The sequence below is a fragment of the Chiloscyllium punctatum genome, chromosome 36, assembly GCF_047496795.1.
Source record: "Chiloscyllium punctatum isolate Juve2018m chromosome 36, sChiPun1.3, whole genome shotgun sequence".
Classification (NCBI taxonomy): domain Eukaryota; kingdom Metazoa; phylum Chordata; class Chondrichthyes; order Orectolobiformes; family Hemiscylliidae; genus Chiloscyllium; species Chiloscyllium punctatum.
Window position 1 is genome coordinate 43,134,527 of NC_092774.1, and position 72,089 is coordinate 43,206,615.

General features: G+C 40.6%; 1 gene segment (V, D, J or C); it reads left to right on the forward strand.

Moving 5' to 3' along the window:
- Positions 1-20,316: 20,316 nt before the first annotated feature.
- Positions 20,317-55,368, forward strand: LOC140460067 (Ig heavy chain C region-like). The segment is given in 8 exon segments: positions 20,317-20,371; positions 32,576-32,896; positions 34,011-34,307; positions 34,388-34,705; positions 37,660-37,980; positions 38,782-39,102; positions 51,255-51,421; positions 55,331-55,368. Coding segments are annotated over 8 exon segments (1,809 nt in total).
- The last annotated feature ends 16,721 nt before the right edge of the window (positions 55,369-72,089 follow it).

Sequence of the window (72,089 nt, forward strand, 5' to 3'; positions counted from 1 at the left end):
AAATGAGCCGTCGTCTTATCACATGGCAGAACAGGTTCAAAGGAGCAAATAGCCTACCGCTGCTCCTATTTCTTATTGCCTTACTTGGGATTACACAAATCCAGTCAGTTTTACAGTGACATTACAGGCATGGCGGGTGAAGGTATTACTGTTGAATATGTGCACAAGGCAAATCAGGAAGAATCACTGCCTCAGTGTCTACACATAATTGAAGATCACAAAATTAAATATGCAGCTCGAAATGGTTGCAAACTCCCTAAGATCATACGAAGGAGAAAGTTGCGCTGATTAATTGGTTCATTAAAAATGATGGTGGAGAAAAGATTCTTTTTCACTCAGTTTCCAGGGTTCTTGCTCACTTTGATACAAATGTGCTGATTTGGCTGTATCAGTAGAGGGCGCAGTTTATAGACAGGCCCAGCTGTCGTCTAATTTTCGACTGTCAGCTGGAAGGACTAAAACGATCAAGTATTATTTTCATTCATTCAAGAGACAGTGAGAGTCAGTAAGTATGCAAGCATTTTATCGCCCATCCGGAGTTGAGATGGTGTCATTGATACACAGCAGTCTCTGGTCTTGCAGAGACACTGACAGTGCTGATGAGAAAGTCGGTCAAAGACTGTACCCTCAGGAATGAGCAACACTGCTGGAGCTGCGATATAACTCCAAGTCAAGACTGTGAGGGGCTTGGAAATACATTGAATTTATGTGTGTTCCCATGCATCTACTGCCCCATCCTTCTCAATTGAAGAGGTCATTTGTAAACCATATATTGGAACATGTCTTAATGAGAACAAAGGACACAACATATTACAGTAAGGTACGGCGTTTGGATACATCGGTTGGCTGAGTGTTTAGTTTCTGATGCAGAGGGCAATAGCGTTGGTTGAATTCCCTTGGTAAATTTGCATTTACTGTCAGGGAGGATACAATGGAGAATCTGGTGATCTGAACAAAGCGAAAAAAGAGGACTGAAAGGAAAGACATTTGACATATCGAAGTTATACTACCAAGACAGGATGTATGCTATTTTAGAAGAAGGGACGTGAGGTGAGGTTGATAGAAATTCTGACCACAGTGTTCAAAGTGTAATGTTTTGAAGGACCTTACAGCAGGAATGGAGGATTGTAAATGTGAGCCTTTTATTTAGGATCGTGGAAGGGCGTGCAGCAAGCACCCAAATGCCAGTAACATCAATTGGAAGCATGGTCACAGGCAAAGTAAAGAATACTTGTACAGAATATGGGTAAAAACCAACATTTTTTGTTGACTTGGTACCGACTGGGATGTGAATTTCCAATGACATTTGACATTTTGCAAGGGCTGAAACCTCGCAGAATGGTTTGGAATAGACCATCAGCAGTAAACCGTATTATGGCTTCATAACTCTAACCATAACCGTATTGCTTTATTAATACAAGATTTATTTTGTCCTGTTAAAAATACGGAGGTCATCAATCATTTAGAGACATGCAGTCATAGAGTCATGCAACATGGAAACTGCCCCTTCAGCCCAACTGTTACATGCCATCAAGGGTTCCTAAACTAAACTTTCCCATTTTCCTGCGATTTGTCCATATGTCTACAAATCTTTGCAATCTATGTACCCGTACAAATTCCGTTTACATATTAGAACTATACCTGCATCTACCACTTCCTCTGTTAGCTCATTCTATCTAAGCATCACCCTTTGTGTGGAAAAGTTGCCCCTTCGGTCACTTTTACATATTTTTCCTCCCACCCTAAACTTCTGCACTCTTGGACTGCTGTACAGTGGGGGAAAAAAGACCCTGGCGGCTCACCCTTTAAATGCCACCCATGATTTTATGATATGGAGGTACTGGTGTTGGACTAGGGTGGACATGTTCAGAAGACACACAACACAAAGTTATAGTCCAACGGGATTATTTGAAATCAAAAGCTTTCAAAGTTCTGCCCTTTCATCACGTGAAGTGATGAAGAGGTAGTGCTCTTTAAGGTTGTGATGACAAATAGACCTGTTTAACTGCAACTGGAAGTCATGTGACTTTTGACTCCAAGTTTATGAACATTTTTCAGGTCACCCTTCAGCCACGGACGCTACAGGGAAGAACAGTCCGGGTTTATCGAGTGTCTCCTCATAACTCAAGCCCTCCTGCCTTGGGAGCATCCTCATATATCTTCTTTGCACCCTAGCATTTTAATGCCATCTTTCCTGTTGGCAGACCGGAATTGTACACAGCACTGCAAATGTGGTCTCACCAATTATGTTAACATCCATAACATGAAATCCCAAACTTCTGTAATCAATGCTCTGACAGATGAAGGCAAGTGTGACAAACGGCCTTCTTCACCAACCAGTCGACCTGTGACACCACTTTCAATGAATTTTGTGTCTGCGCCCTGAGGCATGTCAACATGCCCTTGGGTTCTTCCATTAAGTCCTGCTCTGGTTTGTCTTAAGAAAATGCAACACTTTGCATTTCAGTAATTTAAACTCCATCTGCCATTATTCACATCATTGGCCCAGTTCTCCTTGTATGGAATCTTCTTGACTTTGTATTTAATTTGGAGTTGTTCACACACTCATGAACGATGCCTCAGATTTTCTTAACTAATACGTTTACTGAACTGATGAATAACAGTGAAACAAACACCAGCCCTTCAGGCACACCACTGGTCATAAGCTCCAGTCTGAACCACAACCTCTATCACCACCCTCTGTCTATGAGCATAAAGCCACATTTTCCAATTCGCTAGCTCTTCCCATTTGTTCTCATGGTATTATCCATTCTGCCATGCAGAACCTTGGTAAAGGCCTTGCCAATGTCCATGTGCACAATGTCCGCCATTCTGTCTTAATCTAACGTCTTGGTCACCCCTCCAATGATCTCAGTCAAATTAGTGAGACACGATCTCCCACGTGCAAAGTCATACTGAGTGTCCCTCATTAATCCTTGCCGTTCCAAATGCTCGTGGATCTTTTCTCTCAGATTCCCCTCTAATAACATGTCGACCACTGACGTCAGGCTTAATGTTATATCGTTCCCAGGCTTTTCCTTACAGTCTTTCTTAAACAATGACAAAATACTTGAACACTTCAGCCTTTCAGCAGTTCACCCGTGGTTGTCCATGTCACAGATATTTCTGCCAGAGGCCTCAATTTAATTTCTAGAGTCCCACAGTACACGAGGATACACCTAAGCATGTCCCAGGGATTCATCTACTTTTATGCATTTTAAGACCTTCAGTATCTCCTTGTCAGTGATGTGGACTCTTCTCAAGAGATGAATATTGATTTCGCTGAGTTGCTCGCTTCCATGTCTTCCTGCGTTCTGACACAAAATATTCGTTTGGGACCTCGCCCATCTCTTGTCGTTTCACACATATATGTGACCCTTTCTTTAAGGGGCCCTATTCTCTCCCTAGTTACTTTTTCGCCCTTAACATACATGTAAAATCATTTTGGATTCTCCTTAATCTAAACTGCCAAAACTATCTCCTATCTCCTTTATGCTGTACTCGTTTTTCTCTTAAGTATGCCCCTAAACCCCCTTAACTCTCAAAGGATTCACTGACCTCAGATGTTCATAACTGAAATATGCCCCTTGCTTTTTCTTGACCAGAGCGTTAACAGCTCTCCTCAGTCAGCGTTCCCTACTCCTGTCAGTTGTGCCCTTCACTCTCACAGGAACATGTTGTCTCTGAGCTCTTGTTCTTTCCCTTTTGAACGCTTTCAATTTGCCAGATGTCCTTTTGCTTGCGAAAAGCCCTACCCAGTTAACTGTTGACAGTTTCTATGTAATAACATCAAAATTGGCCTTACAATGATTTAGAATTAAACTTGTGTCTTAGTTGTATCATTTTCCATTACTATTTTAGGAGAATAAAATTATAGTCACTGGTCCAAACGTTCTCATCCACTTGCCTGACTTATTTCCCAAGAAGTAGTCGACTTATGCCACTTCTCTGCACATCCATCTACATATTGATTAAGAAAACATTCTCCGTTTTAAAGTTAGCGTTGCTGCACCCGTATCAGTGACATGAGAGGATGAATAATAATCCATACGAATCACTCCATTGACAGTTGAACAGAATCATAGCACCATACAACACATCGATAGACGAATCTGTCAGTTGTAAATACTTGCTGGCTACCTTGAAAGAGACATCGAATTTTTAGCACTTTAAATCACTTGCACACTGATTATTCTGTTGTAAACTACCCATTCTCTTGTTTTTTCAATGTGTTTTCTGTTGTCCCTTGTTTTAAAGCAATTATCTTACATTCATGCTTAGCTATTGACAGCACTGACAGAGAAAATGCTTTATTCCCATAACCAACCTATAATCTTTAATCCATCAGTTAAATAGTCTCTGCAACTACAGAAATACGACAAGAGGAATTAGAGTTGCAGGTCGATAGGTCAGTGAAGAAGGTGTTTGCTATGCATGCCTTTATTGGTCACTCCATTGAGTATTGGGTTGAGAGGTCATGTTACGGCTGTACAGAACATTGCCTAATCTAGTTCTGGAGGACTATCCACAATTTTGGTCTCCCTGCTGTTGGAAGGATGTCGTGCAACCTGAAAGTGTTCACCAAAGATTTACAAGGATTCTGCCATGATTGGAGGGTTTGAACTATCGGGAGAGTCTGAATAAACTAGGGCTATTTTCCTTGGAACATTGGAAGCTGAGGGCTGAACATATAGAGGATTATAAAATCATGAGGGGCATGGACAATGTGAACACTCAAGGTAATTCCCTGAGTTGGATGAGTCCAAAAACGGAGGGCATACTTTTAAGGTCAGATGGGAAAGATTTGAAAGGAACAAATGGGGTAACAGTTTCCCTCAGACTGGTGGTGCCTCTGTGGACTGAGCTCCAGAGGAAGTGGTGGAGGCTGGCACAATTGCACCATTTAAAGAGCATCTGGATTGGTATATGAATAGGAACCGTTTAGAAAGATATGAGCATAAAGTTGGCACATAGCACTAGATTCATTGAGGTTATCTGGTCAGCATTGACAAATTGGGCTGAAGGGTCTGTTCCTGTGCTGTACTTCTCCACGAATCCAGAACTTTTGCTGTCGGATTGTTCATTGCAGTAATATATTTTCTACCATTTTCAATATTTACAATTGTTCATAATTGTGGTAATTTCAATAAAAGTGACACTATCAAGGGCACGATTTATAATGGCAAAGGCTGTGCACTGGCACAAAACAGATCTCTGACTGATTCAGTGATTTGTGAAGAATGACCATGGCTTCATGATGTACTTTCTCACTTCCCCTTATAACCAGACCAAGGGTTTTAGCTATAGCATTGAAAAGTCTCCTGTCCCTTCTCAGATTTGTTCGGAAACCTCAAGGTTCATATCTTTGAAATTCCTTTGCAAATTATTCGCAAAAGAAACAAAAAATAAATCTTTCCTTCATGTCGCAGAGCAATGTTTGTATGTTTTCTTGAGCTTGGTCTCGAAAACCATACATGTTTTCGAATATATCAACCATGATTTTGTTACAGACCACATATTGACATCTGCTCTCCACTGTTCACCTCCTTCAGCAACCTTCTCGTTTAGAATGTGAAACCTGGAGCAGAAATAGACCATTCAGTCTATCGAATCTGTCCCGCTATTCAATGAGATCATGGCAAATCTGATGAACCTGGGCTTCAATTTCCTGACTTTTCCTGTTACCTATTGATTCCTTTACTGAATAAACATCTATCCGTCACTGCCTTGAATATTTTAAATACCCCAGCATCGACCGCCCTCTATGATATGAAATTCAACAGATTCGCAATCATTTCATAGAACAAGTACCTCACCACATCTACGTTAAATAGGTGAATCCTGACACTGATTGTGTCCCGTGGTCCTAGACAGTCCCACAAGAGGAAACAGTTTCTCCAAATCTCTTTCTGATTACAATTGGTTTGATAAGGTCGCCTTTCATTCTTCTCAAATCCAAGGCCAAATCATATAATTATGTTTATTTAAAAAAAACCCTTCATATCCGTGATTAACAGAATGAAATTTTTCTGCACTCCATCCAATGTCAAAATATATTTCGATAGATAACGGGACCAAAAGTTGTTCACGGCTTTCCAGCCGTTTTTGATTATTGCCTTCGAGAGTTTCAGATGGCCTCTTTCCACAGCTCATAAGGAAGATGACCAAATTTGCAGGTGGCGATACTTTTAAAGTGAGACAGGTTTTGTCCCCAATTTACATAATGACCTTCTTATGGAAAGAAGAATTGAGAAGTTAGTCATTCACCACGCCTTACTTAAAAATAACGACGAGCTAATTATAATGTATGCCGTCATCATTTCAGCTGGATTCCAGCAAATGTGAGAGCGATTGGTCTTTATACTAATATCGCAATTGACCAAATAGAGAGTCAATGATCTCGACCAAAATTGGAGCCACTGAGAATCAGGTGAAAAATCAATGCTTTGCGCCATTCCTGGCCAATGGAAAATGTTTGGAGTTGTCGGAGATCAGTAATCTCAGCGCCAGGACATCTGTGCTGAAGTTCTTCAGGGGAATGATCCTGTCTGAACTATTTTCATCCGTTTCATCAATGACCTCCCCTATACCATAAGATCAGGAGCAGGGATGTTTACTGGTGACCGCACAACGATCAGCACCATTCATAACTCTCAAATACTGATGTAGTCCATGTCTAAATGTACCACGATCTGGATCCATAGCACGTTTTGGGCTGACAATTGTTAGTGAAAGTTCCTGCCACTCTAATACCAGGCATTGATCATCACCAATAAAATTACCCGGAGACATTCAGTGATGTTAACTTTCCAGGGTCACGCAATATCGACAACCTGATTGTCACCATTGACCAGAACCTGAACTTCTCTAGTCATATAAGTACAGTGACACTAAAAACTGGTCAGTGGTCAGAAGTTTGATTCACTAACTATAGGATGGTGCGTTGCCTCCTTGGAAGGGAATGATATTATGATGTGGGTGCAGAATTCCATCTCGGGAAGATGGCACACTCAGATGTCACTGTCCGTATTGGTGCTAACAACACAGGCATGAAGAAGACTGAAGTCCTGAAGACAGATTTCAGCGAGTTAAAAATGAAATTGGAAGACAGATTCTCAAAGGCAGCAATCTTAGGATTTCTCTCTGCCACGTATCAATGGGTAAAAGAACAGAAGAAGTGATTGGTTCAAAACGTTTTGAAGAGAAGGTGCAGCTTTGGATTTCTGAGGAATTAGAATGGATTCTGCAGCAGGTTAGGTCGGTGGTATCTGAACCTGCTACATCTTCACTGGTTCGTCTTATCAGATGCTGGAGATTCAGGGTCGAGAAGTGTGGTGCTGGAAAAGCACAGCCAGTCCAGCAGCATAAGAAAAGCAAGAGAGTAGATTTTTCGAAAATGAGCACTTAATCAGAAGAAGAGCTTATGCTCAAAACGTCGACTCTCCTGTTCCTCGAATTCTGCCTGACCGGCTGCGCTTTTACCGCACCACACTTTCGGACTATTTCAGTTTCTGTTTAATTGTAACTCACAGGGTGTTGGCAGATGAATAATTCAGTGACTGAAAAACCATTGGGTCCGAAGTGGTAACAGCTAGATGTCTTGTTGTGTCGATGATGATTGGATGGATCTCAGAGCATTTGAAATCCACCAAAAGTACCAGCAAATTCGGTGAAAATATCCTGTGATAATTGATTCCGTGTTGAATGAGGCAGAGGTGCAATTTAGACACGAATACATTTATACAAGTATTTGATGTATATGTATGTACATTTCTCTCTGCGTGTGTGTATATAGAGTCATAGAGTCATAGAGATGTACAGCATGGAACCAGACCCTTCGGTCCAACCCGTCCATCCCAACCCAATCTACTTCCGCCTGCCAGCACCCGGCCCATATCCCTCCAAACCCTTCCTATTCATATACCCATCCAAACGCCTCTTAAATGTTGCAATTGTACCAGCACCCACCACATCCTCTGGCAGCTAATTCCATACACGTACCACCCTCTGTGGGAAAAACTTGCCCTTTAGGTCTCTTTTATATATTTCCCCTCTCACCTTAAACCTATGCCCCCTAGTTCTGGACTCCCCGACACCAGGGAAAAGAATTTGTCTATTTATCCTTTCCATGCCCTTCATAATGTTGTAAACCTCTACAAGGTCACCTCTCAGCCTCCGACGCTCCAGGGAAAATAGCCCCAGCCTGTTCAACCACTCCTTGCAGCTCAGATCTTCCAACCCTGGCAACATCCTTGTAAATATTTTCTGAACCTTTTCAAGTTTCACAACATCTTTCCGATAGAAAGGAGACCAGAATTGCACGCAACATTCCAACAGTGGCCTAACCAAAGTCCTGAACAGCCACAACATGACCTCCTAACTCCTGTACTCAATACTCTGACCAATAAAGGAAAGCATACCAAACGCCTTCTTCACTATCCTATCTACCTGCGACTCCACTTTCAAGGAGCTATGAACCTGCATTCCAAGGTCTCTTTGTTCAGCAACACTCCCTCAGACCTTACCATTAAGTGTATAAGTCCTGCTAAGATTTGCTTTCCCAAGATGCAGCACCCCACATTTATCTGAATTACACTCCATCTGCCACTTCTCAGCTCATTGGCCCATCTGGTCCAGATCCTGTTGTAATCTGAGGTAACCCTCTTCGCTGTCCATTACACCTCCAACTTTGGTGTCATCTGCAAACTTACTCATTGTACCTCTTGTGCTCGCATCCAAATCATTTATGTAAATGACAAAAAGTAGAGGGCTCAGCACCGATCCTTTCGGCACTCCACTGGTCACAGGCCTCCAGTCTGAAAAACAACCCTCCACCACCACCCTCTGTCTTCTACCTTTGAGCCAGTTCTGTCTCCAAATGGCTAGTTCTCCCTGTATTCCATGAGATCTAACCTTTCTAATCAGTCTCCTATCGGGAACCTTGTTGAATGCCTTACTGAAGTACATATAGATCACATCTACTGCTCAGCCCTCATCAATCTTCTTTGTTACTTCTTCAAAATACTCAATCAAGTTTTATGAGACATGATTTCCCACGCACAAAGCCATGTTGACTATCCCTAATCAGTCCTTGCCTTTCCGAATACCTGTACATCCTGTCCCTGACTATTCTCCTCACTTCTGTCTACTTCAGACCCTGTTTGGTCTGTACCTTAGATCCATTGTCTTATGCTGAAATAGAGACATCGAGGCCTACAAAATAGTAAAAGTCCAGTCCCTCCATCTTGGGCTGAAGTGTGGTTTATCCACCGTTGCTCTCCCTCAATAGCTCCAACATATTTTCAGCAATAAGGACTCAAAAATTCACACAATGCTCCAGGTGAGGTCTAACAAAGCTGCTTTACAAATGAGGCCACACTTCACTACTCCTGCATTCAAACCCTCTTGTGATGAAATCTGAAATTCGATCAACCTTTCTAATTGCTTGCTGCAAGCGGATGTTAGCCTTCAGTCCATAATTGGGAAGGGCACCCAAAGCCTTCTGTTCCTCTTCTTTTACAACCTTTCATAGTTTGACAAATAGTAAGCACATGGTTTCTTTCCATAAGAGTGGGTAATCTCTCATTTTCCCAGGACATTTTCAATTTGCTATTACCTGATCATTGTTTTAACATGAATTACCATAAGCTCGCGGGCGATTTTACTTCATGCCTCCAAGAACCAGATCAAATGTTTGTGTGCGTGATTAATATTCTTTTGACCTTTTCTGAATATTTTAATTTTTATGTCTGTGAAATCCTTGGTTTCATTTTCTTTGAGCCGTCAGAAAAAAAAATCCCCTGACATTGTCAATTTGATACATAACATTCCAGGAAAAGAAAACTTCCTTCATGTTACATCGAGGCGTTGGCCTGATCAGCCATTTCAGACCATCTGGAGATATCAAACACGATATCGATACTTTGCACCTTTCGTTATTTCCTGTACGTTGTTTATCTCAGTCCACACATTCCAATTTTACATGGTTGGGCACAACCTTGACCAGAGACATCTATTTTCATCAAGAGTCTGGAACCTGCTTTATGCTGTGCTTTTTACTTTTTGGATTGTAAAGAAATAATATTCAATTTGTATAGACGCCTCAAAAGTTCGATTGCCTGATGCAGATGAGTACTTCCATTCGTGCGGTTGAATTGTCATTCTTTGTTCAACAGGGAGGAACAGTTGTTAATCTGTCAATAATATTTGTATCTCTAAAGACAGGCAACTGTTGAGAACCTGTATTTTATCATAGAAACCTGGTTGTTGCAAAACATCGTCAAGCTTCGAGACTGCAAAATACTGACCAATTTCTGACACGATGAGCTCGGGTCAGCCATCTGTGATGTTTCAATAAATTGTAACATGTATTTGCATAATGCACGTTATTGTGCTGATTAATATTTCATATTTAAATTCAATGTTTTGCAGTGCCTTTTACTTGTAATACTTTTAGGAATTTGTCAAGAATAATATTCATTGCCATAATTCTCCTAAAGATAATGCTTGTACACTTACACAATGACTGAATGATGTTGATTTTGGTTGAACTCCGAAACACATCACTGATTTTTTTTGTTTTAAACATCTGTTTTACAGGAAGGTATGGCAGAACTGAGATGCCTATCAAGCAGATTTCTAATGCATTTCCTAATTTACTTGATTCAACAACTAATTGCTTTGAGAGCAAATTCTGGCTGAGACACTGAGCTGCAATCTGAATCAGTGGAGTCTCGTGCAACTTGATTTCTCAGCTGTATCTGCAACAAATAACTGTCAACCAGATTGCAATTGACTTAAAGTGAACTCAGTTGCGAGGGACATAATACACAAAAACTTCGTGGCGTCACGAAATATTTGAAAGTACTGGACACAGCAAAGGCTATTTTTGCTGCCAAATTCCATGTAATAGTTACAAATTTAAATGCTCCATATCTTTCCAGTACAAGCGCTTCCAGTACAACTACATTGCTGTCAACTTCTAGCAACACAGAACCCTTCCCACATACATCCTGCCCAGGAATATAGGGCAATAACAAAAACAGAAAATAGCACAGTATTTGACTGCTGTTAGTCATTATAAACAAAAGGAGGGCAATCTCAGTGATACGGGGGAATTCAGTGAGTGTAATGGTATCAAGTGGTGATGGCAAGATCCTTTCTTGTTGCAGATGGTTACTGGATGACCATGTGAGGTGCTAATATTTGTCATTTCTGAGCCTAAACCTGGGCATTTTCCAGGTCTTACTGCATTTGGCAACGTGTGCCTTTCGTTTCTGAGGAGTTGTGAATTGTATTGAACATTGTGTCTTCTTCAGAAAACATCACACTTCTGATCTGAAGATGATAAATGAAGTAGCTGAAGATGGTTGAATATATGACATTACTTTGAGTATTTCCAACAAAGATGTTCTGGAGCCGAAATATCTGACATCCAATAGCCACAGCGATCCCTCCTTTTCAATAGGAATGATTGGAACCAGTGGAGAGTTTTGATTCTGATCTATTTCAGTTTTGTGAGGGCTTCTTCATTCTACACGCGATTAAACGTGGCCTTGATATGAAGAATTCACTCATCTGCTTCATCTCTGGAATTCGGCTCATTTGTCCATAGTTGAACCAAGACTGACTGACGTCAGTATCTAAGCAGCCTTGGCAGAAGTCATACTTACTGCAAAGCAATTGGTTCTTTTTAACTCTGCTGAGGAGCTGTACCATCACATTTCCAGTGATGAAGAGTTTACTGATTGGGTAATAATTGTTCGGAATGGATAAGGAAATAACGAGGCAATGTTCATCATTGCTGTTTAGATAGCATTATTGCAGCTTTACCAGAACAACTTGGCTCGTGGGACAACAGGTTTTGCAAAATTGAGTAAATTTGGAGGAACGTTGTAAGTCCTCATTGAATTATCCGGAGCCTCCAGATATTTGATGCTATGATCAAGAATGAATCGAAACTGAAGACTGGCATGTTCGATTTCTGTGGCCTCTGCCAGAACAGAAATTTAAGAAGATAACTGACCACCTTCTGAATGGCAAGAAGGAATGAACAATAAGTGCTAACCCAACCCTGTTATACATATCCCATGAATTAATCAGTTATGAAATAGCAGTGCTTCAATTTTCAATGCACATATTTACTTTGACAGAAATAGACAAGGTGTGGTTGGGATAGCAATAAGCGGCACGGTGGCACAGTGGTTAGCGCTGCTGCCTCACAGCAACTGAGACCCGGGTTCAAATCCCGCCTCAGGCGACTGGCTGTGTGGAGTTTGCACGTTCTCCTCGTGTCTGCGTGGGTTTCCTCCGGGTGCTCCGGTTTTCTCCCGCAGGCCAGGTGAATTGGCCATGCTAAATTGCCCATAGTGTTAGGTAAGGGTTAAATGTAGATGTCGGGGTATGGGTGGGTTACGCTTCGGCGGGGCGGTGTGGACTTGTTGGGCCAAAGGGCCTGTTTCCACACTGTAAGTAATCTAATCTAATCTAAAAAAAAGCTGCAAGTTTCCTTCCGAGCTTTGACTAATATTATGTTCTCTCACGAATTTTAAGAAGCAGCATTGGAACTTTCTGACAGAAATGTGGGAGCTTCTCCTTATAGTATGAAGTGATTCAAGAAGCTGTCAGTCCATTATCTTCTCAGGAGTAATTTGGAACTGTAGCCAAAACAGGACGGACAGTTCTCACTCTTTTATAAATGTCGAGTTGCATTATCAATGAAAGGAAAACGCTTATTACTCGATCTAAAAGAAGTTACGTAGCCCATGTGTAGCTCGTGATAACTGAGGTGCATTCCCCCATTAGGTATTGATTTGTGGCAAATTCCCAGTTGTTATAAATTAAAAATATTGTTCTGGAGGGTACCTGATGTGAGGAACATTAGTTATTGATTTTACGGGAGCAGGAAGGTGGAGGCAAGAAGAGACAAGAAACGAGCTAGTTCCTTCTTTTAGTTCTATTATGATACAGAAATATTGGGCCATTTGTGGCATCGGGGCGAACCCGACTGTATGTTGCGGTGAACACTGCATTTATTGATTGGCTGAACTGCAGTTATTACTTATGTATAGAAAAGTTAAACATTTGAAACTGTGTTCATGCATCTAGTGGACTGCAGTTGTTTGGTTTGTTTAATTGCGGTCTCACATAAAATATATCAAGTTGTGTGCATGATGTAATGATGGCCATTAAATATGCAACAGAGCTTGCATTTATTTCAGTGTTTCCCTGTTTCGTGCCGACTACACAGCTTCACAAACAACGTGTATTCTCGTCGGGACTGCAGTTACATTGTTTTAGTCTCGACAACTAATTTTAAATATAATTTCCTGATACATTTGTTTATGCATTCCATTTTTAATATTCTTCCAGCACCACCCAGACTTCATGTTGCATTCAAAATTGCTCTAGCATTATGAGGAATTCTAAGCGTTAGTATATAAACATCAAAACAACCTGGTGTGGATTCTGAGTAGAGACCAATTTATGTGCATTCTGGCGAAAATGTGACACTTCTTCTGCTTCAACATGTTTTGTGGACTAATGTAACTTTAGAGTTATGTGTGTGCTTTGTAACAGTATGAATAAGTTCTCGTAGAAGATCGAGGAAATTTACGGAGAGTTGAGAACCCCCAACTGACTGCATTCACAATACTGTAAAAGACTCTGCAAAATGTGTCAATATTAAACTGTAAAACCTTCATATGTGTTGTATTAATACGTTCATTTAGAATACTAGATCTGCTCCGTCATTCGAGCATTGCTGACATGCCTCTCAACCCCATTCTTCTGCCTTCTCTCCATAACCCTTGATTCCCTTCCTAATCAAGAAACTAAATCTGTATTAAATGCACTCAATGATTTAGACTCCACAGACATCTGTGACATGGAGTTATACCATTTTGTTGAATAAATTCCTCTCCATCTCAATTTTGAAAGATCGTTCCTTCACTCTGAGGCTATGCCCTCGGGTCGAAGTCTGTAGTGCGAGGGAAATTATCTTCTGCTCATCCGCTGTATACAGGTTTCTCAGTATTCGGTATGATTCACTGACACTCCACCCTTATATTTCTAAACTGCATTGCGCTCAAAGGCAGAATCTTCAACTGATCTTCAAAAAATAAGCCTGGTATCCAGTGGATCATTTATGCAAAGCCTCTGTGGACTCCCTCCAATGCCACACGTCCTTCGTTAGACAGGAGTCCAAAACTGCTCACAATATTCCAAATGTGCTCCTAATGGACCCTTATACAGTTGGACTTCCAACTCCCGTCATGCTTCAGGTTTCAGAAGTCATTCCCCATTTAGGAAATATTCCTCATCTTGATCCTTCCAACCAAAATTCGTAACCTTACACTTCCCCACATGATGTTCCATCTACCTCTTCTTTGCTAATCCCCCCGACAGTCGAAATCCTTCAGCACAATCCGTTTCCTCAGCATTTCTTATCCCTCAAACTATCATTGTATAATCTGTGACGCTGGCAATAATGCCCTTAGTTTCTTCATTTAGATCATTTATGAATAAAGTGAACAGTTGTGGTCCCAACACTGACCCTGCAGAAATCCAGTCGTCACTGGCTACCATCCTGAAAATGACCTCTTTATCCCCACGTTTTATCTTCTGCCAGTCAGCCAATTCTCCAGTTATGTCAGTGAGTTATGCCAAACACTATGGCTCTTATCTTAATTATCAGGGCTCTGTGCTTGTCAAAATCAAAATACCTCGTGTTTACTGGGTCTCCTTTGTCTTAATTGCTGGTTGCCTCGTCAAATAATTCTTTCAGATTTGTGAGGCATGGCTTCCCATTGAACAACCCTATTTTACCAATCACACGCAAGTGTTCTGCAATCTCACGTTGAATAATGGACACGAAAATCTTACCAACGACCGAGGTTAGGCTAACCAGCCTAAATGTCACAGCTTTTGAGTTAACTAATTCGTTGCAAGAGACCGGACATTAATAGAATACCATTTCTCTCTTTCTTAGATAAGCTTTCTTAGAGAAGCAATATAAAATGACAAAGCCATTATGGCTTTAATTAGAACAAAGAACAAAGAAAGCTTACAGTCCAGGAACAGGCCCTTCAGCTCTCCAATCCTGAGCTGATCCAAATCTATTGTCTAAACCTATCGGCCAATTCCTAAGCATCTGTATCCCCCTGCTCCCCACCTACTCACGCATCTGTCCAGACATATCTTAAATGAAGCTACCATGCCTGCCTCTATTACCGCTGCCGGCAGCACGTTCCAGACACCCACTGCCCTCTGTATGAAGTACTTGCCGCGTGTAGCCATCTTAAACATTTCACCTCTCACCTTGAAAGCATGACCTCTCGTTATTGAATCCTTCACCCTGGGGAAAAGCTTGCCTCCATCCACCCTGTCTATACACTTCATGACTTTGTATACCTCAATCAGGTACCCCTCAATCTCCTTTTTTCTCATGAAAACAATCCTAACGTTTTCAACCTCTCTTCAGAGCTAGAACCATACCAGGCAGCATCCTCGTAGAACTTCCCTGCACCCTGTCTAAAGTATCCTATACCCTGGAATATTTAATTGCCAATCATGACCTTCTTTCAACCAAGTCTCTATGATTGCAATACGTCATACTCACAGGCACCAATCCAAGTCCTAAGTTTATCTATCTTACACACTATACTCCTATGCATTAATGTAGATACACTTCAGGTCACCAATTCTTTTGCATCCATCTGATCTGCCTACTCTTCCACTTATTAATGCTATCTTTATGATTCTTACATCTCTAATATACATATCACTGTCTAATTCTCTTCTCTTCTGGTTCCCACTACCCCTGCCACATTAGTTTAACACCTCCCCAACAAGTAGCAAAAACTCCCCCAAGGACATTGGTTCCAGTCTGTTTCAGATGTAGACCGTCCATTTTGTAATAGTCCCACCATCCCCAGAACCGGTCCCAATGTCCAACAAATCTGAATCTCCTCCCTCCTACACCAACCCTCAAGCCACGTGTTCATCCTGCCTATTTTTCATTTCTACGCTGGCTATCAAGTGCCTTGTGTCGTTTCAGAATATTCTCCTGAAACATTGGAAACAACGGATCAGACTAAATTCGATAGAAGGCTGAGTTTCAGCCCTGGTTTAATTAAGACGCTGTTATTGAGGAAAACTCAGCAAATAATGAGTGACTACAATAAAATGAATCATTGCGATCCAGGATAAAAGATAAGACACACTAATCAATAATAAATCCTATTATCATGACGTTAATAAAGTGCAACGTTCTCACATGCAGAGAGATCTGGCTTTCAGAATGGACATTAATCAAGAAAGTTAAATGAAACTTATGTGTTTTTGTGACAGCAGTGCGCTGCAACAGTATAACAGCTTCTGTTATACAGGGCATTGGTAAGATAAAAATCAGATATATTTTGGATAGTGTTGGTCACTGTGCTTATGGAAAGGTTAATGAGAAAGAAGAGAAAATAGGGGAGAGAGGCGAGGTGTGTACATTCTGGAGTTAAGCAGAGACAGAGGTCAGTTGATTGAAACATATGGAGTGCTGAGGAAAATAGGCGGGGTCGATGATGAATGATTGTTTCCTTTTTTGGGGGAATAGAGAAAAAAAATCATAGTTTTAACACAAAGACTTGCCCACTTCCGACAGACATGAAAGGGAAATAATTGCTTATATATTTGTGAGTCTTTGGAATGCTCTTCCACAAAGTAGAGTAACCAGAATGGTATTAAATATTTATATGGAAAGGTAAATGAATTCTTGATTTCTTGGGGATGAAACATTATTCAGTATGCAGGAATGTGGAGTTGAGGTTAATTTCAGATCAGCCATCATCTTCTTGAATGCTGTAGCAGGGCTAGAAATGCGGGGGTTGGGGTGGGGGGCATTCTTGTTGCCTCTTCTGAAGAAAAAGACGGATAATAATCAGGGAGAAATTAGATATTACTCAGTTTCAGCCAAGCAGCCACAAGAACTCCGATTCCCTCCACTCCACCTCCACATGGAAAACAGCATGCGATGATGCTGAACGTTTTGCATTAAAACCGGGCAAATAGAATACACTGAAAATGCTAAACAACGTTTGCAGTCTCTGAGAAGAGCAGAACAAAGTTAAAACTTCACGCCATGTGTTTTAATCGGAGCCCATCTGATGAAATATCATGATATGAAACTACAACCCTGGTAAAAGTTTTCACAGCATCATAACGCTGTCTGCGAGGGTGTGCCTGCTTCCCCCGACAAAGATTTTACATTTAAACGTATATACACGGCTCCTGTTTCCAGCTTATGCAATCTCTCGAAGTTCTCTTTCTCGATGCAAACATTTTCCTCCTGTTCCACATATTATGTGGGCCAACAATTGCAGTTCTTTGAACAAAGAAAGCTCGTTTTCCATGTAATCATCATATTATATTTCCACGTCAGTCAACATTCTGCATAACTGTTGGTGCAAGCTTTGAAATCACAGCATACAAACTCTTTGGTGGGGTCAAAAGCTGATCTGTGATTATAGTGTTAGGATTTATCATTTGCACCATTTTGAATTGATTTAACAAGCATGACCTGGAATTTCATTTGATTCTTTGTGAAATCCTACCAAGCTCTAACGTTATGCTCAAAAAGAAGCCTTCCTCAATGAAACAAGACACTTTTAACAATTTAACGCATATCGAATCCTCTTTTGATTAACAAATGCCAAAAACATTTTGCACTTGCTCCTGAGTTCTGTCTGCTGCTTTTAAACTTAATCACACCAATCTATCAACATCGCTTTGATCTTGTGAATTGCGAGCCATATTTGCAGTTGAACAGAACATTCAAGTTTCAGCAGCACCATCTCGAAGATTATACCCAAATGGATTATGTCAACGTGACGAGAAGCTTCTATCCATTTTTAAACAGGCTGAATTTCGTCTCATTTTTCGTGTTTTCTCTGTTCTGAATTCTTGAATTGACTTCACAGTCCAGTTTCAAATTTTGAATTCAGCAAAATCTGCACTTACTTTCATAGCTACTAACAGTCAAAGACTTTCAAATATTGACACACATTTCATGCGAAATTTTCAAGGAACGAGAGACGCCAATTAAACCTGATGTTTCTAATTTTATGGTTCTACGAGCATTGCATGCATACAAAAGACGCGTGGCCACTCGGTTGTCAGAGGTCACCATGTGTGGGTTTCAGTCTTAATTATTTAAGTGCCCCCTTTGTTCATGAATTCGCTGCCTGAACTTGACAAATGTTCACGGATAGGAAATCAAAATGTCACCAAGTTAAACACAAGGAAATAAGCACATGCTGTTAATCTCTCAATTCTCAATTGATGCAGATTTCCATGATGTGATGTTGGTTCGTCTGCACAAAGCTCAGCCCATCACATTTCGTGAGTTAGAATCAACGTGATTGGTTTCTCGCTCCACATGATGCAAATGAGCAGAGTCTCCCGTGGTTTATAAGGTCGGTGCTCCGACACACATTGTTACACAGAACAGGTTTTAATTCCAGTATTGGCTGCGTATGAAGTTTTGTTTGTTGGTGCAGAAACAATGAATATTTTCTTGTTTTCGTGCCTTTTAGCCTGGTTGCCAAGTAAGTACGGTTTCTTATAGATGTTACTCGCATGGAGACCGTGTTTTTATTATTGATATGTCCTTGTCTGAAACTCTCCCGATGAGAAATAAATGTCATGTATTAAATATATTTTTCTCCGCACAGATGTCTTTACTGAATGGGTTGAACAAACACCGAGAACGGCAACAAAGGAGGCAGGCGAATCACTGACCATCAATTGCGTCCTTCGAGATTCCAGGTTTGCATTGTGTAACACGGGCTGGTATTTCACAAAAAAGGGCGCATCAAAGAAGAGCTTATCAACTGGTGGACGATACTCGAAAACAATGAACAAGGGATCAAAGTCCTTTTCTTTGCGAATTAGTGACCTAAGAGTTGAAGACAGTGGTACATATCACTGTCAAGCGTGCAGTGATCACAGTGATAAACCTGATCTTCCACCAATACAAAAACACCTTCAGATCTTCCGTGAAGCAAATTTGCCTTGTTTTGTCTTGTCAACGCTCAACATGCACTTTGAGGCCACTGTTCAGGATACAGAATAGCAGGAGTCAAGTTCTAAAAGATAGTTAACACAATTCAGCAGGGAAATTCAGAGAAGGTGCACTTGGATATTCAGTGCAGTTGTTGAACTTACAGTAATGTGCGAGCATTTGTTTTTGCACTGGGATGTATCACTGTGACAGCTGTGATTACCACAGCAATCGAGAACTCGACGTCTGTAATACAGAAACTACCAGCACACATTGTTACCAGAACCTCAAACACTTTGATTTATTGGTTAACAGGATGGCCAGCTATTCTGGAGTTTGGATGGATATCAAATTTGGTTTTCTGAAATAAATGTGAGAAGGTGCACATTGGTAGGAATCCAGATTGCAGTTTGTGCATCGACTTGGTTTTTTTGTATGAATGATAATGACAAGTTTTGGCATTGCTGTGTGTGACTGTGTTACTGTACTACCACAATGACTAATCTGTGATTCCCGCAATACAGAAACCTCGTGCCACATGTGAATCTACTGCTCACATAAATTATTATCTGCATGCTTAAGTACCTCATACTGAAATATTTCTTGCAACTTTTAGTGCCTGGCAACTGCCATAGACCGATTTTCATACTTCTTTAGCTGATTATTATGCGACTGTTAAAATCATATTCACAAAGCAATATAGATAAGTATTCAGGATTTGAAGAGTGGCTGAGAATTATAAACGTGCCTGGGAATACAATATATAAAGGGAGTGATTTACGTTACACTTGCTGGATCAATCAATCAAAATCCTGTAGAATTTGAAGAATCTTCACTTATGTTTGCACAATGGATTTCTTGTGCTGGTGTGAAACAATGTGTAGCTGGGATTGCACAGTGACACAAGCCAGAGCATAAACCTCTCGGACAGTTATTCCTTTTTCTGCTTCTGATGAACATGATTCCATAATCAACTTTCTGTCATGAATGCTGCTTCATAGAGTTAACATCAATTCCAATTCGTTCCATTCTGGAATTTTATACAAGTTTCACGTTGATTATCGATCAGTTTGATAACGTTTCCAATGTCACCCAAGCTGGCATTGCAGATAGTCGGTATATGAATGGATTTAAATTGTTAACAAATGAAGATTTGTTCATGCTGTGAATATATATGGAAAATAGTGGAGAAGATTTGTTTTGGCATATTGATTATAGGACTTCTGCTTCACTGACACTTTTTGCATGGCGTTGAATGGGAGCTGATGGACTGTGATGATTACTATGAAGGAGGCGGCACCATTCTGACTGTGAAACCTGGTAAGTGACCCTCTTGCTACTTATCGCTATGATTTTGCAGTTTAATTATTTTTTTAAAACGTTTTCTCGTTAAAACAGGCTCAACTGCACAACGTGAGATTCAGAACGTTTACTAATCGACATATTTTGCGTGCTATAATTTGTGTCTTCCATTTCAAATTCATTTGCAGATTTTGTTTGAGCAAATTTATGCTAATATACAAATATAGACGTAAATTTGGCTGAGAACAAGCCAATACAGTATCTAAATGTTTAACTTGCTTGGCATAGAGTACATAAGATTTTATTTGCGCAGATGATGGCTTTAGCTGTTTACGCAGGAAACTGCCCACGATGTGAGGCTGTACTAAGGCATGCCAGTATGTCAATGGTATTCAAAACTTCTAATCTGAACAACTAATGCAAGTCTAGTTTGAGGAAAACTTTCTGCAAACATTAATGTTTTGGATTGTGTCCAAAATCAATGTTTCAAAAGACAAGCCTCATTATTTAACATAATGTCGATTACATTAACATTATCACAAAATCAGCAAATGGACCGTCCAATTTTGAAACTGGAACAATTGCAGCTCACCAAATGTGGGCTTGGTAAAGGTTGATTGGAGCTTAAGTTCTTCTGCTCCAGTTCCACAAAATGGTGAATAATTGTGCACTGATTTTACCAGAGCCCTATTTCAGACAACGAGCGGAGAGTAATTTCACAGTAATTTAGCACGAATCCAGATTATCTGAAACATGCTCTCCCAGATGCATGTCCATCTGTGGATTGAAGTTTGTTGTGTTTCAGAGGGAGTCAAATATTTGAGAACTTTGAACCCACTATAGCTTTAGTGTAAAATGTTTACTTGACATTAAAGTGGAAATCATGTAGCCCATCTGTACGATATTAATTCCTAGAGTGGAATATTCTTTGCCTTACTGATAATATTCATTGCTATCCGATTCAATTCTTTTAACCACATCAAGCAACCTGGCTAAATAGTCTTTGCCTTGCCCTCATGGATCCTCAGGACATCATACCTAACGAAATAGGATCAATAAGTCGATGTGTGCACTACAGCATTGCTTTTGCGATGCAGTCACCTTGCTGTCGTATTCTTGGACAGGTATTTACGATTGCAGGTGATAATAGGGGAACCCCAAATCAGTAGTTCATAATTGACAACAACTAACAAAAAAAGGTCAGAAATCAGGCTTCACCTGACAAAGGAGCGAAGATCAGAAAGTTTGTGATTTAAAAAGAAGACCTGTTTGACTATAATCTGATGTGGTGTGACTTTTGACCTTGTCCACCCAGTTCAACACAGGCACCCTCACATTAAAAGAAAAATGCAGCTTTGCCGTGGTGTCAATCCCACAACAGGAAGCATTCACTGCACTTAACAACTTCTGCAATTTGGGCATTGTTAGACTAATGTGCGAACAAAGAAAATGATTTTGGTGCATCTAGAAGGTGCGTAGAATAGTTTGCCCAGGCAGAAGGTACTGTCATTTTAACTGATAAGAATTAATACTTTCCACTGTGATATTGTTCGTGTCGTGGTAAGTTTCCAGAAAATAGCTCTGTCTCTTTTAATGAAGTGGAATTGGGTGTGTTTACGCCATGCAAATTTAATTATTTTACCTGATACTTTTCGCGCCAATGAAAAGTTTTTTTTAAATGCCATGTCACGTTTCCCTGCAATCATAAAAAAACTTCACATATTTTATTGTTTTGTTTTCTATTATACAAGTCTGTGTAAATTTATTTTGACTCATACATTAATAACACTATGTTTGCCAGTACAGTGATCACTTGTTCTACTTCGGAAACTTCTTCTCGGCCAAAACTACCAGACTCTGTTATTTTGCCTGCAAAACGCTAAAGTATGTGTTAAAGCAAAATTGCGAAAAAGTTTTACCCAAAATCAAATCTGAACGGGACGATCTGAGAAATTAACTGTTCTCCACCTTCCCGTAAGGGAAATTATGCAGTGAATTTTGGGGACAACAGATCAGCTGGGAACACTACCAAATTATATTAACCTGAAGAATAACCATCAGTATGAAACACGGAAATTCAGAAAATCGGCGTCACAGAAGACCAGACCTTTTGAAATTACTCCAACATAATTAAGATAAAATGACTACAGTGTGTAAGCAGGGGATCCGGCCCAAAAAGTTGACACTGACCCTTTTACGAGTAACCCACCCAACACTCAACATTTACACCTGACCCACACACCCCTGAACTATATGGGCAATTTACTGCAGCTAATTGACCTAACCTGTAGATCGTCAGACCGTGGCAGTAAAGATGAGCACCCAGAGCAAACCAGACGGGACGAATTTACAAACGCCACACAGACAGTCGCCAAAGACTGGAACTAAATCTTTATCCTGGGTATGGCGAGGCAACAATGCTAACTACTGAGCCATGATGACGTCCGACCGTCTGTCCGTCCATCCATGATGAATCAGTAAACTCAATCTTGTATCCGGTTTCTCTGAAGCTGTTTAATCCATTTCCCCTAATTCTATTTTTGAATTGGTCTCAAAAACCATTAATGGTTTGACCTCAACAGTTTTCTCTGACAGCGAATCTCTTCAGTTCACCCGTCTCTTGGTGAACAAATTTCTCATGATCTTATTAGAATTTTGTGACTATCTATGAGCGTCCCCTCATGCTTTTTCTCTCCAGTGTATATGGTCCGAATGAATTTAATCTCTATGAATAGATCAGTCCTGTTGACCCAAGAATTAGTTTGGTACTCAGTCTGGTCAGATGAACTCTGTGCATAAAGGAAAATAATGCACGCATATGGTTATGAAAAAAAGTTTCGGAGTTTCAAGAATTTCATCATCAATACAGAAAAGTCAATTGAAGATAGGACACGTTCTAGTAGGACAGAGAAAGGCTCAGTGAGACAATTATTTGGCTTGGGAAACTTGTTCCCACCTGAAATCCTCCAAAAACAATTATTTTCCTTCCTGCTTGAAGAACACTAAGACTGTTTTAATTTTGTATGCATGCTATTTTACCTCGAGGATTGGATTACACCAGTTGGCTCAATTGTTGGTTTGTAGAGCAATGTGGTACCAGCAGCATGGGTTCAATTCCCATTTTTGCTTTGAGGTTATCGTGAAGGACTCTCCTTCTCAGCCACCTCCATCCCCTGAGATGTGATGGCCCTCAGGTTAAATCACCAACAGTCATTTCCCTCTCATGAGAGAGCAGCCCCTGTGGTCTGGTAAGAGTATGCTGTCTCAGCCAATAACTTTATTTCTTTCAGTTAGTAGTGTTTTTTGGGCATTCCATGGAATGCTGAGATGATGAAAACCGATGTTCAAATGTATTTAACCTAAATAGACGATAGAAATTTTCTGTTTTACTTTGACATGTTTCCTCAAACTGTAAACTTTAAAAAAAATTGGATACTTCTATGCCAGTTGCTTTGTCTTGATAAAAATATGTTTAATATTCCAAGTTTCCCAGCAGTATGAAGTTAATATCAACATTAATGGCTATCTTATAGCTAAGTAGTGTCACTGGTTCGAACTTGTTATTTCATTGCTATGTCTGTCATTTTTATAGTTCTGCCAAACTGCACTGCACCAGTTTGTCTGGGAAGTATCCATTATTTCGTGGAAATTCCTTTCCTTTCCATTAATTCTGGGAATTCTGCTTTTATTATGAAACTTGCATGACTAAAGCATATTTGTTTAATAGATTTTTTTAAAAAAAGGGATATGTGCTTCGCCAACTGAGGCAGCTTTCTTTTCATTTCAACAAAGTCAGGGTACAATGCACTTTACCCTATAAAATATGGTGTAAACCTGACTATGTTCTTCATTATGATTTCGCAATGTTATTGTAGTTATTGGCAAGTTGTACCAAACACATCGTTCAGTCCGACATGCAGTTTTATATAAAAAAAGTTACAACCTCCTGCTGCTCCACATGGTTCATTAATTCTGCCTTTCCTTGAATGTCTTTCATATTACTGGGAAATTGTACCCTAACTTCATATGATTTACATTATTTTTTAATCGACCTAATCATGGCATATCCACGTACATATGCAGCATTCAATATCAATTCCGTCAGGAGGGCTGTAAAGCCATTCCGACAAAGGCAATTTTTCATTCCATGGAATTGTCAGGTAATCCTTTCCTGAACGGCCTCTGTGTTCACATCTCATGTGACTGAGATGACGAATCAGACGCACCACGGAGTCCAGGAGGAATCTTTTATGTACCTGGTTTATCTGGAAAAAAGCTTCTGCACATTCCCGTCCAGTTTCCAATTTGATAAATGATATCATTGTTTTAGTTTCCTTAATTATTTGCTGGCCAGATGTGCTAACGTCAAGTGATCCATCCTTTTGGACACCATCAACTTTCTGCAACTCAGAGCTGCACAAAATGTCATCATTTTGATTGTTCTTTTCTATTCCTCTTGCTAGATATTCACCCCTTTCACCAAATTACTACATTGCACGTCATTTTCCGTGTTCTTATTCACACGTGTCAAGATATTCTTATAGTTTAATTAGACCCTCTGATGACTTAATGCCTCTTTTTATTTTTGAGAGTTCGTTATGTTGGGCAAATGGAGCATGTCCCACTTAATCCAACACATAAATTACGAACAGTTGCAATTCCTCCAACAGTCCCTCTGGCACATCAATTGCCAACCTTAGGATTACTCCTGCACACCTACTGTCACTTTCAGCTTATTCTCCTGTCCATTTCAGAATTGTACAGTCCTCTGTCTTTCAATATCCACTATCAACTTTGATTTGGAATTTTATTGAATATTAACGGAAAATCAACACACACTGCAACCGACGATTCCCCTTTTATCCAGTAGATTTCTTAAACATGATTTCCCGTTCATAAAGCCGTGATTGTTTTGAACTTGTCCAGTTGCACCTTATTTTAAACAGCTTCTAATATTGCAAACTGACTTGTGCCATTTCTTGCTCGCTGTCTCAAAATGTTTTGATAAACTTGTTAAATGTGATGCGTTGCAATCTAAAGGGCCTTCCCAGCATTGGAGATAATCTGCAACAGTCAAGACAAAAGGTCAGTTATTTGAATGACATTTTCACTTTGGACGCAGGGATAATGTCACGAGGGGACAGGCAGCTCTCGGACCGCAGCTGCAACTATTAAGGCAGGACCGTTTCTCTGTTGCATGTCATTTCCCTGCTTTTGCCCTTCCTTTGCTTTGCCGATTAATTGCAGTTTCTAGAATGCTGCTTGTGTTCTCTGTCATGAAAACTGTTGGAAAATAAGTGTTCTATTTATTTCTTCTCTGCTGCGTTTGACAGCATGATTTGTCGAACATTCATTTCTTGCATGACTAACTTTCACTTTGTAAATTATTTTATTTTCGAAATAGTTACAGGACCTCGTCCTCTCTCTTTTTTTTAACTCACTGGTTAGCTTCCTATCATATTCTGATTATTCAATCTTTTTTTCTTAATTTTCAGACATTTCGTTTCCGAACATTTTAATATTCTGTCTAATTTTCTCACTAACCATCAGTTTATCCACAATCACATACGTTTTCCTTAATGTAGATATTATCTTAAACCACAAAAAGCAGTTCTGAACCTTGCAATATCCCTTACTCTTTGGAATGTACCTATTTAAGTGACCTGAAATGTCTCCTTACATGTTTGCCACTTTATCATGATCGAAATCTCCTCCATCTGATTTTCCATTTCACTTCAGCCAGCTCTGATTTCGTGCGCACAGAAATGATTTTTATTTCAAAAAAGAACAGTTGCCTATCTCTCAAATTGATTGCATTATGCAATGGAGTTAATGTTGCTGATCCCGAAGGGCGCCTTTGCAATGAGATAATGAGTTAATCCGATCTCATTCCACTATTGCAGGATGTTCAATATAGGTTGAAAACTTGCGATTCGAATGAATGATTGCAAGATCTATTTTTATGAGCTGCACACGTGGGCTGTCTTTGCACATCTAACTTTCACAGTTCTTTTCGAGATAATAGCTCGCATACTGATTTTCGTGATTTTCTGGCAAGCTGTTGCAATGTCTTCCTTTATGCTCTCCCTATTGTATTGTTACACATGGTGACCCAAACAATACTCCCACAAATGACTTCTTGAAATGGTAATTTCTCAGCTTTACTCAAACCCATTCCACGGGCTGCTTTTCTGAAATGGGGTCACCCCTCTCCCTTTCATAAAACTAGAACAGCAAACTCTGAAGAAATTCAGCCTTCCTGGAAGCATTGGTGGAGAGAAAGAGACTGAATATGTCTCCAGTCTGATATGACTCTATGAATGAACTGTAGCACTTGTATAGGTATCCTACCCCACCCCTCCCAGTCTTTTCTACATCATCTGGACGAATCCACTCCATATCATCTTGCGGGAAGGATAATGTTGAAGGCCTAGAGTAGTTTCATCACCTTTTGGCCTCGGTATGTGCTGAATATCAGCATGGACATCACTAATGTCAATTCAAACTAGTGTAACTCTGATACTTGCTGGAAAGTGTCACAAATTGATGCTTTCACATTGCATGACAGAGAAGACATACGCATATGCGTGAGAATATCAGTGTGCAGGTGGGATCAGTTATTATGTAGGGTATGTTGTTCCCAAGACTGATATACATAGTCATTGCCATGGATGTTATTTATAGTATTTGATATCTTAATTTACAGCAAAATGCTGCAGTTTGTTGACAGTGTGCTTGCTGGAGAGCACGGAACAGTGGTCATGTGTAAAAGGTCCAAACAATGTAATCAACTCAATATTTCAATCGCGGGTTGATAGTTGCTGCATTCGTGTATTATTTCAATATAAAATTTCACATGCGATATTTTCTCGTGTTATTGATGACGTGATTGCTGAGTAGTGAGAGACATTGGGGATTGATAAGAAGTCAGCAACAGTCCAGTTCATAAAGCTAAGCGATTGTTTATCTCGGGCTTTGTAATAGCAAAACCATGGCTGTCGTTGAATTTGAACAAATGGAAGGAAAAAGACATTCAAAAGTATTCTCTGACTGTGAGGTAAAACGTTGATGGGTGAACAAGAAGTGCAATTTATGATCTGGGCAGCAGAGTTCAGATCAGATTTGCTTGAAAGATTTTGAAAATGGGATCCCAGAGTTGAGAATTGCTGAATAATCTAGAATACCTTTAAAGAGCGTGGAATTTCTTGTCACAGGTCAGATTAGGTATTTTGGAGAGAGTAGTTGATTTGATGGAACAAGCAGGTGGTCCTGCTGATGGCTGTATTAAGTGGTCTGGTGACTATAACAAGGTCACGAGTAAAAACCAACTTGTGACCAGTGTGGTCAGCTGTTTGCATTGGTGATTACAACTTTTGTGTTGAACATATTTGTTCAGGTTAGCGATGGAAAGGGATAGGTATATAGGCTAGGAGTCATATCGGGGGGAGAAGCAACTTTGATGAGATTAGGCAAGATTTAGGACGCATAGGATGGGGAAGAAAATTGAAGAGGACCAGCACACTTGAAATGTGGAGCTTATTCAAGGAACAGCTACTGTGTGTTCTTGTTAATTATATACATGTCAGGCAGGATGGAAGTTGTCTGGCGAGGCAGCCGTGGTTTAGTAACGAATTTGAGTCTCTTGTCAAGACAAAGAAGAAGGCTTATGTTGGGATGAGACGTGAAGTCTCAGTTAGAATACTTGAGAGTTACAAGTTAGCCAGGAAAGACATAAAGAGGGAGCTGAGAAGAACCAGGAGGGTACATGAGAGGTCATTAGCGGATGGAATCAAGGAAAACCCTGAGGCTATCATTCAGTATATCAGGACTAAAAGAGTGACTCGAGTAAGATTAAGGGCAATCAAAGGTAGTAGTGAGAAGTTGTGCGTGGAGTCAGAGGAAATAGAGGAATGGCTACATGAATCTTTTTCATCAGTATTCACACAGGGAAAATACTATGTTGTTGAGGAGAATACTGAGATACAGGCCACTAGCCTAGATGGGATTGAGGTTGACAAAGAGGAGGTTATTGCAATTCCGGAAAGTTTGAAAATAGATAAGTCCACTGGGCCGGATGGGATTTATCCTCGGGTTCCCTAGGAAGCCGGAGAGGGGATTGAAAAGCCTTTGGCCTTGTCCCTGGTGTCTTAATTATCTACAGGAATAGTGCCAGAAGACTGGAAAATAGCAAATGTTGTTCCCTTGTTCAAGAAGGTGAGTACAGTCAATTCTGGTAATTGTAGAGCAGTGAGCATTACTTCGTTTATGGGTGAAGTGTTGGAAAAGATGATAAGAGATAGAATGTATATTCATCTGGAGAGGATGAAGTTCATTAGGGACAGTAGATACGGTTTTGTGAAGGGTAGGACATGTCTCACAAACCTTACTGTGCTCTTTGTGAAGATGACCAAACAAGTGGATGAGGGTAAAGCGTTTGATGTGGTGTTTTTGGATTTCAGTAAGGTACTTGATAAGTTTCACACGGGAGGCTATTTCAGAAAATGCAGAAGCATGGGATTAATGGTGATCCAGTGGTTTCCATAAGAAATTGACCAGATGAAAACAGATAGAGGTTGGTGGTTATGAGAAATCTTCATGTTGGAGTTCAGTTAATAGTCGTGTATCACGAGGATCTGTTTTGGAGGCAGTGCTGTTTGTCATTTTTATAAATGACCTGGACGAGCGTGCAGAAGGATGGGTTAGTAAGTTTGCGAATGAAACTGAGGTTGGTAGAGTTGTGGATAGTGATTAAGGATGTTGTGGATTACATAGAGACATAGATAAGCTGCCCGAGCTGGGCTGAGAGATGGAAAATGGAATATAATGCGGAAAAGCGTGAGGTGATTCACTTTGGATGGAGTGACAGGAATGCAGAGCACTGTGTTAATAGTAATATTCTTGGTAGTGTGGAAGCACAGAGAGATCTCGGTGTCCATGTCCGTACATCTCTGAAAGTTACCAACCAGGTTGATAGGTTTGTTAAGAAGGCATACGGTGTATTAAATTTTATTAGTGGAGGGATTGAGTTTCGGAGCCATGAAACTATGCTGCAGCTGTGTAAAACTCTGGTGCAGCCGCACTTGGAGTACTGTGCAGAGTTATGGTCACTACATTCTAGGAAGGATGGAAAGGGTTCAGAGGAGATTTATTAGAATGTTGCCTGGTATGGAGGGAAGATCTTACGAGGGAAGGCTGAGGGACTTGAGGCTGTTTTTGTTCGAGAGACGAACGTTGAGAGGTGACTTAATTAAGACATATATGATAATCAGAGGGTGAGATAGGGCGAATAGTGAGAGCCGTTTTCCTCGGATGGTGACCGCTAGCACAAGGGGACATAACTTTACATTGAGGAGTGATAGGTAAAGGACAGATATCAGAGATATTTTCATTATTCAGAGAATAGTAGGGGCATGAAACGGCCTGCGTGCCACAGTAGTAGAATCGCCAATGTTAAGGGCATTTAAATGTAGTTTAGATGGGCTTCAGAACAGTTTCACAGGTCGGTGCAACATCGAGGGATGAAGGGCCTGTATTGCACTGTAATGTTCCATATTCTATGTTGTATAAACTGAAAATGTGGTCTCGTTTCCTGACAGGAATGCTTTAAATTTACGAGGTCCAATCAAACATTGAATGGAAAGAAATCCATTTGTCTATATTGAGAACACCGGGAATTATTTTTGAAATAAAAAAACCGTCTAAATTAAGGGAAATATTAAGCGATGTCTTTTATGATCGTGATAAATGTAAGGTTCAAGAAATTTGGCTCCAGAAGGAGGGAGGTTCACAGAAACAGTGTGTACATTATACAACAGCAAGGCGTGATACATTTTGAAAGTTACTTTTAGGAAAAAAAATGAGGTTATGGGAATTGAGAATAAGATTTCGGCTATAAAATAGGCGTTAACTGTTCATTTCTACTCCCTGATGAAATTCTGACAACTGTGATAGAAATCACAGTTCGACAATGTGGAATTCATCTATGTGTGCTGCCAACCTGTATAACGTGTTGGTGAGAACCGGGGAAACAGTTTGAGGATTCGAGCTGGACCATTTGGGAGAAATTTGAGAAGACATTTGTTCACCTAAAGAGTGGTGAGAGTGTGGATTTCATTACCACAAGAAGTAGTTGACACTAATATATTGAATGTGTACAACAGACGGCGAGACGTAACACTTGGAGGGAACAGGGTAAAATGTTGTGGGGAGAAAGCAGGATTAGGCTATTGATTTGGACGATGAGTAGGATCATGAAGAATGTCAGAGCAGGCTCGAAGGTCTGAATGGCCTTGAGTAAGGAACAATTTTGCTCCCTCAAGTACTTGAACAAGGCCTCCATATTCCTTTTGTCTCTGTTGTTTAAACTGACTTCTGTTGACTTATCAAAACCACAATGATATCAAAATTAAAAGCTTGCTCAAAATTATTTCCTGATTATGACATGAGATCAAATTGCCTCGTTAGCAATAAATGTAAAACAGATTGTTGGTAATAAATCATTAATATTTCAAGACTTGGTTTTTGTTTTAACAGAAAGAAATGCTTTAATAAGTAGATGGGACAAGGTTTAGGGAGTCGTATACAGAACGTCGATTCTCGGAGGGTGAAAGTACATTGATTCGTTTTGGGACAGTTGAAATGAGGAATTCTTCAGAAGCTCGTGCATCAACACAAATGTCTCACACGATTTCAGCTCGAGGAAATTTTAGAGTTAGAGTTGAGTGAAACCATTGAGAGGTTGAGGACAAGGAAGAGAATGCTGAAATCGAGGGATTGCTTGACATGGCAACATTATATCACAAAGCAGAGAGCCGGTCCTACGTGCTTGGCCTGAGATTAAGACATTGGCAGAAGGCGATTAGAAGACCCAAAGTTAGAAAGTGGGAGTTTGGCCAGGGATGCATTTTCTAGATTGTACAAATTTGTCTTAATGTTTGAGCAGTAGATTAGCTCACCGTCAAACCAGACAGTGAAGTTAGATATAAAAATAGGTAGTCTTAACGAGGAAGTTGAGTGGCGACCATTTAGAGGTTTATAAAATCATGAGAACAATGTATTACGTAAATATCAAAGTATATTCCCGAAGGGATAGGAGTCCGAATCTAGAATGGATAGGTTTAATGTGAGACGGAAAAGATTTAAAGGAATCTGTGGTTCAGTTTTTTTTTTGCACAGAGTGTGGTGTGTATATGAAATGACCTTTCAGAGAAAGTGGAAGAAGTGGTACTGTAATAAAATTTAAATGATTTTCGGAAGGTAAATGAAGAGGAAATGTTTGCAGAATATGCACCAAGTATCAGTAAATGAAGAAGGCCCTTGGAATGCTTTCCGTTATTGGTCAGTACTCTGAGTATGAGTTGGTAGGTCATGTGACAGCTGGACAGGATATTGCTTCGGCTGCTTTTAGAATATCGTCTGTAGTGCTGGTCTCCCTGCTTTGGGAAGGACGTTCTGAAACTTGAGAAACTTCAGAAACGATTTACAAGGATGTTTCTAGTGTTGAAGGGTTTGAGATACAGGAGATGCTGAATTGGCTGGGACTATTTCACTTGCCGCGTCAGAAGCTGATTTGTGACCTTATCGAAGTTTATAACATTATGAATGGTAACATGAACTTAAATAGACAATGCATTTTCCCCTGTGTGAGGGAGTCCAAAGATGGAGGGTGAAGGATTAAGGTGAGAGCGGAAGATAAGAAAGACTTCTAAATGATATTTTTCTCTCACTGAGGATGGTGCGTTTATGGATTGATCTACCAGTTGGAGGTTTGCAAAATTCCAACATTTAAATCGCATTTGAATGGATACATGAATAAGAAGGGTTTAGAAGGATATCGGGCATGTGCTGGCAAATGGGACAAGACAGAATTTCAGATGTCTGGTCGGCATGGGCGGGTTTGACCAAAGCGTTTGTTTCTTTGTTATCAATGATACTATGACCCAAATGGCACATGTTCAATTTAGAAAAACTGGTCAGTGTGGACGAATTTGACTGATATGTTTCTTTCTGCTCCTTGGACTCCATCAGCCAAACAAGTGTGGAGCTCACCTCAAGGTTAAATATGACGCCAACGTTACGAGGAACCTCTTATAGCAACATGATAGTCTGATACAATAATATTATTTTCTGGGTATTATTTGAGAGTAATCGATTGTACATGACATCACTGAAACAATGCAGTCATCTATACGCAAGAGAGTAAGTCTTAATTTGTAATTTTAGGCATACAGCCTTCTCCACCAGTCATCAGTCTCCACTACTCTGCAACTGAAGAACAGAGGGCAAACAAATTTCTGCAGCTGATTTGTCTAATTAGCGGATACTATCCTGAAAGAATTGCATTGACCTGGCAGAAGAACGGCAATACCATAAGTTCTGGCTTTACAACTACATCGCCAACGAAAACAGTGACCAATGATTTTAGCTCTACAAGTTTGCTTAAAGTGCCCCTGAAGGAATGGAACAGCGGCTCTGTGTACAGTTGTCAAGTTTCTCATTCTGCTACCAACAGTAACCAGAAAAAAGAAATTAGTTCAACATCGGGTAAGAAAACTAGACAACCTCACAAGCTCACATTCATTACTATAATCAGTTTTGTAATAAATATTAGACAAGATGGAAAATTATTTTGTTGTTTTATTACTGCGGACGAAGCATTCTTGAATTAGTTGCAGTGAGTAATATCAATGGGAATTTGTAGTCCAGAGAAATGTTACAGCAAAAATGAGTCGAAATGAACCAGGTACCTAAACCCGCTCTTTCAAAAGAAAAGTGGAGAATAACATCTGAAATTATTTCCCTTTGCTCTGTATAGGTCTGACTGAAATAACCAAAGTTCTTGGAAGAAGACAGAGGAAAGGTGACAGATATAGAGACATTATGAAGAAAGCAACTGAATGAGTGAGATTAGTGAGCAAACCTCTTAACTGACAAGTTTAGGCAGAGTTTCTGGATATCTCGGTATTAAAAATTATTTATACAACGTGGTAGTCCCCCGCTTTTTCTTATTTTCCGAGTCAATTCAGAGTAGCAAAATAAAGCCTTGACAATGCACACACTTCATCACAAAGGAAACATTTTCAACAATGCGTATTTCTAAAGCTGTCGCTAGTGAGGATTTAGTATTGTCTGTTGCTGATTGTTGCAATGCAATCGTAGAAAGGATGTATTGGGATGTAGAAAGGATGTAGAAAGGATGACAATGTTCAGAGTAGCTAAGGGGAGAGATAAGGTGTCTGGTGGAACAGAGATAAAAATTTGTTATTGCAAGGGGTTTGACAGAAACAAAAGGCATGCGCCAATATGCTTATTTTGAACATTCATTATATAGATCAGTTTTTAGACAGGACTTTAAAACACCCATTGTTGATAACGATCTCAATGAACTTCTGTGCTTAAAATGCATCGACCGTCACGATGTGGTAAACTTTCTGTGTCTCTACCTGTCTACCTTGCTCTAGAACTCTCTTTTATTCCTGTCAGTTCTTTTCCCGCACACACAAACAACACAGGACACACGAGAGAGAGGGAAAGAGGGAGAGAGACGGTTGCATGCTTCATCCCTTCCTTGTTCATTGATTTTGACATTCTTGTTGCATTCCTGATTACATTATTGGAACAGGGACCAGAATCTGAATCTCTGATTTCTCTCTCACAGAGATAACTGTATTATTGAGGGATCCATTGGTTGAAGAAATCTGGATCAATAAAAGCGCCATTCTGGTTTGCGAAGTGCTTTCTACAGTTTCCAGTGGGGTAGTTATCTCTTGGATGGTGGATGGAAAGGTGCGGAATGAAGACGTTCAAATTGAAGCAGCGAACATAAACCAATATGTGACAATCAGCCGCTTGACTAGCACCGTGGACGAGTGGCAGAGTGGGGTGGAATACACATGTTCCGCAAAACAGGATCAATCATCACCCGCAATATCAAAACGAACAAGAATGGCAAGAGGTTGGTGACAAGAAATATGCATTTGTACATGTCATTTTAGTAACGAGGAAATACTAAAATTGTATATAATTCTATTACAGTCAAATCAATGAAGCCATATATCCGCCTCCTGCCTCCATCACCAGAAGAAATTAAGAACAGCAGCACTGCTACGCTCACATGTTTGCTAAGAGGGTTCTATCCTGACAAAATACGCGTTTCCTGGGAGAAAGACGGAGCTTCTGTCAACGTGAACATCACCAATTTCCCCACTGCTCTGGAACAGGACCTGACCTACAGCACACGGAGCGTCCTCATTTTACCTGCAGCGGAATGGAAGAGCGGCGCAAAATACACCTGTACTGCCTCGCATCCACCTTCACAGTCCACTGTGAAAAGGGAAATCAGGAGCCCGAAAGGTAAGGACAGTGTTCTAGCAAACATTTTCAACATTAACACATTGTACTGAATATCGACAGAACATGAAATCTTAACCAAACATTCTAAGGTTCCAGTAATTTTAAAATGCACAAGATCTCTTGGAATGAAACAACTTTAGCACACTGTACATGGCTATGAGGTGAACAGGAGAAGCAATAACATCCAACAGGCACATGGTCTCAAGTAGTGTGAAGACTGCTGATCTAAACAAATGGAAGGAACTTCTTGTGGCGCATTGCCCTCTTGTTGCATCCTGGACCAAGATGCCAGTGTTTACTTGCCACCTCCTCCAGAGTTGTGTGTTGAGTTATCTGAACAGGTTGACGAGAAAAATAGGTTAACTCAAGACTTATATTAAGAGAAAGGGCTTAACCACAAGATTAATGCTTGAAGACGTGTTGTCTTTTGAGAACAATGAAATTTGTTGAGAGGATGTTTGTGTCGAAATGATTTTGTGTTTTGCTTGCTTCGGTCACTGCTTCATGCTCCTCCTTTGATACCAGCTCGAGCGGTTGCTGACAGTCAACTGAAAGGTACTTAGAAATGCAAACATTTCTCGACGAGTAGAACTGATGCACATGAATTAACTTGTGCATTTGAAGGATTATATTGTTCAGCCCTCCGACCATGGAGGTCACATGGAGGATAGTGACAAAGGATGTTGTAGGTTACCAAGGGACAGAGGTAAGAGATAACTCCCCCACTGGAAACTGTAAGATGGATTGAGGGTGCCAAGTGGAGTTTAATGCGGAAAGGTGTGAGGTGGTTCACTATGGAAAGAGATAATGAGTCAAGAGTACAGGAGCGAATGATAAGATCTTTGGTGGTGCAGATGAGCAGAGGGATCTCAATGTCCATGTGCAGAGATCCTTCGAAGTTGCCATCCATGTTGATGGAGTTATTAAGAAGGCATGCGCTGTTTTAGTTTTGATTGGTAGAGGGATTGAGTTTCGGAACCATGAGTGCATATTGCCTCTGTGAAAAACTCTGGTGCGGCCACACTTGGAGTATTGCGTCCAGTTCTCGTCACCACATGATAGGAAGGATTTGGAAGTTTTGGAAAGGGTTCAAAGGAGATTTGCTAGGATGCTGCCCGATCCAGAGGCAAGTTCTTATGAGGAAATGCTGGTGGACTTGAGAATGTTTTCGTCAGATTGAAGAAGTTTGGGATGTGACTTCATTGAAATATATAAGATAACCAGAGGCTTAGATAGGGTGGACAATGAGAGCCTTTGTCTTTGAATGGCAATGGATAGCACGCAGGGATGTAGCTTTAAATTAAATGTGATAGATATAGACAGAGGTCTGAGATAGTTCCTTCACTCACAGAGTAGTAGGGGCATGGAACGCACTGCCTGCTGCAGGACTTGACTCGCAAACTTGAAGGGCATCGACATGGTCATTGGATATGGATATGGACAAGAATGGCAGAGGGTAGGTTAGATTGGCTTCAGAGTAGTGTTACAGGTCGGGGAAGCATCGAGGGCCGAAGGTCTCGTACTGCGTTGTAATGTTACATGTTCCATGTTCGAGATGATTAATTTCATTCTGATCAGTTTTTTTTTCACAATTCCATTCCCGCCTCTATCACTTAATTGTATTAGCTGAAAGGTTTTGAAAAAGCAAGACTATTTGAATGGGACTGGTCATGGAACGTAAAATATGAACCACCTATTGAGGAAGAAATGGTAATAGAGCGCGACTGAACTCAGGTTGCGAATCGACAAATTCATGTTAACAGTCTGCTCGGTTGAACAGAGATGCAGTGGAAGAGACGAACTCAGGACAGCCAGAGGAAAAGCAAGTATTTATACTTAAGAGTTTGGAAAGCGAGACAGTAATATTAATCAACAAGGGAGTAGGTTTTGCAATATTCTCCCGCCCAGACAACCTGACAGAGACAATAACATAACAGAGGAACTGCATAAGCTTTACAGTATGCGCACAAAATAAAATTATGCCGTTTGAACTGCAGAATAGACATGGAGCATCGTTCCTCACAAGTATTATTGAAACTTTCAGAGATAACCCGTTCTGTGAATTTTGTAACTGTACGAAAATTCAAGGTAACAATACAAGCAGAACATTCAAGAACCTTCTTTTCATTTGTACTTTACGTTATGCACTAAGAAGTAACTGTTATTGTACTAAAAGCAACCATTTTTCCTTTAGCAATCTAAAAGCATGCTTTCCCCTACGTTATGAATTCCTTTAAAGTTATCACGATTCTGAATAACTGTTAGTTTTGGCTATTCCCAACACCAGAGTTGAGAACTGAAAGACATGTGCTCGCAATATTTTAGATTTCCTCACTTAACACTCTTGAAAGAAGAGTAATATGAAAAACATCTGTTGAATGGGCCCTTGACTGGAACTGAATCATGCAGCAAGTACCTATTATTTTCAAATAAATGCCTGCCGAGGAAATAGGTAGCAAAGTCAGTTGAAAGGATGCAATCAATAAAAATGCAGTTTGATGCCACGTCAACTTCTCCATGAGTTTTTCTGACACAGAGCAAATAATGTTAGCTCATGAACAGGGGACACATATGATACGTGTTTGCTCGTCTGGGATTGGATTCCGATAAATGCAGTTCATGTGGCAGCAACTGTCTTCTGACACTGGTAACTGCAATAGGTGAAAATGTGTAGCACTCGAGTGGAGTCATTAGGCCACAGTCTACCCAAGGCAGAGCAGTTTCCAAATTGATCAAGGTTATATCGGAAATATGACTGCAGGCTTATCCATAATATTCAGAGTGAATGCAACCAATACGAAAAGGAGGACACAGCATCTGATTAATTAAGCCTAAACGATCTCAGAAAACAGATAACAGATCACAGTAAGTAAAACTATTTCCACCTCTAGTCGTGTTTTGGAATTGATTTCGATATCGCAGCCTGAAAACATGCATTTTTTTTCTGATTCCAGGTGAATGCCATCAGACAGATATTTCTGTCAATCTACTGAAACCTCCGTTCGAAGAGATTTGGACACAAAAGACAGCGACCATTGTGTGTGAAATCGTTTATAGCAACTTAGAAAACATCAACGTTTTCTGGCAGGTGAATGGGGCTGAAAGAACAAAAGGAGTCAAGACAGAAAATCCTGATTGGAACGGAAGTAAATTCACCATTGTGAGCAAACTTAAAGTCATTGCGTCAGAGTGGGACAGCGGTGCCGAATATGTTTGCTTGGTGGAAGACAGTGAATTACCAACACCACAGAAAGCTTCTCTCAAGAAAAAAATTGGTAAGTCGGATAGTATTGCAATAACAACAAAATTGAATTGATTTCGGAAGTCTGAAATGACAAAAAAAAAATGTTTCGAAGAAACAGAACAGGAGTGGCAGAATCTGTGGAGAGAAAAATAGGGTAAACGTTTCCAGTCCAGTATGTATCTTCCTAAAAATATTAATTTATGATACTTTGATATAAGCCTGACTCATACACTAGTTCAATGTAAAAAAAAATCCTGCAAACCATTAATGCGTTACAGTAAATGGCCCCAAGTCAGCAGCAGCAAGTGGCTCACTGGTTTGCACTGCTGCCTCAGGGAACAGGTTCAATTCCAACTCGGTGTAGAGGGTTCCCATGTTCACGTGGGCTTCCAAAGCGGGCTCCAGTTCTCGTCGACAGTCCAAATATGTGCATGTTAGATGGAATGGCAATGGGGAATGTGCTTTTGTCGGGAGTGGGTCTTGGAGGGATGCCTTTTAGCGTATGGGTATGGACTTGTTGGGCCGAATGGCTTGTTAAAACGCTATGAGAAAATCATGGAAAGCCAATAGCCGTGGCTTCTTCTTTTCTGAAAATGAACGTGAAGAACTGTAAGTGGATTTGCACCACACGAACAGCAATCTTTGCAAAATGTATGATTGACTCCAAGATTTAAACCAGCAAAGTAAGGGACATAAAATACTGTAGCATTCAGAAATATTTGCATAGTCTGAGAGATAGGAAATATTTTATAAACTATATGCATTACTAGCAATGAAATTCTAATGCAGATGTAAAATGGTCTCAGCTAAACAAACATCTGTCTCTTTGCAGACGACCAAATGCGTCCTCCTCAAGTTTACCTCCTGCAGCCATCGACAGACGAGATTGACGCTGAGAATTCAGCGACTCTGATGTGTCTCGTCACCAGCTTTTACCCAGCTGAGATCTACATTGGCTGGATGGCCAATGACACCCTTTTGGATACCGGGTACCGAACCCAAGTGGATAGCCAGGCGGGGATTGGTTCCAACTTCGTGACCAGCAGGTTGAGAGTCACGGCGGCGGAATGGAACAATGACACCACTTACTCCTGCTTAGTGGGACACCCATCCCTCAGCCGGGAGTTAATCAGAAGTACAAATAAATCTCATGGTAAACCGACAGCAGTCAATGTTTCAGTCGTACTAAGCGATGTTGTTAAAACCTGCACATAACTTGCAGTGATTGACTAACTGTTTTCCATAGATAGTTTAATGTTACTTTGGTAATAACTGTTTAAGTTACCGTTTAAGCATTTTCAATTCATTGCACGCATCAGTCACATTTAAGATCAGTGATCACTTTTGTAAAAAAAGAAAGTAGCCACTATTCCAAATTGCATCTGTCGGTAAAAGATAATTAAGCTTAGACTCTGAAATGCAAGGAAAGCCTGTCTTGTAAGTCTGATCGTTCTGAAGATCACTTGAAACGTTCCACCGCGCTACTGCAGGAAAAAATAAACCGTGTTTAAGTCTGTATGTGGCTCCGATGATTGTAATAAATGCAGAATGGAAATATTTTGACTTACTTATTCTTGGTTTGCATGTATAGGACTTCCAGAAAGATGATTTTGACCTTGATTGAAATGTGTGTGATACCCACTTGTGAGACACCAGCACTGCAGCTTGTTTACACGTGCAGACCTTTAGAGCTACTCGGCTTCACTCTGAGTAAATCACATTTATCCTCACCATTTTTGGCTGCACCCCTCCATCATGCAGAGCCCATGGGGTATCACGTGGTAAAATAAAATGATTGAAGATATCGTGGTGTCAACTTGTTTAGTGTACGAATCACTTCTCCAAATTGGCCTTACCTTCATGTAGCCAGTCTTGCCAAGTACTCTACGCCCAGTCGTGACGTCCAGTCATAGTCTGTCGTATTTGTGTTGCATTTTCACAAGGATCCATGCTTGAGCCCTCATCCAGAGCAGGCTACACGCATTCCATCACAGATATCATGCGAGCAAGCTCAGACTCCACTTCGTCACTGATATCACATAATTCTCTCTCTCTATTTTTCCTCTGTGTATGTCCAATACATCCTAAGACATGACATAACATCAAATAATGCAGAATCCAAAATCATTGTCCTCTGTTCTGTCGGCAACTCAGGTTCGTCACTCATTTTCATCATTCAGCATTTGTCCATTTCCTGTGGTGACAGTTGTTTTCTTTTCTGACTAGAAATTCGACATAAATGGAATATCTAAGCCCATCAATCAACCCAACAGAAGGCTGCCATATTTCTGGTTTGTCTGCTTTCACCAAAATCATATGATTCAAACTGACTGTTTCACCCATTCGTTGTCTGCTATATATCTTTCACTCTCTATCGTCTTACATTTGCACAAAACTTAATTACCAGGCATATGAATTCGCAGAATTTCCCATTTACCCATCACTACTGAACTTTTCAACCATGTCTATTAATGCTTCCCTTGCAAAACGCTTCCTCACTTATCGAAATGACATTCAGTGAGTCAAATTCGTGTTTGGATACCGTTACATTCACTTATCCAGTCTTTCCATATCTTCCATAGAACTTAGAACAATACAGTACAGAACAGGCCTTTCGGCCCTCGATGTTGCACCGACCTATGGACTTTTCTCAGCTCGCCCCCCACCCCCCCCAGACTATCCCAAAATCATCCATGAGCTTATCTAAGGATTGTTTAAGTCTCCCTAATGTGGATGAGTTGACGATCTTAGCAGGTAGTGAATTCCAGGCCCTTACCACTCCCTGTGTAAAGAACTTGCCTCTGACATCAATCTTAAATCTATCACCCATTAATTTGTAGTTATAATACGGTTATAATTCTGATACATTATGACGAATTGCACTCTTACAGCGTCATTCCTGCATCAGTGCAAAAATCGCTGCTTCGAACGTCACCCATGTCGAATCTCCACACTAACCCTGACTATTAGCAGGCGAAATCAGAATTCACCTGGACAATTAAAGCATCCATTTGAAGTATAATATGCGGATGCAAATCCATTATCAATTAGCTGATCCTATCGTTGGTGTGATAGCATTATGTCATTTCCAACCTGTGCACCAAACAGACCATTTTCCATGTATCAGTAGGTCTCCCAGCATCTGCGGAGAGAAAGCATTATCATTTTGTTCAAGTGACCTTCATTAAAACCAACGAGGAAGGGTCACTCGAAACGAAACCTTAACTCTGAGTTTTCTCCACCGATGCTGTCAGTTGCATTGGTATATAAATAGGAAGGATTTAGAAGATATGTGTCAAGTGCTGGCAGGTGGGACGAGATTGGGTTGGGATATCTGGTTGGCAGGGACGTGTTGGACCGACGGGTCTGATTCCGTGCTGTACATCTCTATGACTCTATGACTGTATGTTGTGAGTCTTTCAAGCAATCTTTGCTTTAGTTTCTGATTTACAAGATCAACAGATTTCTTTTCCTTTTTTAATTTAAAGTGTCATGGCTGAAATATCGCACACAGTAAGCTGAAACCAATGCAGCAATCTGGGGAGTTGTTTGGTAGATTTGTGTCTGGTTTCAACTGCATCTACGATGCCTCATTTCCCCCAATAAACTACATTTTAACATGGGAGGAAACAGTGTTTAGCAAAGCATTTGCAACATTCCGAATCTGCAAGGCACAAATTTCACATTGGCTATTCTGATTCGATGTTTTTCGTGAGGTGAAGTGTTCTGATTAGTTTATGAGGGAGGAATGCAAAGGATTGTGGTTCTGAAATGTATACATGACCACGAAAGCCTACACCATTGATCAGGTGTAAGATAGCACGCTCAGGTAACCTGCTTTGGTAAACATACATGTCTGAACAGCTGTTCATGAATGTGATGAAATGTTTTGACATTCAGTAGTTTTCGCAGTTTCATGACATGAGATACTTATTCTCAGTAGATTGCATCTCCGCATGTGACACTCTGCTTTGCTTTTCGATGTGACATAATTCCATTTTGAAAGGCATATCTCTGCGTGGATAGATCTGTTCAACGTGATGTGACAACTGTTCGTGCTGGATTGGTGATTGGAGAGTTCATTTTCAATTGTCTGTTCTGTGTATCCGTACATGAGGCTGTCTCTGAGTGGTAAAATTTCGAAACAAGTTTTGCTTTTGATGAGTTTCCCCGTGGTCGGCAATTGTACAAAATACTGAGGCATGGGATTCAGTGTGCTTTCACGGTTTGGATCAAAAATTGGCTAGCTGAACGAAGAAGGTGGTGTTTGATGGGAAATATTCTTCGTGGAGTTCAGTTACTAGTGGTGTACTGCAAGGATAGGTTTGGGATCCACTGCTGTATGTCATTCTTATAAATAATTTAGATGCGGCATAGAAGGATGGCTTAGTAAATTTGTGGCTGACACTAAGGTCGGTAGACTTGTGGATGTTGCCGAAGGATCCTGTGGATTACAGAGAGACATAGCTAAACTATAGAGCTGTGCTCAGATGCGACAAATGGAGTTTAATGTGGAAAGGTGTGACGTGATTGACTTTGGAAAGAATAGCAGGAATAAAGAGCACTGGGCTTATAGTAAGATTCTTGATTGTGGAGAGGAACAGAGAGCTCTCAGTGTCCATGTACATAGATGCTTGAAAGTTGCCACCCAGGTTGATAGTGTTGTTATAAGGCATACAGTGTGTTATCTTTATTTGTTAGAGGGATTGAGTTTCGGAGTCACACGGTCATGCTGTAGCTGTGCAAAACTCTGGTGTGGCCGCACTTGGAGTATTTTATACAGTTCTAGTCACTGCATTATAGGAAGGATGTGGAAGCTTTGGAAAGGATTCAAACGATATTTACTATGATTTTGCCCGGCATGGAAATAAGACCTTATGAGCAAAGTCTGACTGACTTGAGGCTGTTTTCATGAGAGAGATGAAGGTTGGAGGTGACTTAATTGAGACATACAAGATAATCAGAGAGTTCGATAAGGTGGACAGTGAGATCGTTTTTCCTCGGATCACAATGGCTCACTCGAGAGGACATAGCTTTAAATTGCGGGACGATAGTTATAGGACAGATGTCTGAGGTAGTTGCTTTACTCAGAAAGTAATAGGGGATTGAACGCACTGCCTGCAAGAATAGCAGACTCGCCAACTTAATGACACTTAAATTGTTATTGGCTAGGCAGATGGACGAGAATTGAATAATGTAGGTTAGATATACTTCAGATTGATTTCACAGGTCGGTGCTACATCGATGGGCCTGTACTGCACTATAATCTTCTAAGTTCTGTGTTCTTTGTGGTATCTGGTTCTTCAGTGGCTGTTTTGTTGTATATTAGAAATACCGTGATGTATACTGTCCAGTTATACTGTACTGGTGGGGATGTCAGTAACTAGAGCAGATTCCTCAGGTCATGTAATGGGGTATCTATCCATGTCGGAAATTTCGTTTGAATTGAAGAATGATGCTGCTGCTAACATAGAATCTGTACATGTACAATCTTATGTAACATGATGACAAGACAAACGGTGAAGCTTTTTATGTGGTATCTGTTCATGATAAAAAAAAACCTCATTTCCTGAGGGTTCCATGACATTACGTGTTGGTTAGTTGAAACGCATAAGCCACCATTCTATATCAGCTGTTTGAAGCATACGTTTTGGATAGACAGAACTGAAATAAAGTTTTCGAACTGCCTTCTATCCACTTCTCAATTTCGCAGTCGAGATCCACTGTGCCAAAATATCTGCTTGCCATCTTAACTCGTCATTCTAATTGTTCTCTCCTCAGTAACTCGATACCAACTCACCCAGCTCCACTGAAGTCTTGTTATCAATTGCATATGCGTAAATTAAACTGATTTGCTTTTGGGATGCGATCGATGCCAGTTGCAGCTGTTGCTGAGAGCACACAGCAGGTCAGTTCATACCGAAATGGCATTGATAGACTAAAACCCCGGACGTGAGCTTTGAATGCATTCTGTGAAACAGTATATTCTGTGACAAGTACGAGACTTCTGCGATCGTGATTGTTTTGGATTAAACGTCCAACTGCCTGAATACATTATGAGCACTAATTTCTTCGCATCAACTATACTGGTGTGAATTCAAGATTTCTTGATGACAGACATTATATTGGCATTAATTAAGGTTTCATTAATTTGAAGAAAACATTGCGTCAGTCGAAATGGGATACATAAACTATCATTCTATTGTTGGACGATTGTTACAAGTGAAGTAGTGTAAGGAACAACATTTGTGCACTCGTTATTCCTAAGCTGTATCAATGATTATGAGGACACCATGCAAGATTTCCAGCATTGTCAGTGGCAATTAACTACGTGGTTCGTGATAAGAAAGCAAGGAGGATCCAAACTGATATGGACAGAGATCAGATGGATTATTTTGTAGATTAATTACAAGTTTATCCTCTTTGGAATAACGGCCCTCAATGAGGAGTATCTCTGAAAAGCCAGGAGAATGGGAAATGTTAATGCTAAAAGGGAATTGTGAGTCTGACTATATTAGTTATTGAAATCTAACAAATGCAAGAAAGAGATGGAATGCTAAGAGGGTTGGTGTAACAACAGCAATCGATAAAACGAAGGAGTCGAGCATTGCCTTGTGGAAGTGAAGCTGATGGCATGCCCTTGTCTGCATGAATAGGGCTGAGATGGGGTTCATCCACAGTGTCAAGGCTCTGGAAGTGATTACGACCAACAACCTGTCTGGTCTACCCATGTCGTTTCAACGTTCAAGGGAACAAAAGATCACCTCTACTTCCTCAGGAGGCTGAAGGAAATTTGATATGTCCACAAGCACTCTTATCAATTTTCACAAATGCACCATAGACAGCCTTCTCTGTGCATACATCATAGTGTGATTTGGTAACAGCTTCTCCCATTACCACAAGAAACTACAAGAGTCATGAACACAGCCCCGTCCATTACATAACTCAGCCTTCCAGCCATAGAAGACGTGTTGATTTTCCATTGTCTTGGGAAACCAACTAATTGCATCAAAGACTACTTTCACTGCTGCTACGTTTTCTTGCAGCCTCTTCTCTGAGACAGAAGACATAAAAGCTTGTGCACATCAGCAAACAGATTCAAGAATAGCTTCTTCCCTGCTGCTATTAGATTCCTGAATGGAACTCTCAAATATTATATTTCATGTTGATCTCGCTGTGTTCCTCTTATCTGCAGCTGTAACGTTTTATGTTCGCTCTGTCCGAGGACCCTATATACTTTGTTTGATATGATCTGCCTGCACTGCACCTCGGTATGTGTCAATAATAATTCCAATCAAATCAAAGTTGTTAGAAAGCAATGAACAGCAACTATGTTTTAAGGAGTTCAATCGCACGTAAATTTAAACATGAATGCACATATTGCTTCAAATTTGTAGCATTGCTAAAATTGGACCGAGACATAGTGCAAAATCTATTACCTTCACTTAAATTAGGTTGCAATTTCCTTTCAAATGAATTGTGATGGACATCCAGATGACAAATTTGTGAGATTGTCAGACCAACCCATGAAACGACTTTGAAGAGACTGCACTAATAGTCTGAGCTAATCGAATAATGAGAGATTGACCGAGCATGTGCATGACAGTGTACCGTTGGTGTTTGATGTTAATGACATGAGTGGCAATGTGGATGTATGGAAACATTACCCGAGGTAGGCGATCCAATTCTCTCTAGAATGGTGAGTCAGCATCAAGGAGTGGAACGGTCTACTCCATGCTTCCATATTCCTGTCATCTCAACAGCAGCAAGCTACAGAATCGAAGATAATTAAAGCAAAAAGGACAGTAGCAAATCAACGAGAGAATGAATAAAATGATGGAAAAGTTAAGGCATTCCTAAGTATTCTTTCATTGAGCTATTTCAGGGAAGAAGGTGAATAATGAAAGCATTGGGGCGAACAGGAGTGGCCATTGTAACTGTTTCTGACAGAATTCTTTGTCTTCACTAAGGAGGGAATTAATGCAACGAGTGTAATTTAAAAAGGATTCCAGTAAAATTTTACATTAAATAATAATGAGAATGAAAGTATTGTAGAGTCAAACCTCCTGGAAAGTGCATATATATTTCGTGGTAAAAGGAACCCAGTGAGGTAATAATAGATGCTCAAAGGATCATTTGACAGTTCTCACGAAATGTATGTGAGGTAGCAGACGATTATAATTGTAAGTCTCCAACTATTCCAGCCTCGAAAATGTCTTGATGGTCGACCAGAAAGTTAAAGACCAGTTAGTCTGTACTCCATGGAGCGCAATTTACGATAACCAATTATGAGAGGTTTAGGTGGAATGGTACTAAGAAAGAGATGGACTAATCATGGAAAGTCAGAATGAATTTGTGAAGTGAACATCGTGTGTTTTGAAGTTGAGCGATTTCTTTTGGTGCAATAGCATCAAGGGGACTCTTAGGGATAGCATTTCGGTAATGTCTAAATGGATTTCGTGAGGCACTTGCCGAGTTCCAACGTAGAAAACTTGACAGAAAAATAAAGGCCATGAAATACAAGAGAATGCCAAGTTTGATTACAAAATTGTGTCACCGACAGGAAGCAATGTTTAACACTGGAGAATGTGTTCCTTTGTTTTTGACCATCTCCAGTGTTGTATGACACGACTTAGTGTTTTATCGCTCGGAATTGGAGGTGTACATTCATGATTTGCAGTTTAATGTGAAAGTTTTGATTTGGATTTCGTTGATGATACAGAGGCAGTGGCGTCATTTACATTAATGATAATGGCTGTCAAATGCAGCTCTATATGACTGGTTCAGTTCTGCCGGTGAAATATGATAATTTGAATTCAGTCTGTAAGTGAGAATATATGAAGTGAAGAGGATGTCAGAAACTTTACAGCATACGTCCACTGGTCCATGATTGCTGAAGTACAGGTGCTGAAGTGGTTTTTCAAAAAAAGGCATGTGTGAACCATTGATATGTTTTCCTGCTTTTGATGGAATGTTGACCACATAATATATTCAATGCTCGAACTCTTGTGGTTTGTGTATTGAAGCAAATGCAGCAGTTTTGTGTCGAGTCCAAGTCACCACGTTCGTGGAAAGGCAAAATTGTTCAGGATAGAGGACAACATGTTATACAAGAGTGTTGTGAGAAATTTTAAATGGATGTACCATTGTTGTTTTCCTCCCAAGACAGGCGGCAGAGTCCTAACTACATTGAACAATACAAAATAATGAGGGGTTTATATAGTATGGGCAGCGACGTCATGGTATTATTGCGGGGAAATGTATTAAAAATACATTAATACATTTTAGACAAGTAAAGTAATTTTTTTTACAGTCACATTCTGTAATTAGAACAAAATAACTGATCATCGTTTAACCAGAGGGTACCTCTTAGGACGACATGGGAAGTAAGGGAGAGAAAAGCATTTTCATCCGATGTTGGGGGCTGTCTGCGATTTGCTTCCTGGTTTGATGGTTGAGACAGAAATCCTCAAGTTATTTGGAAGCAGTTTGGATGTAAAACTGGGGTGGTGTGTCCTTCAGGTAATGTTGTGTGGTTCTATAGTTCTGTGCACTTTCATTCATAACGTGATCGCTAAATTGATCTCTGCAAACCTGTCAATGGAACTTTATTAGTGGGAGATGTTTTGAATTTAGAATGAATCATTTTGGATCAAGGTATCAGTCAGTTGGAGAAATGTGCATTAATTACAGAAATGAAGCCATGATTCAAAACAGGGAAAAAAGGTGGTCAAATAATTGATTGGTATTTTGACGAGGTAACAACTTTGAAATGCTGGCCTGAAATTGCAAGAGGAAGAGAATCAATACTTTTCTACAATTGTAAAGTCACAGAATACATTTCCGAATTGAGAAAACATATATAGTGATCTGTACTGAACAGGCCACTGGTTAAATCTTTTTATGAGAACTGGCGTTCTCTTCCCCAGTCCCAATCGTTGCCTATTTCATGTAATCTTTAATACCTATTTAGCATCTGATTCCACTTAATGCCTACGAATGTTCTGCACTGAGTGATGTCAAGTGTAATTATTTTAGATGGATTTTCTTTAATTGTTGTTGGTATCAAAAGGCAAGAGATGAGTTGGTGGTCACCAGATGCTGTTGTCATCCTCACTTTTTTCTCCGAACGTGAAAAGCGCAATTGTATGGGATATTAATACACTTTACAGATCCGTAGATGCACAGATTCATAACAGCACAGAAAAGACTCTTTGCTCAATCGTTTCTGCTCCAACGTGAACTAAACGTGCACTAATTGCAATTTCCTGCACTTGTCCCATATCCTTGAATATTGTGATATTTGAAGAATATTTCCATTTCTTTAAACTTTGCAAGGTTTCCAGCCAACGTGAGAAGTTGTTGACAGTTAGGAACAAGGGAAACTTGAAGACCTTCTACAGGTATATCAGGAATGCAAGAATGACTGGAGTAAGATTAGGCCAATCAAAGATGGCTTTGGAAAGTTGTGTGTGGAATCTGAGGACATAACTGAAGCGCTTAATGAATACTTTTCGTCAGTTTTCACTTTGGAAAAGGGAAATGTTTGTGAGAATGCAGAGATGCAGACTATAAGAATTGATGGGATTACGCTTGACAAAGTGGAGGTTTTAGCAATTTTGCAAGATCTGAAAATAGTTAAGACCCCTTGGCCAGGTGGGGTTTATCCTTGAATGCTCGGTGAAGCCAGTGAACAGGTTGCAGAGCCCATTGCTTCGATCATTATGTCACCATTCCTGACAAGAGTAGTGCCAGAAAACTGGATGATAACAAATGTTGTTCCCTTGGTTAAGAAGGAGAGTGGGGACAACCCTGATAATTATAGGCCAGTGAGCCTTACAGTGGGTTATAAGAGCTTTATGATCATCTGGAAAGGAATGATTTGATTAGGGATAGTCAACACTTTTTTGCGAAGTGTGGGTCGTGTCTCACTCGCCTTATTAAGTTCTTCGAGAAGGTGACAAAGAAGATGGATGAAGGTCAAGAGGTTGATGTGACGGATTTGGACTTCAGTAAGGCGTTTGATAGGATTCCACGTGGTAGTCTACTGTACATAATATGGAATTTCGGGATTGAAGGTGATTTAACGGTTTGGATCAGAAATCGGCCAGCTTAAAGAAAATAGAGGATGGTGTTCGATGGGAAATGTTCATCCTGGTTCTTGGTTATCAGTGGCATGCCGCAAGGGTCTGTTCTGGGGGCACTGCTGTTTGACATTTTTATAAATGATCTGGATGTGGGCGTTAAAGGTTGAATTAGTAAATTTGTGGATGACACTAAGGTAGGCAGAGTTATGGTTCGTGCCAAAGGATGCTGTGGGCTACAGAGGGACACAGTTAAGATGCAGAGCTGGGCTGAGAAGTGGGAAATGGAGATTAATGTGGAAAAAGTGTGAGGTGGTTCACTTCAAAGAAGTAACGGGTACGCAGTGTACTGGGCTTAAGGTAAAATGTTTGGCAGTGTAGATGAACAGACCGATCTCGGTGTCCAGGTGCATAAATCCCTGAAAAATGCCACCCAGTTTGATAGGGTTATTAAGAAGGCATATGGTGTATTCGCCTTTATTGGTAGGGGAATTGAGTTTCATAGCCACAAGATCATGCTTCAGTTGTCCAAGATACTGGTAAGGCCGCACCTGGAATATCGCATGCAGTTCTGGTCACCACACTATCAGAAGGACGTTGATGCTTTTGAAAGGGTTCAGAGGACATTTACTAGGATGTTGCCTGGCATGGAAATAAGGTCTTTTGAAGAAACGCTGAGGGAACTGAGGCTGTTTCCGTGGGAGAGAAGAAAGCTGAGAGGTGTCTTAATCAAAATATATCAGATCATAACATGGTTAGATAGCAGTGAGAGCCTTTTTCCTCGGATGGTGATAGCTAACATGAGGGGACTGAGCTTATACCGAGGGCTGTTAGATTTAGAACAGGTATTCGGGGTAGTTTCTTCACTCAGAGGTTGCTAGAGGCGTGAAATAGCCTGCCTGCAGTAGTAGACTCGCCCAAGTTAAGAGCATTTAAATGGGTAATGGGAATACGTATAGATAATAATGGAGTGGTGTAGGTTTGAAGGGCATCAGAGCATTTTCGCAGGTCGGTAAAGCATTGAAGCCCGAAGGGTCTGCACTGCGCTTTAACGTTCTATGTTCGATGTTCTATGTTCTATGTTACCTCGCCAATCTGTGCATTCCAAATTCTCTTGACGTGTTGAATGACACTCTGAACCTCATGCCCCTGTCGTGATTGACTCCCCAACCAAGGGGAGCAGGTGTTCTCTATTAAAACTTTCCATACCTCTCGTAATCGTATACACGTAAATCATTACCCCTTCTGTCTACTCTGTTTTGAAGAAAATGATCCAAACCTATCTAGGGTCATAGCATAGCTCATTTTCTCCGTCCCAGGCAACATCCTGGTGAACCTTCCCTCTCTCCCCTCTGATCCTATCACATCCTTCCTGCCATGACAAGATCAGAACTGGACATCGTACTCCAAACCTGGCCTGACTGAAGCTTTGTACAAGTCCAAAATTACTTCTTTATGCTCTATAGCACAACAGATGAAAACAAGTGTGCCCTAACACTACTTCACCTTGTTTCTTCTTCCAAAGCATATTATCTCGCACTTATCAGGGTTTATTATCATCTGTCTTAGGTCTCCAATCACCCAATGGGATTTTCACTATTTACTACTCTTCCAAATGTGGTATCTTCTGCAAGTTTGCTTCATATTCCTCCTCCCCCCACATTTTTATCTGAATTTTTTGTGTATCTAACGAACAATAAGGGTCCTTAAACTGCTCGGAGTGGTGTACCGTTTCACACAAGGCTCCAGTGATCCAAACAGTCTTCTATCATTGTCTTTGGGTTCTATTACAGAGCCAGTTTCTGATCTGGCGTGAACGTTTTTGCTCAGGTCCATGTGCTTTAACTGTCTCTAATAATGTACAGGAAGAGGTCTTTCAAAAGCTTTGATGCAATCCACATATAAACTACATCATCTGATCTCCTGTTGTCCACACATTTTATTGCATTTTCAAAAATTTCCAACAAATTTGTTAGGCATGACATCCCTCTGAGAAAGTCATATTTACTATTCTCTGCCCTCTATTGCCTGTTCTCACAACTATATAGTCTACTTTGTCATGGAAGCTCCATGATAGAACATTAATTTCTTTACTGAATTTTACTCAGTCTGACAAAGAATGTATTAAATATCACACAATTGCCAGTGCCTTGATATTAGAGAAAATTTACCGGGATTATTTTTTGTCGACGTGACTAATTTTTCAAAAAATTTTTTCCAGTAATTGCAGGTATTCCTGAAATAAAAGAGGACCCGGTAGACTATGACATCGAAGAAAATGAACAAGAACATTTCGATGGAGATGCCAACAGTTCATTATCCATTATGACGTTTGTCGTCCTGTTTATTCTCAGTACGCTGTACAGCACATTTGTAACTGTGCTTAAGGTAATAACACATTTTAATAGCTGTGTTACATTCGGCTTTCATAGATGAAATCATGCTAATCTGCACATAATAACGCAGAGCTATTACTCAAAAAAATCATTAATTCTCTTCAAATTGATCTTGAGTGATTAACTGCCGTCTTGAATAAACGTCCTCATGGGATGATTGCATAGAGGAATGCAAGCACACATTTTAAAAAAAAAATCCGAGATTTAGGAACCAAAATATGTCAGTCATTGAAATAATGCTTCACTCGTAGTGTCTGCTCATAAAAGTGTAGAAAACGTTTTTTTTTTAAAAAAAGGCAGTTCATACTTGGTGGTAATAAGCTAGACACGGTGAAATATATTGAGACCCGAGAGTATAAAGGTAAAAAAAATACATCGAAAGAAGTTCAGCACAAATTGTTTCAAATAATTCTGCATCTCCATGAACGAATGAGGAAAATATTAGTTAATGAATCAGATTAACTAATTAGTTTAGTTTAGATTAGTTTAGTTCAGATTAATTAATGAATCAGATTAACTAGTGACAGATCCAAGTTAATTTATAGGAAAAGCATGAGAGGCGACTTTATTTGTAACATGCAGGATTCTTCCAGATCTTTACAGGATAGTTGCAGAAATATTTTTAAAAAATATATCTTATAAAACCAGATTCTAGCCCACCATTTGCATTTGGAACCGCGAGTTTTCAGAGCACTGCTCCTGTGAAGTGTGATTTTTAGCTTTATCCACCCCAGTCCAATACCAAATCCTCGACATCATGCAGAAAGATTGTTTGACTTGGTGGTGGATTAATACAGTCACAGAACGCACAAACGCAATTTCTGCAGAGTTGTGCCGATCTAACTATTCTAATCGCACATTCCAGCATTTGAGTTGTATGTTAGAATTCTTGAAGTGGTCATCCACGTAAACATTTAAATATTAAAAAGTTCTTTTTCTCACTTCTACTACCCTCCGAGGCATTGCCTTGCAGATGCCCAGTACCGTCTGGCTGAACAAATACTTCATAAAATTCATTCTGATACACCGACCCATCATTTTCCATTATGTTCCTTCCTTACTGAACACCTAATTAAAGGAAACAATAGTTTCCCATCTACCCTGGCCATTTGTAGTCATGTACATCTAAATCACGTTCCCCCATCTGTTTTCTCTGTTGTAAAGAAAACAACCAGGATGAACAAAGCATCTGTTAATATTTAGAGCTCTCCAGCGCTGCTTAATCTTCTACAAACTCCCTCCACTTAAAACAAAATTCCTTGGTGTCGTGCTGTAAACAGAACTACACACAGTAATCCAGCTGTGGACTCACCAAAGTTTTGTAAAACTCCAACATAACCGCCCTGATCTCACATCTCTAAAATACGCACTGATAAAGGCAAGGGTCCAGAATGTCTTCTTAAAAAAACGGCACTGGACATCCACACAATTTTGAGTGGGCAACTCTAACATCTCCAGCATATTTTTTAAGAGGAATTGGTTCATCACATCACTCCCTATTATGTTGGCACTAATTAATACTGCTACCAAACATACTTCTGTACTCTGTGACCATCATCATCAATATCACCATTAGATAATGATGATTGAGTTACCAGTTCAATACATAGGTTTGATGGATCTCAAGAGTTATTCTGTTTCACTGCATTTCGCTCAGAACTAATGTCAACCACCTTGTATAATCCACCTTAATAGAAATTCACCATGATCACTGCAACCATCCAAAATCCATTTGATGTTTGAAGGCACGGCATCGTTTGAGTGACTCTGCATCATGCAGAATCTACTACCAATATATCCTTCTTGCCATGTGCCCTCTGCACCCAAACACAAAGTTAAGAATTCGGTGTAACTATAACAGGATGTCCCGCTCATTGTGTCCCACACATAGCCTTGAATTATTAATTTGTAATCTATTAGTGAAAGACAGAAGCTCTGAAGAAAGTTCACTGACCTGCAGCATTAAATCTGGTTTCACTGTACAGATGCTGCCGGAGGTTTTCCATTAATTTCAAAATTTGTATTTGATTTCCAGTATCCACAGAACTTTAGCTTTTTGATTAATGAAAATGCTTTGTCTGAGAGAAAAAAAATCCTGCATGACAATTGGTTGCTTTGCAAACAGGTGAAAGCCTCATTTCACGGGGCACCCGATTGAAATAGTGAAGAAGATTCATAGATTTTGTTTTGGGATTTTCAAGGAGTAGTCAAGGGCCTTATTATAATTTTATGTTTTAATCTCTTGTGCTTAAATAATACAGACAGACATATGGTGTCGTCAGTTCATTCTTTCAGCTTTGCTAGAGCATTGAATACTGGAATTTCCCACTCTATCTTTAGGAACTTGATTCTCAGCAGTTTGCCGATATATGCTGTATAGTGCACTTTTACATTTTGTCCTTAACTGGCCTCTGAAACACAAAATTGCCCCAGCATTCCTGCACTAGCGATCGCTTTGTCAACTGCAAGCTCGGTTTTCAGAGAGGCCATTCCATGTTGCAAGCAGGATGATGGCGTCGCGTGAAAATCAATTCAATTAATTTTAAACAGGAACTCAGAATTTGCTGATGTTTTGTAATCAAATTTGAACTGTCTTCGCCAACTGTAAACAACCTTACATTTGCCCAAAAGAGAGAAAATGCTGGAAAGTCTCAGCAAATTTGGCAGCATCTGTAAGGAGAGAAAAGAGCAGACGTTTCGGGTCTAAATGACCCTTTGTCAAAGCTAAAAATAAAGGGAGAAATAGGGAGGTATTTATACTATTCTGAGAGAAGGTGAGTCGTGGCTCCAGAAGCAAAGGGAGCAATAAAGAGGTGATAATGACAGTACAGAGTGAGATTGTAGGGAGGTTAGGAGCTGTGAATGACCAAGGCTGAAGCCAGAGCTATGTGGCAAAATATGTGAGGGATGGGGTGGGGAGGGGCGGGGGGGGAGAGGGCGTGGGGGGGAATCGGAGAAGCAGAGGCAAAATGGAAAACAGGGCGGAAGGGTAGCAAAGGGGGAAGAGGAGAGGAAAAAGGTGATGAGAGAGTGGGGAGCGAGAGAAAGAGAGACAATCAAGCAATAAGAGGTACAGAACAGTGAAAACATAGAAAAAAAGAGAAATAAAATAAATGAAATGAAATTATGGAGCAAAATGAAAACAGAGGGGTCGAGATGTTGAATGTTGTTGAATTCAATGTTGAGACCGGCAGGCTGTAACATGCCGAGTTGGAAGATGAGCTGTTGTTCCTCCAGTTTGTGTTGAGCTTCACTGGAACATTGCAGCAGGCCAAGGACAGACATGTGGGCATGGGAGCAGGATTGTGTATTGAAATGGCAAGCCACGGGAAGGTCCGGGACCTGATTGCATCCAGAAGAAAAGGTAGCAACAAATAGGTGATAATGACAGTGTAAATAGTATAAATACCTCTCTATTGCTCCCTTTTTTTTTGCTTTGAGAAGGGGTCAGTTGTACTCGAAACATCAGCTCTTTTCTCTCCTTACAGATGCTGCCAGACTTGCCGGGATTTTCCAGCATTTTCTCTTTTTTGGTTTCAGATTCCAGCATCCGTAGTAACTTGCTTTTTTCTTACATTTTCCCACGCGGGCCGTGATCTGCCTTTATTTCCTCGTATTCGCTATGCTACTGAACTTAATCTCCTCTACAAAACATGAATCTATGCTTCATTTATTTTTCTTCCAAGTCCAAATTTCTCTTAGTACGTTGCATACTTGAAGAAACGTCTAACCAGAGTTGAGGTTACCTGCTCATGGAGTTTTGTCAATCCTTTCCAGATCACAAAACAAACCACTCGATTTCATAATGATAGTCTGCGATTTGCCTCTTGTGTATGCTTCAGAATATTAAACGTTTTTATAGATTTTCTTCTCGTAATTATTGGACTTTTGCTCTCTGCAGGTGAACTGACCATCACTGGTGAAAACAATTACTTCTGACTTCATTGAAAGCTTGTGTATGAAGCTCCATCAGATGCTGATTAGAAATGGCATTGAATTGATTTTTGCTCTCAATCATAATGGCCCTTCCACGGTATCACTTCAACGTGTATTTTAATGTGATCTCAACTCAGGAATGAGAACTATTTGCATATTGTTGGTCCATAACGTTTATCTTCACCCTTTCTTTTTGAAGTGTTGGTGTTAAAGAAATTTAATGAAACTGCCACAAGCTGAAAAAATCACTCTTCCCCATTTAAATAAGCTGAAGACGAATCGTTGAAAGTTGCCAATTGTCGGCAACATTTGAAAAAAATGAAGTGTATCCTATGTTACTCACCTGCTAGAGATGTGTTCAATGCATCTTTGAGAAAGGTAACCAGAGAAACCTTCCAAACAGGCACGCGATCATGTATAGAATTCTTACCCAAAAGCATGAGATAGATAAAAGCCTATTAATTTGACAGAATGTCGAGTCATTACGATAGAAGACATAGAAAATGTATTTTCCAAGAATTGGAAACGCATCTACAAGTATGAGTATTTTTCTCCCCACTGTTGTTATTAATTATCTGACAGTGAGAGCCGAGATTTCCTCTGTTCAGCATTTTTACTTGCGAAGTGATAAGGCTATCAATGCTGAGTTTGAGCATTGAGCTAGAACGATTGAGAATATCTTCAGGATATTTCGAGATACAGAGCCCAGAGAACACTTAGTAAAAATTCTCGAGTGTTGCATACAATTTGATTAGACCTTGAAAAAGTCGCAGGATTTCACATTCTCGTAGAAAATCAATGGACGCTGTACACTGCCATTACTATTCGTAATACCACATATGTGGAAATGTGTTCCAATATAATTGCCTATTTCAAACAATGGTTACGAATTCCCAGAAACATTGTTGTTATGAGACAATAGGTGCACTAAAGCAATTTCATGAAGGGCTATTTTCAAACAGAGTTCAAATGATTCATTGTCTATCTGTACGAACAAAAACAAAAGAACTCTAATTGGCACCAGATACTGTGTACCATCACAGTTAAAAATTAGCTGATTTCTGTGCTGTTTATTTTGCTGCAAACCTTCCAAGTTGCAATGGAAGTGATTAAATGTAAGAGAATACATTTTGTTTTGAGTGGATCAGAGATTCATTCTTGAAATTAATGAGCCATTCAAAGCCTTGTAAGCTCTTTTGCTTTCTCAGTACCTTCACTCTATTCCCACATGTGTTTTCAAGCCTTTGAGTTACTTTTATTGACAAGCCTGCAATTCTTATGATTTTCAAAATAAATGAAGTGTCAGAAACAGATGAAACTTGCACTCATTTATGCAAACTGCAGAAAGGTAATGCTGCCAACAATAGATATCACTGTTGTAATATAATTTAGTTATTGCCTTCCCACTGTTGTAATATAATTTAGTCATTGCCTTCCTATACTGTCAAGGCAGTGGTGTGAAATGTACTTACATTTATCTACTCCATATTGCCAATCATTTCTATGTTGTTGAAATCCTGACCTTCAATCTAACATGTTTTCAAAATGTAATGTTATTCAGTTCGTTCCACTGATTACGTCAGTATTCACAGATGTTCGCCTCATAAATGATTTTCCTTTTGCAAATAAAATCAGTTTTTGATTTACCAACCGCTGTGCAGAGCTTTATTCATTTACTTTCAGTTTGCTGGCCGTAACAATCGTCAGATTGAATTGAAACTCAGTCCTGTTAAGGAGGAAGCATTGACACTCTCAAACCTTATTGGCCTTCGACAAACTCTCCTTGCGAGATCAGACGTTTTTATCTGCTACAATCTCTGTTACATAGGCGACTGCAGAGTATGTCAGGATGTTAGCTGAATTGAAGGTGTCTTGGCAGGCACTGTTTGATCCCTTGCAATGTATGTCCTTGCATGTATGCAGAGTAGAGCAACGAGGTTTGATAATTATCATGCAACAAAGATGAGGGATAAAACGTCATTGAATTACTGCCACAGATATTAGTCATCAATGGAATCTAGTTTTCAGTTCTAAATTCTTCCTGAAAGACAGTCAGAATTACATGTATCTGTAATGACTCAAAAACGCTATTCAGTAATGAATGAATCAATTAATCAATGAATCAATCAAGCAGATCTTGATACCTTGGCACTGGAAATTACTACCCAAGATCCATAAACCTGACTACCCTGGCTGCCCGATCATCTCAGTTTGCTACTGTCCAACTGAACTCATCTCCACATAGCTACTTACTGTCCTGTTCCTCTGGTCCAGGAACACCCCACATACATTCGGACACCATCCATGCCCTCCAACTCTTCCAGGACTTTCACTTCCCTGGTCCCCGAAGCCTCATTTTCACCATGGTCGTCCACAGGGACAATAGAAATCCATCTGCCATGATGAAGGCCTCCAAGCCCTCAGTTTCTTCCTGTACAGGTATCTCCACTAGTAGCCTTCCACGAACACTCTCATTGATTTGGCTGAACTGACTCTCACCATGAATAATTTCTTCTTTGAATCCTCCAACTTTCTCCAGACAAAGGGGCACCCGCATGGGCCACAGCAATGCTTGTCTCTTTGTCGGTTATGTTCTACAGTTTCACTGGTTCCATTTGCCAACTTTTCCTCCGCTACATTGATGAGTATATCAGCACCACCTCGATCTCCCACGACGAGGTTGAACAGTTTGTCAACTCCACGGACACATTTCACCCTGACCTGAATTTCACCTGCATCATCACAGACGACCCACCCCACTTGCAGGACATTTGCATCTCCATTCACGGTGACTGACTCAACACTGACATCACCTACAAACCTATCGACTCCCACTGCTCCCTGGACTAAACCACCTCCCACTTTGCCTGCTGTAAAATCCCTAACACTTATTCCCGCTTGCTCCGCCTCTGCTGCATCTGCTCCCAGGAGAACCAGTTCCACCACAGAACAAACCAGAAGGCCTCCGTTTTTGAAGACAACAACTTTCCCTTCCATGTGGTTGAGGATGCCCTCCAACGCATCTTATCCACTTCTCGGACCTCCCGAATACCCCACCCCTCCAACTGCAACAAAGACAGATACTCCCCGGTCCTCACGTTCAACCCCACCAATCTCTGTATACATCTCATCATTCTCCTGCATTTCCATCACGAACAAATGAACCCCACCAACAGAAATACATATCCCTCCCCACCGCATCCACTTTCCAGAAAGACTGTTCCCTCTGCAACTCCCTTGTCAATTCCATGCCCCCTTCAACGCACCTTCCTCTCCCAGCACCTTCCCGTGCCAACGCAGGAATTTCAAAACTTGCACCCACACCTACCACCTCACCTCCATCCAACGCTCCAAAGGAGCCTTCCACATCCATAAGAGTTTTACCTGCATTTCTACACATGTTGTTTACTCTGTCCTTGCTCACGATTTTGTCTCGGTGACATTGGAAAGACAGGAGGCCGACTTGCAGAGCACTTCAGATAACATCTCCAGGACACCGAAAGCAACCAACACCACCGCCCCACGGCTGAACACATCAACTCCCCCTCCCACTCCATCAAGGACATTCAGGACCTGCGCCTCGTCCATCGCCACTCCTTAACCACCCGACGCATGGAGGAAGAACGCCTCATCTTCTGTCTTGGGACCCTACAACCACACGGCATCAATGTGGATTTTACCAGTTTCCTCATTTCCCCTCCCCCACCTTAACACTGTTGCAAACTTCCAAATCAGCAGTACGCTCATAACTGGTCTGGTCTGGTCTGATTTATTGTATCCATTGCTCCCGATGCTGTCTCCTCTCCATTGGGGAGACTGGGCGCCTCCTAGCAGAGTGCTTTAGGGAACATCTCCGGGACACCCGCACCAATCAACTACACCACCCTATGGCCCAACATTTCAACTCCCCCTCCGACTCTGCCGAGCACATGGAAGTCCTGGACCTCCTTCACCGCCGCTCCCTCACCACCAGCCTGGAGGAAGAACGTCTCATCTTCCGGCTTGGAACACTTCAACCCCAGGGCATCAATGTGGACTTCAACAGTTTCCTCATTTCCCCTTCCCCCACCTCACCTTAGTTCTAAATTTCCAGCTCAGTAACTGTTCCCATAACTTGTCCGGACTTGTCCTACCTGCCTATCTTCTTTTCCACCTATCCACTCCACCCTCTCCTCCTTGACCATCCCCTCCCCCACTCAACCATTGTACTCTATGCGACTTTCTCCCCATCCCCACCCTCCTCTAGCTTATCTCTCCACGCTTCAGGCTCACTGCCTTTATTCTTGATGAAGGGTTTTTGCCCGAAACGTCGATTTAGAAGCTCCTTGGATGCTGCCTGAACTGCTGTGGTCTTCCAGCACCACTAATCCAGAATCTGGTTTCCAGCATCTGCAGTCATTATTTTTACCTTTAACTGGTCTGACCTGTCTGCCCTCCTCTCTGACCGATCACCATTACCCCCATGTTCGTCTATCTATCACACTCTCAGCTACAGTTCGCCCAGCCCATCTCCCTCCCATCTATCTCTCCACCCTATCGGCTCACAGCCCAAAAACTGTTGAAGAGCGTTTGCCCGAAAACTTAATCCTCCTGCTTCTCAGCTGCTGCCTGACCTACAGTCATTTTCCAACACCACACGTTCGACTGAATATTATGCATTGTGTTTAATGAATTATTTTATATTGTATGAGTGCGATTGTATTTATCAATGGGAGAACACAGAGATTGTATATTCTGCAGTGGGTAATTCCTGCCTTCCCAAAGCTGAAAATTCTGATCAATAAATTTGGCCTGACTGAGAAAGCAATGCTCCCGAGATGATATTTAAAAGTGTTTTTACAATGTCTTGTGAACAATCATATGAGATTTCACCCCACAGTGTTACTGCAATTAGCCACATTGTCAGTCTTCAGTTGCCTTAGACAAATCGTGAATTTTCGGTGGCATATCTTGCCATGATCAGAAAGCTGAGAGTCCAAAGATTTCTTGACAGTATTAAGTAGCTCATTCTTAATGAAATTCCTTACTGCCTTAAGTCTGGTTTCAAGGCAGGCCTCATGTCAGCTGTTTCCAACATAATAACGTTTGCAACAATATCTTCATTTCATGCATTTCCTGAGCATTGAAAATGGTTCAACAGCTCTTGTATCGAAACATTAAGAGATTGAAGTGGTATCAGCCTACCAAATCAAATTTGAGTCAATGATTTTCAATAGTTATTGGTGATGTATTCATTCAAGCATCATCAACTTTATTGGAACAGGTCAAAGTGATCGTCCATTATACTTCATGCAAACAAAGTCGTCAACATTACACATGAATTGGCTTTACTGCCTACCATATTTTAGCGGAAAATGGGCATAAGTGACATAATATTGGGCTTCAGAGAAGTGATGTTAACCCCTTACATAGCCCAGTAATACACGTGCAAAACAACCGAATGGGTAACATTAATTTCAATAGCATGAAAACAATGCAAATAAATTCAAGAAACAATGAAGTTGAATCTTCCATACGATGTCCCTGATTGGTGTGATGGTCAGATTATGAGAATCTTTGCCCAGTTTCACCAAACTGCACTTCATTAATTATAGATGACAGACGAAAATCTGTCAGCAAATTTGCCATCTACGATTTCTTCCCCCAATTATCACAGTCAAACTATCGATTTCAATTGAGTAATACAAAAGTGCAACTCAGTTGAAATTGTTCAGTTTTTTAAAATCTCAGTAGATAACCCAAAGCCACGACCTTTCCTTACTTTGAAAGAAAGCCGCATTTAATGGAATTTCGACAGAAAGTTACACTGTGCAACATGATCAGAAATCAGTTTATACTTTGTTGTCGTGGTGCACTTCTGTAAAGGAGAATGGGTTTATGTCACTGCATTTTACTCCACCTAGAGACTAACGCTAGCTATTAGGTAAAAACAATGACTGCAGATGCTGGAAACCAGATTCTGGATTAATGGTGCTGGAAGAGCACAGCTGCTCAGGAAGCATCCGAGGAGCAGCAAAATCTCCTCGGATGCTGCCTGAACTGCTGTGCTCTTCCAGCACCACTAATCAAAAGTAACGCTAGCTATTGCATGTCTGAGGATCAGGAGGAGGCATATCAGATTGCATTGACAGTAATTCTGTACATTTAGATCGCAAATAATGCCTGGCAGAAAAGTTTAAAAACGTTGACACCGTTGTTAACACATATCTATCTACCTCATTGGGAAAGCTTAACGTGCCAGTAACCATTAGCTTTTGAGAGTTAATAGCACAGTGTGTGTCATAACTGTTTCCAATTTCACTCCAGAATGGCCGATGTATAGTTAAAACTACTGCTAGCTTATTCTTGTACTATCCAGCAAGAAGATAGATTAGTTAAATATGCCGACACAATAAATATCTTTTATGTAGTGTCTGATCCCAACAGCCATAGACTGCTCATGTATTGGTGTGAAAAGTGTGCTGACTGCTTGGCAATTCAACCGTGATTGGCCGATGCATTGCCATTCAGAAAACAATGCACAGCGAATCTCTTGTCATGTTTCTGCGTAATCACCAAAGACGTCAGTATAATGAAAAAATCAATTGGCAATGCTTACTATATTTATTATTCTGTTAAGTTTGCTATTGTTCTGTTATAAAGCAATTCCGTCTTTATTTTGTTGCATTTCAACGACAGTGAATGAATAAAGTTTGTGTTGTATTTTAATTTTGGTAGGTCTCCCTACCGAATTGCCTCTGGAATGCAACGCGTTATATTTACCTTTAAAATAATAAAATGGTTAGTGCTGAGACTAGACAAACACCAAACTGCACTAATCTCTTTGAACTGCACTTGTTGCACAGCCTTCTGTGCCTTGGAATGATAATTACTCATCAAGATGCTTCTTAAATGTTATGAGACTGCATCCACCTCCCTCTCAGGCAAATATTACATACTCCTACACCCTCTGGGTAGAAGAAATTTATCTCAGAACAACGTCAAGGCGCTTACTCGTTATTTTGCATTAATGCCATATGGTGTTAAGTACGTGAACCAGAGAGAAAATAAAATCTCACAATTTCACATGTTGGGGCGGCACGGTGGCTCAGTGGTTAGCACTTCTGCCTCAGAGTGCCATCAAATTGCTCCCCCGCAGACAAGCCGTGCTGTCCAGTCTCTCCTCATGACTTTCCTGCCAACTAACATCCTGGTGAATCTCGTCGACCTCCTGTCAACTGTTTTGAGATCCTTTTTGCAGTGTGACAACCAGAACTGAACACAATATTCTATTTCTGATCTAACTAATTTTACTTCTAAAGCTGTAACAAGACTTACTTTCTCCTATTGTTCTCCGCCTTGGCCTTTGAAGGCAAGCGTCCCATATGCCTTGTTTACCAATGCAAATGTCCATGCAACTTCAGTGATCTATAGACGTATATACCAAGCTCCCTGTGTTCCTCAGTGTTACCTCGGGTTGCATGATTTGTGATAATTGTCTTTCCATTTTGCAATCTCCCAAAATGCATCACGTCCCATTACACTGAATTAAATTTCATCTGTCACTGTTCTACCCAATTTCCCAGATTATCAATATTAGACTCTGCTCCGAGACAGTTCTGCTCACCACCAACGACATCAGCAATTGTCGAGTCATCCAAAAACATGCCAATTAGTGCTTCAATGTTCACAATCAATCATTAACGCATATCGAACAGTAAAGATCCCAGCATGAATCTCGGATCCTCAAACAGACTGTCGAAAATAAAAAGGTCATTGACAACGCTCAAGGCCGGTCAATGAGCACTGCAGCCTGCAGAGTCATCACAATCAGTGCCATTCCCAACTGAAAGTGCTCTTTGAGACAACTGAACAGTTTTTTTTCCCCTCTAGAAATACCGCTTTGCATTGTTTTATCTGCTTAGTTTCAGCGATGATATCACACAACTCTGGAGCAGACAGGGCTGAACTCAGGCCTCAACAGCCCAGAGATAGGGACAATGTCATTGTACCAAAAAATGTATTGCTGGAAAAGTGCATCAGGTCAGGCAACATCCTTGGAGCAGGCGCATCGACGTTTCGGGCATAAGCCCTTCTTCAGGAATCCTGGGGTTATTTCCAAAACGTTTTCGGGCTTATGCCCGAAATGTCGATTCTCCTGTTCCTTGGATGCTGTCTGAACTGCTGCGCTTTTCCAGCAACACACTTTTCGGCTCTTCTCTCCAGCATCTGCCGTCCTCACTTTCTCCCACTATCACTGTACTGCAAGGGCTCTAAATATCTTTTTTTCTATGTTTTCGAATCAACCTGTTCAGTTATGCTATTGCCCACATCCAAAAGAATTATTTTTTACACCCGAGCATTCTGGTTCAGAGGTACCTACGTTAATTTAAATCTATAGAGATATGATTAAACACCAGCAGGTGGAATTTGAAACGAGGAATTGAATCTATTTGAACCCACAGCGTTTGTGCCGCAAGACACTTCACACATTCATTTCAACTTATTCACTCAAGCTATTCAAAGATGCTAATCTGCTCCTCTGGAGCGGGTGGAACTTCAACTCGGATCTGCTGGTTTCGAGATACCTCTTCACATTGTTGTAGGCATTTCCTCATTGAACTGTACACAGATATTATGACAAGCCCCTTGAGCAAATTGGACTTGGCCTCTGAGCCTCCCGATTCAAAGGCATGAACACTGGCACTCCACAACAAGAGCCCTCATTCTTTACAATTTTTTTGGCAATGGTGGGGCAGGGTGGGAGGGGGTCCTGAATATTCCGGAGGAGGCCTGTAAGCTCGTTTGCATTTAATGTGTTTCTTCCATATTAAAAGAAGTGGCGAGCTGGTGTGCGTGTGCAATCCTGTATGAGCTGAAAAAACATTCTATTCACGAGCACATCCCGCTGCCACATTGCAATACATACCACACATAGATATTTGGACGGAATGTACTGTCAGCTCTAAAATAGTGTGTTTGTTTAATACGGAAAGGGCATGAGGGAGAAAGCGATAGACTGACAGAGCGAGAGGCTATTGATCGTGGATGGGTACTGAGAGGGTGGGTGAAAAGTCTAGGTATGGTTTAAAGGATGGCAAGCAATGAGAAAAAGGTGGAGAGAGGCAGGGGGAATCAGTGAAAACTGGAGATCGAAAGGAAAAACGGCGCTGGTGTGCAAAAGAGACAGTGTGAGCGAGAAGGAGAGCGAGAGAGAGAACGAAAGAGAGAGAGAGCTAATGAGAAAGAAAGTATGGGAAGAGTAGGAACCATATACTTCTGAGTCTTACTTTTGTAAGTTAAAACAAATTTGCTCCATTCTTTCCTCCATGGTTATTGTTTGGTTTTGGATACAGCCAGCAATGTAGTGTCTCCTCGATAATCTATTTTAACAACACAGAATCTGCTCCTGAACTCTCAAGCAAATTTTCTTTGCCCAGTTCAAGAACAGTTTATTTTATTTATAAATTAAGAATTCCCATTTTGTTCCATTCGTTACCTTTCGCTCACCCACTTATAATTGCAAGGAATGTGTTTAAATCCTTCAGGCCTATTTGGAAATAAGATCACAGTCTCGCAGATAATATTAATTCGAGTGTGAAGCCAAAATATATTTTCAGACACATCTGTCACCAGTTCTGAGATATCAAAGATGCAATAGTCTGAAATCCAAGGAATGCAGATTTGTGATTTTCGAGAAGAAGTTGGCGAAATTTCCATAGAAAAACAATAATGGGGCAGCTTTGAAGGTGATTAAGCACCATCAATAACATTTCAAAGTTGAAGTTAATCTCGACAAGAATCGCGTAGTCGATGAAGGAAATAAACAACAAGTGATGTGGATGCAACAGGGAGTGTATGGGCATTCAAATATGGTTTACAAATCGGAGATTATTGGAAGAATCTGGTGAAATATTTTTAACGTGGTATGAAGCGTTCACACTACAGGAGCCGAGGACAGGGAGAAGAGAAGACAGAGGTTGAAATTTAATTTGTAATGAATCTTGTGATGTCAGGTATTTGGAATTGATAGACGTTTCGATCAGTAATGGAATGGAAAATGGCAAGAAAATGCAGTTGAGAATCAACAATGGCTACATTGAATAAACGGAGCAGACTGGAAGAGCTAATAATCTACCTCTGTTGCTCCATCTGATCTTCTTGGCGTTAAGATTAGCACTCTGAATATCCATCGTAATTAAATAAAGTTTGTGTACCTAATAATAAATATTTCCTCGTGATCCTCACTTTAAAACATGTTGGATGCATTTTAATGGTTTTGACAGCCTTTTTTCTCCTGAGAACCAAGTAACAGAAGAGTTCCTACGGTACATTTCCAAACATGTCTCACTGTTGCAATGAGATAAAAAACATGTGCCGAAGGATGCACGAAATCTACAGATGTGATGCTGTGTCTTCACTTTTTTGGATTGGTTGGTTCAGACAGCTTCATTTCGTTACTGGAATGGGTGAAACTTTCAGTCAATTTAAAGAATTCGCACTTGATCGAGCTCACATAAGCCATAAAGCAAAAACTGAACAATTACAGTTAGTTTAATCAATGAACATTTGCAACATCAGCATGGAAACTGTCACTTTACATTTTATTCCAGAAACTCCAAATTGGCAGAAAGATCACCAAATACATTGCTGAAAATGTTACACCACTTCATTCAAGATAGGGAGAATTACATAACCAGATATCACGACAGAAAACTCACAATAATATCCATAACGTTTCTACACATCTTGGAACTATTGTAACTCATAAGTATTCCTGATTATTTTTAGGTGTTTGCAAAGAGACGGACATTTCTGTCAACACAATGTACAATTTCATTAAAAAGATTTGGCCAAAACAGACAGTGACCATTGTGTGTGAAATTATCTGCAGCGACTTAGATGACATAACTACGTTCTTCCAAGTAGATAGGAGTAAGAGAACGGAAGAGTAAGAGTAAGTGGCAACGAGAAATCCTCAGTGAAATGGAAGTAAATGCATCACTGTGAGCAAGCATCAAGTAATAGTAGCAGATTGGGAAAAACTATGAAATACCAATATCAGCCAAACATTTCTCTTGTGTCAGAGCACTGGAGGAAATTCACGCAGACATACTACAACGCAGAAACTCCACACAGTTTGTCACCCAATCTGGAATCAAAACCAGTTCCCTGGTGCTGTGAGATAGCATTGCTAACCATTGATCCCATTGAGTCTGCACAAACCTGGAGAACATTCCATCCAAATCCACCCATAACCTGACACCAAACAGTATTTTTCTTTTAAGTATTTCTAACCAATCTAACCTGCACATGACACGAAAGTTTTCTTCATGGCCAATCTCCCTAACGTGCAGATATTTAGATAGCATGGAAATGCTCATAGACACCGGGAGGCTTACAAACTCCAAACAGACGCTCGTCTAAGCCAGGAATCCAACTCGGGTCCCCGGTGCAGTGTGGCCTCAAATATTTCACCTGACACTCATAGCACGGGGACTCAGTAGTTCAGTAGTGAGCACCGTTGCCTCACAGTATCAGGAAATTAGTTCCTATTCCTCGGGTGAGTATCTGCTTGCAATTTGCACGTTCTCCTCATGTCGACATAGATTTCCTCGCACAGTCCAGAGATTTGCAGGTTGGGTGAATTAACCATGTCATTTGCCCATAGCGTCAAAGAATTTGCAGGTTAGTTGGGGTTCAGTGGCAAGTTAAATGAGCTACTGTTATAACAAATCATTAACTCTCCACATAAATTGCCCATATAAAGAGGAATGTGCAATATTATAATTTTGACCTTGCTCATTCTGTAAATACTAATCTGAATATGCTACAAATGATTGCATCCCATCAGTTCCTGTGTTTTTTTTTCAGCTGATCGACTCGACCTTCTGGTAATTGAACACGAGAAGGAGGTAAAGCTACCAAAATTAAGCATGAGTTTCATCGATGAACAATTGGAGTTGTGTGTAAGTCTTTGAGGTAGAAGATCATTCTACACCTCCATACGTATACTATGAGAAACAACAAAAATTGTGAAATCTGTACAAACAACGGACTCAGCAAAGCATTGTCCTTTTGACAGCTGACGAAATGCGTCCTTTTGAATTTTACATCCTGATCTTATCCACCGCCGAGATTATCGCAGAGAAGACGGCTGTCCTGCTCTAATCCTGCAGAAATTTATGTCGGCTGGACGGCTAATGACACACTTTCAGATCCAGGGTACTACTGCCCAGTGGGACGCAATAGAGAAAATGTTCTAATTCCAATACTAGTAGACTAAGACTCACTGCAGCAGCGCGATGCAGGGGAACCAGCTACTCCTCTTTCATGGGACAAAGCCTTCAACTGCAAATTAATTAAAATTCAAAATACTTCCGATGGCAAAACCAACGTTAGTTAATGTTTGATATGTTCTAATTTAAGTTTCAAGTCCTGTTCATCATCTGAGCTGCCTACAGTATAGTTTCCTGGAGATGTATTTAACCTTTTATGCCAAAATCTGAGCAACTGTGTCTGATGTGCATATTCTGAAAATCTCATGAATGGTTTACTGGCATAAGTAGAGCACGACAGAATTGTTGAAGTGGCTTTGATAATTACAAATAAAATCTGAAACAAAATCTGAAGACTTCCACACCCGTATCTTGCAAAGATTATTTTACACTTGATTCAAATATGCATACTATCCAGTGTGATATGTGAGCAGTGCAATACGACTGGTGCCCTACGTTTTACGTCCTTTACTGTTGTTTTAATCATTTGCTCCAAGGTGATCTACAAATCAAGATTTCACACGTGTGTTGATGGCCCTTGGCTCTGCCTGAACGGCTTTTAGTTTGAATCGGTGGCTTCTCTCTGAAAAATACTTGTATGATAGCTATGAGTGGACGAGCAGAAGCTCCAACAACTAAACAGGACAGACAGCACCAAAACCAATGTCTTCTGTTCCTGACAAAACATTAGTTTCAGAATTCCCTGATCCACTCTTCTCATTGGCCATCGTCCAATGCAAAACCAGGGTTCAGAGTATCAGTATCCCAATGGAAACCGAGCTTTCTCCAACATTATTGACTCCACTACAACGACTGGTTTCTTTCCACTTTGAAATTTCACTCGACTCTCAACTTTCCTTTGCTCACGAGTTGCTGAAAATGTTATTATTTCCTTTGTTACATGTCGATTTGACGACTGAATCTGTCTCCTGGAATAACTCCACTCATCTTGAACATACAAAATATTTCCTCAATTTTCGTCCTTCGACATCATTTGTCGTGCTTCCATATTTACAGGCATCAAAATGTACACTGACGTGGTAGAATGAGAACGTGATTGGACTATTAATCCATGTTGGTGAACTCAGTTGATATCTCACCAATGTTGCTGCTGGAATTGAAGGTTCATTAACTAATCTGGAATTGCTCTTAGCAATCGCGACCATGGGACCATACCTTAAAAAAAAACACTGGTTCATTAAGAACCCACTTCATTATACAAAATCTCCGAGGCCTCATACAAACTGCACAGGCATTTTCTAAAGTTGCTCTAGGATTGCCGCATGAGCCATTCAATTTATGGGCAATTAGAGTTTGGCGAAAAGTGCTGATGTCTCCATTTTGTGAACGAAACGGAATTGGGTGGCACTGTGATTCCGTGGTTAGCACTGTTGCCTCACAGCACCCCCCCTCGGTCAACTGTCTGTGTGGAGTTTGCACATTCTCCCTGTGTCTGCTTGGCTTTCCTTTGCGTGCTCTGGTTTCCACCCACAATCCAAAGATGTGCAGGTCAGATGAATTGGCCATGCTGCATTGCCCACAGTGTTCGGTGCATTAGTTCGGCTTAAATGTAGGGGAGTGAGTTTGGGTGGGTTACTGTTCGGAGGGGCGGTGTGGGCATGTTGGGCCGAAGGGTCGGTTTGCACACTGCAAAGAATTTAATCTAATTTGGAAGACATTCTTGTTGTCCTGTAATACTGGTCTCTTCTGCATCCCACTTTTCCACTGGCTGATTTATGGCAGTCAATGGCAGTAACGTCAACAACAATAAATGATTCTACGAGTCTCCATGTTTTTAATGCGTCTGCTCATCCAATCGTTGTCACAATCGTTGAGTTTCATGCTCATCTCATGGGGGACATAAGATCTTTGTTTAATCTCTACTGCTAATACTTCGTATGCACGATGTCAAGATGAAAGCCACGATGTCAAGATGGAAGCTCTGGCACAGGTTTATGGATTGATTGGCAAGCTGCAGTCCAGGAGGATCGTCCAGAAAGCTCAGCGTTGTGAGTGGAGAGGATAGCAAATCTTTGCATAAATGGTCTCAGCGACAAACCGTTATTGCAAGTGTCAGATTTTGCATGTGATTTTGTTGGTTAAAAGTCTCCAATACTTTGATTTATAGAATGTAAAGAAGGAATGCAAAGAGTTATCTTATTACAGATGAGATAATCTGTTTACTCAGGGAAGTGCACATCTGTAATTATGTCAGAGAATGCACACTCAGGAACCAAATTTGTGCAATACATGCCTGACCCGTCCAGTCACGCAAAGGTGTCTGAGAATTATTCGGGCAGCAACTCACACTCTGTCCAATGGAACGTAAAAACGTTTATGCTCATGGTAACACGATGATTTTGGCAAACATTTCTTTCTGAGATGTATTATCTGTCCATCCCAGATGGTTCTCTTCATAAGGAGACAAGAGTTGGCTTAATGAAATGTCGTACCTGCTAATGCTGGAGCATCCCTCTGTGATTGGGGGAAAGGCTGCTGTTGAATAAGTGTGCATATAACTTTCCTGGTGGCTGGTTTAGAAAGGGAGAGATTTGGAAGCATAGGATGTGTCACCTATGTACACAGACAATATTTCTCTGATTGGGAGAAACACAAAATATACATAAAATTTCTGATCTATGTTACACGATCCGAACCCGACTGTTCTAACACAATAGGTATATATTTTTTACACTATTATCGATATCGTGTCAATCAGTATCAGGATGACAAAATTAACAGCTGTGTTTTCAAGCATGGCAAGTTGAAATTTTATTGCACCACCCAGTTTCACCAGTTTCATTTTGTCACTCCTATGTTGTATTCTGCTTTCAACGTGAAAAAAGTTATCACCAGAAGTACCAATTCTTTCTCGAAATCTTGAGGACGTCCTTTAAGTATATTAAAGGAAAAATAACACCTAGAGAGAATAGAACTCTTCGTGGACCAAAGTGGATATGTATGTGCAGAAGTGTAGGAATGAGCGAGGTTCTCAATGAATATTTCTCCTCTGTGATCACCATGGAGGAAGACGTGAAGACTTAGAAACTTAGGGAGTATGGCGTGATGGCTTGGGGACAGTCTCTATCACAGTAGATAAGCTTTTGTGTATATTAGCATGCATGAAGATAAATCTCCTGGTCCTGACCAGATATATCCAAAAATATTGCAAGGAGCTCGAGAAGAAGTTTCAGTGAACCTGACTGATATTTTTGCGTCATTGGTAGCCACGGGTGAAGACTGGAGTGTAGCGAATTTGGGTCCATTATTGAAGATGAGATGCAAAGAGATGGGTAAAAATAAGCTCAACATCTGAGTTGGGTAAATTACTTGAGAAGATTTGGAGAGATAAAATGCACATGCCGTAGGAAACACAGGATTTGAATAGCTGTCAGCATGGTTTTGCACGTGAGAGATCATGCCTCACAAATATGATCGAGTTCTTTGATGAAGTGAACAGGAAGGTTGACAAAGGCAACGCGGCTTACGATGGCACACGATGGGCGGCACGGTGGCACATAGGCTAGCACTGCTGCCTCACAGCGCCAGAGACAGGGGTTCTTTTCCCGACTCAGGCGACTGACTGTGTGGAGCTTGCACATTCTCCCCGTGTCTGCATGGGTTTCCTCCGGGTGCTCCGGTTTCCTCCCATAGTCCAAAGATGTGCAGGTCAAGTGAATTGGCCATGCTAAATTGCCTGTAGTGTTAGGTAAAGGGGTAAATGTAGGGGAATGGGTAGGTAGCGCTTCGGCGAGTCGGTGTGGAATTGATCGGCCGAAAAGGCCTGTTTCAACACTGTAAGTAATCTAAGTCTACATGGATTTCAATCTCGCATTTGATACGTTTCAATATGTTAGGCTACTCTGGCAGATTAGATCGCATGGAATACAGGGTAAGTTGGAAAATTTCGACGCAAACCTGGCTTAATGGTAGGAAGCAGAGGGTAATACTGTCAGGATGCTTGACGGAGTGGAAGCCTGTGAGTAGTGGAATGCCTCAGAGCTCGGTACCGAGCCCATTGCTGTGCCTTATCGATATCCATGATTTGGATGAGAATGTACAAGACATGATTAATACGTTTGCTGATGGCACTGAAATAGGTGTGGACAGAAGAAGGGTATAAAAAATTGCAGCACGACCTTGATCATTTGGGAAGGTCGGCCGTGAAATGGAGTTTAACCTTGATAATTGTGATCGTGCATTTCAGAAAGTCAAAAGAAGGAAGGAGTGTTATGGTGAATGATAGGGCCTGAAGGAGTGTAGTGGAACAGAGGGATCTTGGAGTTCAGGTTCACCGTTCTGTGAAAATGGAGTCACAGGTAGACCGGATAGTGAAGAAGGCTTTTGGCACACTGACATTCGTCAGTCAAGGCATTGAGTATAGAACTCAGGAAGTTATGTTGCAGATATGCAGGACGTTGGTGAGGCCACACTTGGAGTATTGTGTTCAATTTTGAACAAACTTTT